At 35.3% G+C, this 72,089-nt stretch overlaps 3 protein-coding genes and 2 long non-coding RNA genes across 6 annotated transcripts; 3 read left to right on the top strand and 2 right to left on the bottom strand.

The window, feature by feature from the left end:
- The first annotated feature begins 24,124 nt into the window (after positions 1–24,124).
- Positions 24,125–32,109, top strand: LOC147479496 (uncharacterized). Of its 2 annotated transcripts, XR_015206703.1 has the most exons (13): positions 24,125–24,460; positions 25,029–25,139; positions 25,482–25,573; positions 26,580–26,649; positions 26,720–26,891; positions 27,428–27,516; positions 28,056–28,186; positions 28,634–28,716; positions 29,414–29,502; positions 30,334–30,373; positions 30,560–30,630; positions 30,896–30,971; positions 31,574–32,109. It is a non-coding gene; the product is annotated as an uncharacterized LOC147479496 (long non-coding RNA). The 2 variants fall into 2 exon arrangements; XR_015206704.1 differs by lacking the exons at positions 29,414–29,502; positions 30,334–30,373.
- Positions 32,110–35,221: 3,112 nt separating this feature from the next.
- On the top strand, positions 35,222–36,049 carry LOC147479495 (protein FAR1-RELATED SEQUENCE 5-like). The gene has a single exon (XM_086578429.1). The coding sequence runs from the start codon at positions 35,222–35,224 to the stop codon at positions 36,047–36,049; it is 828 nt and encodes a 275-aa protein (XP_086434555.1).
- A 1,156-nt stretch (positions 36,050–37,205) lies between these two features.
- Positions 37,206–37,838, top strand: LOC147479494 (protein FAR-RED IMPAIRED RESPONSE 1-like). The gene has a single exon (XM_086578428.1). The coding sequence runs from the start codon at positions 37,206–37,208 to the stop codon at positions 37,836–37,838; it is 633 nt and encodes a 210-aa protein (XP_086434554.1).
- Positions 37,839–48,443: 10,605 nt separating this feature from the next.
- Positions 48,444–49,580, bottom strand: LOC147479493 (uncharacterized). Its single transcript, XR_015205652.1, has 3 exons — positions 49,456–49,580; positions 48,516–48,894; positions 48,444–48,465 (listed from the first exon to the last, which is right to left on the bottom strand). It is a non-coding gene; the product is annotated as an uncharacterized LOC147479493 (long non-coding RNA).
- A 9,776-nt stretch (positions 49,581–59,356) lies between these two features.
- LOC147479492 (F-box protein At3g56470-like) lies at positions 59,357–60,415 on the bottom strand. Its single transcript, XM_086578427.1, has one exon. It carries the CDS (start codon positions 60,413–60,415, stop codon positions 59,357–59,359), a length of 1,059 nt encoding a protein of 352 aa, XP_086434553.1.
- Positions 60,416–72,089: the final 11,674 nt, after the last annotated feature.

The raw sequence follows: 72,089 nt of genomic DNA, 5'->3' as shown, positions 1-72,089 counted from the left end.
TAAAAGACTCAACTTGTTTATACTCGTATCTTTTATTTTCACCTTTGCACTAAGTGTTGTGCACAAAGAGAGTCACGATATGCAACATCGGATGGTCCCTCGTTCGCACGGGCAATGGATTCCAACCAGGCCAACCCCGATCGGTTTTCTATGTGACTAATTTAGGGGCGGTTTGAGGCTATACCATATGTACTAAGGGTAATATTATTATTAGACCATTGCACATTGGTCAGGGATGGTACAGTCCTGAACCCTAGGCCCCCAAAACATAAAGGTCATGCCACGATGCGTTTGGATTGGGTTAAGCCCGAGCCGACATGGTTGGTTGCCTCATATTACGATAATGATTTTCTTCTTGAAATCCGGTGTTGTTAACACATTCATCTCCCCTTGTACATTTGTATATAAAATTTGTAAAAATAAAATTCCTTAAAAAAAAAAAAAAAAAAAGTGGGGGTTTGCGTTATGTTTTTACAAGATTCAAACCCCCCAAATAAAAATAAAAAGGTTTGAATGTGATTTTGTCATATTCTAGTGGATGGCAATTTTAATGCCGATCGTTTTGTCATTCATTCAATTTGGAGTTAAAACGAATCGAAATTCCACGTTTGAAATTTCAAGACATTTCGGGACATAAGGGGAATTTCTGGAAATCAATTGGGCTTGGGCCAAAAATTAGAACCCGACCCAAATCACGAGTCTGGTCACAAACCCAAAGACGAGGCGCCCCCGCGTCAGTCCCTCACTTTTCTCCCGAACCATCCCTTAACTCCACACATCCAATATATAACCTCAGAAATTCATCTCAATCCCTCATGGGCGGAAGGAGAATCACGGTTGAGAGAAATTTTGAAAATCTCTATAATTCTGGGATGTTTCATCCATTTTTCGATGAGGAAATTGCTAGTAGAGAGTGGGAATATCTCTTGCATTGAATTCTAGCTCATTATTCCAAATATTTAGTGTTGAAGTTTTACAACAATGGAGGTTTCCGGGGTGATGAATTTTAGTTTACGGCGGATGGGTTGGAACGTGAACTCACGTTAGAGTTAATATCGAATACAACACAGATTTCGATAAACTCAGATAGTCCGACCTTGTTGTTATCAGAGTATCCGACTATGATGGACTTAATGTTTGACACGCTTCTCGAGGGAGAGTACAATAATGGCTCGAACTGCGTGTACCAAAGACTTACTCGACCGGCGAAACCAACTAGCCGTCACTCAATTGGCAATACGGGCTTTACAATTGGGACTTCAAAGGCGTCGGCGTGAACAAGACATTCTTGCACCTGTTGTGGATCCTCTAGGAAGAAGAATACTTTCTATATGGTCCATTCAGGCCATATTCTTCTACGCTTCGTCAAAGCGAGGTTGACTCCTCTTGTTGTACTTGTTACTCACCTTATGCTTAACTTAGGATTCGGTCTGCTACTCCTTTCATTCCAACAAGGTCTTTCGAGAATTTTGGAATTTTCGAGACTTGTGTTCGGAAACACTTGGGACCCGATAGCTAGAGATGATATTGGCGTGATAACGCGTACCTCCTCCCTCCTCCTTCACCACCTATTTGTTTTAATGAGGATATCATCTTGTTTGAATCGGCCTCCCATGGAAGCTTTAAGACACATGAATACCAACATGCGCAGGATGTTTCTTCATCAGGACGAGATGTTTACATCCCAAAATGACTTCCAGCAAGAAATACGCAATCACCAAGGCCGTTTCCAGAGAATGATGATGGCAAATCAACAGTAATTCCAAGATCAACTGCTCTGATCTTTGGGCCACATTCGGACCGGTCATTTCGGCCGAGAGTTCGTCAGAGCAACGAAGTAGAAACCACGGTTCATCTTACGCTAACCACGAGGATTCGAGAGTTGTTTATTTCCCTTGGCTTAGAAATGACTATGTCATTTATTTCCCTTATACATTGCATTTTTATTTTTCTAGTGATAAAAAATTATATATAGTTTGATTTCTCATAATTTTGTATCTCCAGACGGTTTGAATGAGAAATTATTTATGTTATGTAATTATTGTACTTCTTAATGTATTAGTTTGTTCCTTGATGCATTTGGGCCTCTCAAAGCCCAATGGTCGGAACCAACGGGTGATCCAAGCGGTCGGATGCCCAACAAATCGGAATTCTAATTATAAATACAACTCTCCTTTTCCACTTTCACTCATCCACTTCTCTCACTCTTCACAAATTCTCATTTTCTTGAACATAATGAATCAATCGGCGATGGAAAAAGGAGCAACACGAATGGGCTATCAAAGATTCGTGATAAGCGGTGTTTATCATTGTTCTCAATCACTCATGCATAACATGATCCGTAACATCTAGATCTATGTAACCGACATCTCTCTTTCCGTCACGCCGTTTTGTATATTAGTATGGTGTGTTAAATAATTCTCACACATTTGTACGGGTTACGTATTAAATGGAGAAGTTTCGTATTAAATATTTGTGTATATTAGTTGTCTTTTCCTCTAATATATATATATAATAATAATAATAATAATAATAATTATTATAAAACAAACCATAACAAAGAAAACACTATCCAAAACGCACCAAAATAATTAAATCGATACTCATGGTGTTCAGAGAAGATCGTGCACGCTACAAGGTAGGTGATAAGACCCCAAAACTATAGTTTTAACCCCTTAACCATCATACTTTTAGACCAATTATGTGAGTAATAATTAAGAGTTAATACTGATTCGTGTTTTATGCATTTCAGGGCTTCAAAGTCCATTATGTGCGAAATGTGCCACTTTAGCTGAGATAAAGGAGCAAAGGTCGGTTGCTAAGGAGTTCTGTGATTAAAGGCCAAGATTCAAGAAGACAAAGCCTTTCTAAAGCCCGGTCAAAAGCTGAAAAGTCGACGCGGGTAGAAACAAAGACACAAAGTCGTGAATTTTCGAAGGCCGTATCTTTGGACTCAGAGTTCGGAATTGGGCCTACCTTATGTCAAAACGACCGGCTCGGAAAGAGCTTTCCAATGGTCTAAGCCTTGACCCAATCAGAGGAGCAGAAGTGAACGAAAACTCTATTGAAGCCAACTGTAGTGGAAGAGGCCTTTTTGAACTGAAAGAATTGGGTTTTGGGCCTGATTCTCTGGCCCAAAACATGGCTCCAAGCTCATGCACGATTTTTGGATCTGAAAGTATAAAAACAAGAGCTTGACTCTTTGTTAATGGTAGATAGTTAGACCTAGATTAGTTAGCCTCCATTAATTAGTTTTAGAATTTCAATTAGTTAATTAATTAGTTTTTCATATCTTGTTTTAAATCTAGTTTCATGTTTAATTAATTACTTTAGAACAAAGTATATTATTAATTTAGTATTTGAATCATTGTTTTATTATTCATTAGATTAATAAAATTGTGTTCTTGATAATCTAATTTCATTTTCATTTATTTATTAGCTTAAATCCTTAGATTTACTTAATTGTCATTATTAGTTTAATTCAATTATTGCATGAGTAGTTTTAAATTGAGTTTAAACAAGTAAAGTTTAAATCTTTATATCATGTCTTGTTCGAATTCCATTGGGAATGATAGTGATGATTCTCGGCTAAAACCTCCATTTGAGGGGTTGAAGCCTTGATGAAAGCTTGATTAGATTATCGTAGAAGTCGCCGTAATTTCCTTTCCACTCTAGAAATGATTAGTTCACCATGAGAATGGGGTAATCGCTCACATGCTAGTTATGAATTGGTAGAAATGTCATGTGTAATTAGGGATTAGGAGTAACTGTGATTATTTGCCGGGCGATTCAATTTGGATTACGACGATTCTTTGTTAGTAGGATTAAGTCGAAGTTAAGGTGGAATCAATCCCCTCTAACTCCTTATCATAGAATCGACATTAGCATTCCCATAGTTGTTCAAATAGTCGACTAGTTGCATCTTGTGGGTAGTTGCATCGTAGTCTAGTTATCATTTCGTAAATCTCTCATGGAACTTTAAGAAGATTATTTATACGTAGAAAACACAGCATGCGGAAGGACTAGGAGTGAAACGAATTATCTACTCCACTATATCTCATAGGATTGAGAGTAGAAATCTTTGATAAACCATAGGCACATAATTAAGTTTTAGTTTACTTACGTTTTGAGTTTCATTGTTCATTTCGTAGGTAAACTATCATTTTTACGTTTTATCAGTACGCATAACACTTGTCACACATGCAGCTCGATTATTCTATCCATATGCTATTACTGAGGTCTGATCATCATTTCTGAAATTACGTGTAAGTCTAACTACCCTGTGAAACTTTCCTCTGTATTTTCTAACATTGAAACATCTCATTAATTGTTGTTGGAAATCTGACATGACAAGACTTACTATGGATCCCTATTGTTGCTGTTCATAATCACATGGGTCATTAACTACACTTGGTATCCAGATTGGTACAGACTCATAGATTGGCTATAAATCTCTTCTTTTCAGCCATTCTCATTTCAAACAATTTTCACTATCCTTCCCTCCGTCATAGTACCAAATGGATCAACCAAGAAAAATAATGTCTGAGAAATACTACCTAAAAGTTTTTTAAGATGGCCGGTTTTCTCCTTATTTTGACACCGAAATTGTACGTCGGGGATGGACGCCTCTTTTATATCATTCAACAGCTGGTTATTCCCGAGAATTGGTTTTGATGTTCTACCAATTTATAGGACCTGAGAATGGAAAATTTTACTTCGATGCTTATGGACGACGATTGGAATTGACTAGGGAAATTATCTCCAGACATACTTCGGATCCCAATGAATTCCCGGAGTTCCTTTTTTCGAGTCATCATTTGATTCCGATCAAAACTTTACTAAGAGCTACGATATCTCATGGCGAAGTGGGAAATAGACATCACGTTGTTCTTTAACGCTCTTTGAAACAAAATCAACGAGTTGTGCTCCACTGGTTGGGACACAATGTGATAGGTACATCTCACCAATCAGAAGTCACAAAGTCTCAACTTCACCTCGCTTTGGGTTTTGCGGACTAAAGGGATGATTTTGTCTAATCCAACACCTCTGGAACGTGATCATCAGGAAAACAAGAAAGTCAGCACCTCTACCTCTACCTACTTTAGTCACGCAAATTATGATGTGTTGGGGTTATCCAGTAATTTCTCCAGAAACACCACTTCAAAGAGCACATATTAGTGTACTCCAAACAGACTACTTCATTGGTTTTTGGACTCCTGATACTCTGACAGATGAACAGAACGACCCAAGCTCAAACCCTGACCATTTCTTTGATGAAAATGCCATGATAAACATTTTTAATCCCATGGAAGGCATTCAATTTATTCATCACGGCATGCGGGAACTATACGCTCGTCAGAATATCATCATTACAACTCTTAAGGAATTCCAAGAACGTCAAGCAATGCATGATGTTGAACAGAAGGAAATCTTAAAAAATCATTCTCAGTCCTTGAAAAATCAGGCTCTCCTAATGGAGAATCAAACTACACTCTCTGCCAGCCAAAGGGACATTCAGATGCAACTCAGACAACAAATTGAAGAACTAAACACTGTGGTGCACGATATGCGTCTCCAGTAGCATCATAATAATCCATGATTTTCTTATTGAATAAAAATAGAATAATAATACTAAGTGAATAAATAAATAATCGTATAGATTATTACGTTTTTCGTCGTATTATTAATTTTGTTCTTATCTTTGTGTTGTCTTTTGTAAGAAATGCTTGCTAGAATCATTTACGTTGTGACTAACTAATTTTAACATGTGATTTTCAATGTCATTACAAGAGGATTTATTTTCTTACATACTCATTTATCCATCCAGTTGTCTTTCTCATTGCCCATTTCTTTACTTCATCCACTATGGCATCTTCATCAAACATTGCATCTTCATCAAACATGACACCTCCAAAACTCATTTTTGAGCAATCCTTTCAGTCTATGATGGATTCCAATACTTATGGTCATCTCTTCCATGACTACATCACTAACATTGGGTCGTCTTCCCTAGTTCTTCAACCTGACCAAACTTATTCTCCGAGTTTGGCCGCATACTTTTATGCTAATATAGAGGGCACACCAGCATCCAATCATGCACATGGCTTCTACTTAGACGGGTTCACAATCCTAGTTGGTGACATACATCATATTTTTTCTGAACAACAGCTTTCCCTAACTTTGGATCTTCCATATCACGAATCGGCCGCATCATGGCATTACATCTATCATAATTCTTACCGTTCCTTTCAGTGGCAAGTGTTTCACGAAACTTATAGTGATGGTCTTGAGATTAAACGAGAAGGAGCTGGCCATGTACCATGGCGCGACATCACCATTCCCTTAGCAAGCATGACCATGAACATGGGGACTGCGATGTTGTTTGTACTCGAACATCATGGGAGATTGGCATTTTCTACCGCCAATGAGGCTGCCTGCGTAGTATTGATTCAGCGGCTTAAGGTCATACATTATTTAACATCTTAGGTTGTGTTATCTCCAACCGAAACGAGCTCGCACTTTTACGGATCATTATATTCTTTTACTCAGAATCGCTTGCGAATCATGAAGACACATTTCCCACAATTTGCAGCTACTTTTCATGATCGGGGTCAAGGTAGATTCTATGTGCTTGACAAAGAAAGAATCATTCGATTCATTAAGGTTTAGGCAATGGAAGTGTCCCACTTTCGGTACACGAGGTATGTTCGTTGTTACCCGAAGGATGAAAATATGAAGAAACATTTAAGGAAATCCGGAGACAAAGAATGGGCGAAATTTGGCGGTGATCATATCTTTTAGTAGCGATGCTAAGGAAATGCATTTCCTTATTGAGGGGCGCATGAGACCTACACATCCATTTGGATGGTAAATTTGAGTTTGTCATTGTACATATATCTAGCTAAAAAATTATGTTTAGGTGTGCTATTGTTTTTCATTATTCGTGTGCTATTGAACATTTTATTGTTTCTTTCGAATAATATATTATGTTCTCCAACCTTTGTTTAAACAATCTAGCCCTAATTTTTGCTCACAGTTCTCGGGGTAATTTCTCTCTTTATTTATTGATACTTCGAGGACTAAGCATCATTCGTTTTGGGAGTATTTTTAAACCTATAGCAAAAATTAGGCATATTGTAAACCGCATTACGTTTTTATTTTCTTGTTAATAATTGTACTTTAGTGACAAAGTCTTGTTTCTTTTTCAATGATGAAAATTGTCTAGAAATCTCACATTAGTATCGAATTAGGATTTGTTTTAAGAAACTTAAGATAATATTATGCAATAGTTTATACATCTTTTCATGAACATTCATGCACGAGTATCATTAATTGTCATAGTAGTAAGTTTCTGGAACCAAGTTAGTTACTTAAACTATAAATCCTGTGAGAATCTAACCAAAAGCCTTGACATGAGTGATTTGTGTGTGATGACACAGAGGAGTACTTTTTCCGATTAGAAAATCACGCCAGATATTTACTTACTTGATCACCACCAGAACCCTAGGTGAGAATTTAGGCCTTCTTTGAATCGACATAGCTAAAAATTCTTACATTTACAAATTTTACCGCTTAGTCACTCCAATGAACCTTTCATCAAACCTTTCATTTTCACCTCAAAAAATTCCTTACCCATCTATTAAAACCAAATAAAAGAACCTACCTAAGTGAGGAGTATGAAATAGGATGAAATGTAGAAAAATAAAAAGAAAGACTTTGCCCCAAGTAAAAGTCAGTTACTTGCTTCAGGAAAGAAAAATAGAATCATGTTCTTAAGTAATAAAAAAAATTAAAAAAAAAAAATCAGTATCCAGAGGCTTAAGAACAAGGTTGGAAAACTCAGTTAGAAGAAGAAAAGATAACAAGGAATTCTCTAGTATAAATATCTTAAAGACCTTATTATCTCATACTCGTAAATTTTGATTATCTATTTCCATTTTCTTGTACACTATCACCTAAGCCCCACAATACCTAATAAAAACCTCTAGCTCAATTAGGAGTAGGGTGGTGTGATAATAAGTATTAGACGTGATTGATCGACATCGGCTCCTCTGACTGTCATTGAGATGTGAGAAAATATGTGCCCACCATTAATCGGAGTTAACAAAACCTCGAAAGTGGTAAAAATTTTGAGTGGAATTGTGTTTCGACACATACACCGTGAGAATCTATTTAGGCACTCTCCAAAAAGATCCGAAAACGGCGACCGCTAGTACATTTCAATGCAAAGTTCACTGTATGCATTATCATATGTAGATGTTTTAATTATTGGATGCATATTAACTTGAGTTTCAAAGAAATCAATCCTCGTTCCCTGCTAAGGAGATGTATGGATATCTGAGATTAATTTAGGAAACGAGCTTTTATCACTGAGTCGTTATAGTATAAATGAAGTTTGTGAGTATCTTCTCTAGAAAACTCTCACGAGGCTATAACTCGTCCACTAGGGAATTCCTAGCGGTTTAAGGCCTTGTTGCATATGGTTAATGCAACCGCACTCTGCGAAACGAGAATTAGTTAGGACTACACAATTTTGGCCACTTATCTGTTTTAATGTCTCTTCTTTGCTTGAGGACAAGCAAAGTGCTGTTTGGGGGTAGTGTGATAAGCACCCAAAAGTGTATTATGAAACCCCATTGAGACATATAAATTTGGTTAATTATGTGTTTAATAATCAGGAAATAAATATGTTTTCATACTTTTGCAGGTATTCGCAGTAAACATGGAAATATTGATTAAACCTGCGATAAAGCACGGGGAACGATGTATATATGAATTCTTCCAAATCTGCATAGAAGCATCAAACTTCCGAAGCTCCTACCTCTTGAACCAGGACTCCGAATGCGACAAGTGAGCTACTCAGACAATTAGGGCGATGAACTATACGCATAGGCGGGAAGTTGTAAAATTGCCCAAAGACTGGACCGCCACTGGACTGCACATGGACCCACTATGCGGGCACACAAAATTGGATGAGTCATCAATCATGAAGCATGTCAAGACAAAAATGACAAATTATTGGTGCAAAATTGACACCTTGCATGTAATTAATTAGATTAGGTGTTAATAGTGAAAAAAAAGGCAAGGTGTCACTTTGTTTTAATGTGGTGGATAAAAATGAAGTAAATGTGGTTTGGTGTTTTACGTGGGAGGAAATGAGATTTCTCTCAAATGGAGAATAAAACAAAATAAGTGGGGGACACTCTATTTACTCCCTTGACTTCTTTCTCTTACCTTGTATTATTTTAGTTCCTTAGTCTTAGATTTTTATTTTAGTTTTTATTTTGGTAAGAAAAAGCTTGTAATAGTTTTAATGGAGGAAACTTTGGTTTTCTTCTAGTGGAAAATAAATCAAAAGCAAGTGAGTTTAGATAGTTAGTTTTCTTCTTCTTTCTCTCTCTCTCTTTTTGTTACATTCTACACTTGTAATCCTTTATCCCAAGGATCATGAGCTAACTTCCCTTTTGGGGAGTTAATAAAACTCATGTGAGGGAAAATCTTTGTTGTTTGGTTTGGTAAGTTGTTTAGGAAGAACAACTAGACCTACATCCTATCCCAAAATGATAGTTGGTGTAGTGTCTAGTTAGGGATCAAAGTGATGAACTTAGAGATAAGTCATTGCCTTGGTTCCACATGCTAGCATGTATGAGCTTAGAGATGAATCATACATGTTAGGGATCAAGTTTTCTTTTATTAGGACTTGTCTATGAGTTCTAGAAAGAATAAAATGAACTTATTAAAATCAAACAACAAAAGTTATCTTCACATGAGGAGGATTAACTCTCCACCTTTGCTTTTAGTAAAATTGTATTTTGTATTAGTTGCATGATTTTTGTAACTTAATATTTTTAATTTTTGTGTAGTAAAGAAACCAAGTATTTAGTATTAATATAATCATATTTAAACTTACTCACTAGTTCCCTAAAGAGTAAAACAACAAAGTTGTAGTTTGTCCTAAGATTTAGGTTGGTTCGAATCCTTACTCCAAACTATATAAACATGAAGATCGTGAGTAAGAAAAATCTTTGAATTCGCACTTTCGCATAAGAAGAGATTCAATTCTCTAACGTAAAAACGTTGAACAAGCAAATCTGGTGGTGTTCTCGATGATTGTATTCTTTTTATGCTCTTGGGTTTACTATTTATAGTACTATGCACTGGATACTATTCATCATGTTACTTTTCACAGCACTATTCATTGGTAATGTACATTGGTATTGTTCACCAAGTTACTATTCACTGCAATGTAGTGAAAATATAGTTTGTTCTATTTATTTGGTTTTGTTGGTGAGCTCTCAATCTCTTGGCTGACTTGATCTATTTTTGGTTGAGAGATACAAGTCAAAGTTTTTCCTCCTCTCGACTTATTCAAGTTAGTAAGACTCCCTAATTATTGGTTGGTTGATAAGCTCTTTCATTTGTATGGGTTTGACTCCCTTTTTATGTCACAATGGTGCCGAATTCTATAGCGTTTCACATGTTTTTTTTTTGTTTTAGCCCTCTTATTAAGGAGTTTATCGTATGTTGCTATCATTGATGGTTCATCTTTTTAGGGTTTGATTTCGTTTTTATGCCGCAGTGGTGCCGAGTTCTATAGTGTTTCACCGACTTTTTTGTTTTAGCCCTCTTATTGAGGAACTTATTATATGTTGCTGTTATTGATGGTTCAACTTTTCAGGGTTTGATTCCCTTTTATGCCGCAATGGTGCCGAGGTACTTAGGTGTTTCACAGACTTTTACTATCTCTTGTTAAGGCAATTCGTTATTTGTTATGCTGTCATTATTTATTGTGACAAGATGCTTATATAGAGTTATTTGCGTTATATGTCTTTGGATTTAAGGGGGAGTATTGGAAGTATTTGCTTCTACATTATCTATCAAGTGATGTTGGAAGTTTTGATATAAGGTGTTCATGGATGAGATTGTTATTTTGGCTTTTGGATGAAGTTCTTTCATTTTCATCATCAATGAATAAGACTCGCGACTCACGCGGCTATTTCTCGATGTCGCCAAAATAGATGCCGATTGTTTGTCCGGTGGTCGGACTAGCAAGAATTGGGTACCGCATTAGGTATTCTTTCATTTTCTGAAAAGCCACGTCACACTCATCCGTCCATTTTGGGGATCCTTAATGGCTTGGAAAAGGGTGGAGCCGATCCTGAATATTTTGAGATAAATCTACCCAAAGCCGCTATCCTACCCGTAAGTTCTTTGGATTTGCTTCTTGGTTTTGGCGGTGCATTTCAAGAATAGCACGGATTTGATCGGGTTAGCTTCAATGCCTCGTTTGGTCATAAGATATCCAAGAAATTTTCCCGATGCTAACCCAAATCGCATTTTGATGGATTTAGACGCGCGTCAATATGCATCAGCCGATCAAAATATTTTTGCAAGTGATGAAGGTGTGATGACTCTTCATGCGACTTGATGACCATATCGTCAATATAAGCTTCCATAAACTTGCCTAAGAAGTCTGAAAATGATGTATTAATGAATTTCTGATATGTTGCCGGTGCATTTTTTAGACCGAAAGGCATTACCTTATAGCAAAATAAGCCTTGGTCTGTTATGAAAGTTGTAAGTTCTTGTTCATCTTCACCAAAGCAATTTGATAAAAATCCCATTGAGGCATCCATAAAAGAAATTCTTTTAAACCCTGAAGGGCATCAACCATTTCGTAAATACGAGGCAAGGGATACTTGGTTGAAACGAGGACATTTTTTATTGACATCAAGAAAATCAACACGATTCTAAGTTTCCCATTTTTTCTTAGGGATTTGCTACTACATTTGATATCCATTTCGGATATAGTACAGGCCTAATAAAATTAACACTTAGAAGTTTGTCGATCTCTTCTTTCACTTTGAGCTTTCGATCGGGAGCCATTCGGCGAGGCTTCTGACGCACTGGCTTTTGTGTTTTGTCGATATCCAGCCTGTGACATGCAAGTGAAGGATCAATCCCAGGCATTTGTTCGACCGTCCACGCAAACACTGTGCAATTTTTCTTCAAAAGCTCAATGAGATTATCCTGTTCTTTCTTGGAAATTTCCGCAGAAATAAAAGTGGTTTCTTCTTCTTTGTTGCCGATCTGTACTTCGAGGAGTCTATCGATGGTCGGGGGGCCACCTAAACGCTGCTCCATAGCGTTTACCCGGCCAATGGAATTCTGTAATTGCTACTTTTTCCCATCGACATTTAGGATGGTGTTACCCTTGACTTCCGAATCTTTATAATCTTCGAGTACAGACTCATGGCACTTCAAAGCTGCTATCTGATCACTTCGAACTTTGCATACCCTACCATCACACCAGAACTTGATAGCCTGATGGAAAGTCGAAACGACAGCTCCCATTGAGTGAATCCAATCTCTTCCCAGAATGACATTGTAGGAGGAGTTACAATCCAAGAGAAGAAAATCAATTGTAACTTCCTTGTTCATTAATGTCACCGAAGAGAGCATCTACCAACCGATGTTGCTGTCCCCATCGAAGCCAATGATAGGATTTGGATCGAACTATCATTTTATCGGGGAGGTTGAGTCCTTTGTAACAACGCTTGTAGATCACACTTGCCGAACTACCCAGTATCGATCATGATTTTCGCACACGGTGAATTCCAACAAAAGCTTGTATTACAACGGCATCATAATGAGGATGGTGCACTCCTATCGTGTCATTATCGGTCCAACGAGAGGTCCTTCCTCATAAGTTTCATTACCCATTCCGTGGAGAAAATCATATCCACTATAAACATAGTGGTGGCTGATCGATGATCTTGGAGTGATTGAAATTCTTATACTGGTATTAGACATTGAATCAACTCGGCATGACCGACTTTGATTACATTGTGTGCGGTAACGACTAAAGCTTGTTTCGTTTTACCCAAAGACATAATCTGGAGCATACCTTTCTCGATCAAACCTTGGATTCTACCCCTTAGAGATCGGCATTGTTCGGTTCATGACCAAAATCATCGTGAAATTTGCACCACGGGGATTTGTCACGCGTAGCCTTGGTATCTTCGGAGAGGAAAAGGTGGAGATAAGATATTCTTTCCCTTAATCTTCTCATAGATAATACAGCATTCTTCGTTGAGGCGGTAAGCTTTAACTCGGAAGTTTCTTTTGTTCTTTGCCGCTCCATTGTTGTGGCCTACCATCACTCTTGGACTTTTGATCGGTTGTTTGTTGAAACTTCGATTTTGACTCTGTTCTGCGGCTTGCTTATTCGATCCCTATCTCTGTGAACCCGTGCGATGCATCATCCTCAACTTCGAATAAACCGCTGTTGAGTTCGAGAAAAAGTTCATAACGAGTTGTTGGGGCGTCTTTTACAATAGAGTTGTAAATGCCGTCCCTATCATAATTAATGCCTTCCTTGAAGGCATAAATGACAAGAATATCGGATGCATCCGGGATTTCAACAAACTTTCGAAATCTCGCAACAAACTTCTATCGAACTTTTCTTCTTTTTGTTGTTTAATCTTGAATAGAGAATCAATATGTTTCGTTCTTTCCGGTTGTGACGAAAATGCTCGGCAAACTTGTAAGCCGGTCGAAGAAATTGTGGATGGATCTTTCCGGAAGCATGTTAAACCATCTCATCGACTCAATTCCAATGAGTGTGGGCGGAATAACTTGCAAAGAAGAGCATCATCGTAAGTCCATAAGATCATCTTGTTTCAGAATTAACAAGATGCATCAAAGGATCTCCATCAATCTCATCATACTTTTTCGATTCTGGTCGCTTGAAGTCCTTGTGATGAAACAGTTGTTTGATTCGGAGAGAAGGGAGAATCGATACCACTTTCTATAGCGAGATTTCAATTTTGTTTTCTCGTGACTCCTTATCATTAATGTTTTCAAGATTATCTCATGGAGACGTCGTTCGTAAAATGGAACATTCTCGACGATGGTCCCAACCGAATCGTGGACGTTTTGGCCAAGATTTCTTTGGAGGAGGGGAGTGAGTTCCCCGTCGACCGATCCATGCAAGTGAGGGTGTGACCGAGCCAAGAGTGGAGATCGGTTCCTTCTTCCTATGGTGAACATCGGAGAATAATACGGACGGAGTCTTTGGATTTTGTCGTAACCATTTTCTTGACTGTTGCAAGTGAGTCTCCATCTCCATCGCTACCATTGTCAACATACTTTGGCCGACAATGAGCTCTTGGATTAGGACTACAACTTGAGCGATTAGGTTCGCGAACTAGAACCGCCTCGGTGAATAGTCTTGTTTGTTGAGATCGGGCGATATTGCTATTGCGGCGAGGACTTAGATTAGCTTGCCTACCCTCCTAGAGTTTGGGGTAGGAACTTCATTGGTTTTCGTTGGTTGGGTAGTCTATCTCTTGCCGACCTATATGGATATTTTGCCGATCTCTCTTAGCACGGTTCGACTCGGCAAAACCGGTTTTTGTCATGAGATCTTTTGTGAGTTGGTGATCCCTCCGGGGTGGTCCGTGATCTAGGTCGGCGAGGAGTTTGTGGATTCCCTTACGATTACAATCGGAAAGTGTAGGCTTTCGGCGTTGCACATTTTGTTTTGCGCCGAAGCCTTCGTAGTTTAACTTCGCCGCGGTTTCTCTTGGTGCATGAGTTTGTACTTTCGGAGTCTTTTGTGAGAGATGCTTCAGTGTTCAAACGATCCCAAACACTTTTGTCGTGGAGCACTGAATCATCTTCGAAGCCGACGCGGCTATTTCTTCGATTGTTATTCTTGCTCTCCAATTGTCGAGACGACGGCCTACCCGAGTTGATGGATCTGGGTAATGAATACCCACTCTTCAGCCGCGATGGCGAGGACCATCGGACTTGAAAATGAATTCGCAGCCAGGCGAAGGTGAATGCTTTTGAACTTGTCGCGTAAAAGGGATACTTTCACCGTTGTTTGTTTTTCGGAAGCCATTGACGTAACTTTTGTTTTGTGGTTGAGGGTAGGAGCACCTGACGGCGCCAAATATGTTTCGACAAGATTTGCCAAAACACACCACTTGAGGGTTGTGAGTAATGTTTTGGAGATGGTGAAGGAGATGGTGATTGGGGAAAGATGAGATCGACTTCGGTTTTGAAGTTGCCTACGCATCCAAAGATATTGCTTGGGATCAAGTCTCGATCGCGTAGTTCGGAAAAATGACGAAGGTTGTATTTTATAGGTAGCATTGGTGATAGTTACTTCCTCGTTCTCCAATATTCCAATCGTGGGATGAAGTTGGAGCTCCGGAGAACTGTCCAATCATGGGATGAAGTTGGAGAGCTGGCGACAACCGTCGGCCGTGGGATGAAGTTGAGAACTGGCCGGGACATCTGTCGGATCGTAGAATGAAGTTGAGAACCGGCGGAGAACTGTCGGCTCGTGGGATGAAGTTAGAATCTGGCGACATCTGTCCACCGTAGGATGAAGTTGGATAATCGGCGAGAACCGTCGGTTCGTGGATGAAGTTAGGAACTGGCGGAGAACCGTCATTTCGTGGGATGAAGTTGAGAATCGCGTGAGAAACCGTCGGTTCGTGGATTGAAGTTGGAGAATCGGCGGGAGAACTGCTGTCGATTCGTGGATTAGTTGAGAATCCGGACATCCGTCGCTCGTGGAATGAAGTTGGAGAGAGCTGGCGGGACATCTGTCGGCTTCGTGGGATGAAGTTGGAGAGAACCGGGACATCCAATCACCGTAGGATGAAGTTGAGAATCGCGGAGAAATCGGTTCGTGGATTGAAGTTGGAGAATTAGGGAGGAACCGCCATTTCGTGGAATGTAGGCTTTCAGCATGGGCTTTTTCATAGATGGGCTCTGAGCGTGGGCTTGTTTATAGTTGGGCTCTGAGCGTGGGCTTGTTTATAGTTAAGTTCTGAGCATGGGCTCGGCGTGGAAGCTTGTTTATAGTTGGGCTCGGCGTGGGCTTGTTTATAGTTGGGCTCTGAGCATGGGCTCTGAGCATGGGCTCTGAGCGTGGGCTTGTTTATAGTTGGGCTCTGAGCGTGGGCTTGTATTGAATTGGGCTTATATTGGGCCACATTTGTGGGGGCCGGAACACTTAGTAAGTATATTAGTTCTCATTAGTAGAAGAAATAAAAGTACAAGACAAATCCATCGTCGTAAGGTACACCATTGGAAAAAATTGATATGATTGCATCAAATATGTATTTCCCAAAACATATAAGAGCAAATATCGGTCTGCACATCAGGATTTCAGTCTACACTAGATTTTGGACCCGGGCATACGCCCGGGATCTATTAAATATTTTGTGTGCTGAAAAGGCTTTATAAAATGTCTCACACAAATTTTCGAATCAGAATATATTTTTATTGAAAATAAATCGAAATATGTTAATGAGCAAATGATTATGGTGCATAAGTACTTAGAAATTAAGAGATCAAATTGAGATAGCATCTTCACTTTATGGTTTAGGATATTAATCCATAATTTTCAAATAAAATTATCTTAAACTTCGATCTAGCTTGTATAATAGTGTTTTAGATTTATGGTGATTTAGCAGCAAATTTTCGAATCAAAATATATTTTTATTGAAAATAAACCGAAATATGTTAATGAGCAGCGATTATGGTGCATAAGTACTTGGAAACTAAGGGATCAAATTGAGATAGCCGAGCAGCGATTATGGTGTATAAGTACTTGGAAACTAAGGGATCAAATTGAGATAGCCTCTTCACTTTGTGGTTTAGGATATTAATCCGTAATTTTCAAATAGAATTATCTTAAACTCGATCTAGCTTGTATAATAGTTTTATTAGATTTATGGTTATTTAATAGTAAATCATCACCGCTCAGCTTACGTACTAATGTGTACAAATCACTAAAATAGATTGATTGTTTCCATATCCTCAAAGAATACACCACTCTCACTTGAAAAGATTTATCACATGAACGTGTCCTACGAACGGGTGCCGTTATATTAAATTATTCTAAAAAATATTAGCAACTATGCATAGCTATGAGATATGAAAATTATATTAATTACTCAATTAAATTTCTTGCACCATTCTCTATAAAAAGGAAGCATCAAACTTTGATAAAACTCATCGACTTCTTTTCATTGTTAGTTTTAACAATAGAAGTTTGATTGAAGTTTTTTGAGAATGTCCAATTTGGTGAAGATAATATTTAAGCTACTTGAATAGCAAGGCATTCCCAATCACAATAAAAAGAAGTATGATAAACATTACTTAAAATGCAAAACTATATTTGTCGAGACATTTATTCCCCTACATATAATACAAATATATTTTAGGGTTATTAGTTGAATGCATTTGCATCAAGTTTATGATTTTTCATTAATTATTCTTTGAGGTTAGTTTAATGTAGTGCGCTGCATCCAGTTTCAAATTCTCATTAATTATTCTTTGAGGTTAGTTCAATACAGTTGCATCAAGTTTCTGATTTCCCATCAATTATTATTTAAGGTTAGTTCAAAGTTGCAATTGCATCCATTTTATGATATCAATGCTACTTATTCATTAAGGTTAATTCAAAGACAAATGCATCCAGTTTTTTATGTTTAAGTTAATTAGTATTTGAGATTAGTTTATTGAATTTGCATCCGTGTTCTAATATCTCAAGCAATTACTCTTTGAGGTTAGTTCAATACATCCTGTGATCCAATTTCCTGATTTCCTGTTAATTGTTTTTCTAGGTTAGTTCGATAGTTTACAATTTCTATATAGTTTGCATACATGTAAGAGTTTGTTTTTTAAACTCACTTTCATTTTGGTTTCTAATTACTCGTAATTACTCATATGAAAGACTAAAAAACCGACATTTATGCTTTTAGGTCATCTGATCTTGATTATATCTTCGACTTTTCGATTTTCAAATAACTATTTTTTTGAGGATATTTCAATGCATTTGCATCCAATTTCTGATTTCCCATTAGTTAATATCTTATTTTAGTTTAATGCAATTGCATCTAGTTTTTGGTTTTTTGTTAATTATTCTTTGAGGTTAGTTCAATGCAGTTGCATCCAATTTCCGATTTTATGTTAATTGTTCTTTGAGGTTAGTTCAATACATTTGTATCAAGTTTTCGATTTCCCATTAATTATTTTTTGAGGTTAGTTCAATGCAGTTACATCACATTTATAATTTCCCGATAATTATTCATTTAGGTTAGTTCGGTGTAGTTTCATCCATTTTTCAATGTTTCGTTAATTAGTCTTTGAGATTAGTTCATTGCATTTGGATCTAGTTTTCGATTTCCCGTTAATAACTCTTTAAGGTTAGTTCAATACATATGCATCTAGTCTCTGATTATTTATGCTTTGAAGTTAGTCCGATGCAATTATATCTGGTTTCTGATTTCCCGTTAATTATTTTTTTGATTATTTCAATGCATTTGCATTTAGTTTCCGATTTCCCACCAATTATTCTATGAGGTTAGTTTAATGCAGTTGCATTCGGTTTTTTATTTTATGTTAATTATTTTTTGAGTTTAGTTCAATGTATTTGCATTCAGTTTCCGATTTCTCGGCCTATTAATTATTATCTGAGGTTTGTTTGATGTATTTGCATACCGTTTCCGATTTCCCATTAAATATTTTTCAAGGATTTGTATACAATTTCTAATTTCCCTTTAGTTATTATCTGACGTTAGTTTAATGCAATTGCACCCAGTTTTCAATTTCTAGTTAATTACTTTTTTAGTTTAGTTTATTGCATTTGCATAAAGTTTCCAATTTTCCGTTAATTACTCTTTGAGCTCAGTTATGCATTTGAATCCAATTTCCAATTCCGATTTCCTTTTAATTATCCAATGTGGTGTATAATACCAACTTCTACTGATCCATCTGTAGTGTCCTTGCAAACATGACATAAAAAGTCAATTATGTTTGATTTACTATGTGTGATCATTGAAGATTACCAGTTCCTGATTTCCCATTAATTATTCTTTAAATTATGCATGACTTACTATGTAGAATCTTCAAAGATTATCTACGAACGGGTGTTGTTATATTAATTATTTTGAAAAATATTTGTAAATATACAAAACTTTTATATATTAATATTATATTGATCACTCAACCAAATTTCTTATAACGTGAAAACCTTATTCTCCATTAAAAAAAAATAACTCATGTACCTTTAATAAAATCCTTCAACTTCATTTTGTTGTTTAATAATAGAAGTTTGATTGAAGTTTTGTGAGATTGCCTAATAAGGTGAAGTTCATATATATTGTAGCTACTTGAATAGCAAAGAGTTCCCAATCATAACGGGAAGAGATAAGATAAACATCATTTTAAATGCAAAATTATACTTACGAGACATTCCCACAATATATAACCCAACTATGTTTTGAGGTTAGTTTAATGTATTTGCATCCGGTTTCGATTTTCAGTTATTTATATTTTGAGGTTAGTTCAATACTGATTGCATCCAATTTCCAATTCCGTTATTTATTTTTGAGATCGAGTTCAATGCAGTTGCATCCAGGTTCTGATTTCTTGTTAATTATTCTTTTGATTAGTTCAATACATTTGCATCTAATTTCCAATTCCTGTTAATTATTCTTTGAGGTCGGGCTTAATACATTTGCATCCAGGTTTGATTTCCCATTAATTATTCTGTGAGATTAGTTTAATGCATTTGCATCCAGTTTCGATTTCGTTTATTATTTGATAAAGTTACATTTGCATCTAGTTTCCGATTTCTCATTAATTATTGTTTGAGATTAGTTCAATGAATTTGCATCCAGTTTCCTATTTACCATTAATTATTTCTTGAGGTTAGTTCAATGCATTTGCATCCAGGTTTATTTTTGAGATTAGTTCAAGCGGTTTCCATCCGGTTTCCGATTTCCCATTAATTATTTTTTTAATATTAGTTCCACGCATTTGCATCATGTTTCCAATTAATAATTAATTTTTCTTTGATGTTAATTCAATGCAATTGCATCCAGTTTCTGATTTTCTATTAATTTAATCTTTGAGGGTTAGCTCAATGCATTTGCATCCAGTTTCCGATTTGCCGACAATTATTTTTTTATGTTAGTTTGATGTATTTGCATCCAAGTTTTGATTTTCCGTTAATTATTCTTTGAGGTTAGTTTAATACAGTTGTATCCATATATATTCCAATTTTCTATTAATTACTTTTTAAGATTAGTTTAATGTTTGCATTTGCATCCAGTTTCTGATTTTCCGTTAAATACTATTTGAGGTTAGTTCGATACATTTGCATCCAGTTTTCGGTTCCCCATTAATTGTTTTTTTACGTTAGTTTCATTCAGTATTATATATATTTTAAAATATTTGTCATTTTGTCATTATTTTTTTTTTTTTTTTTTTTTTTTTTTTTTTTTTTTAATTTTCTATTATATATTTTGTGATGTTATTTTTTGTATAATTGTTTTTAACTATGTTTTGAGGCCATGTTAAGGATATATTCGAAATAAGTCGGTGTTTTATCATAGACACTAAAATTGTATGATTTGTAGTAAGGAATTAGTTTATACAAATTACATATTTTTTTAGCAATTTTTTTTATTTGATCAAATATATAAGAATTGGAACACTAAAAGTGTTTGATTCGTAATAGAAAATTACTTTTTACAAATCACCTATTTTTTTAGCAATTTTTAAAAATATTTGTCATTATTGCTTTGCCGTTTTTTTTTTTCATTTTCTATTATATATTTTGTGATGTTATTTTTTTGTATAATTGTTTTTTTAACTATGTTTTGAGGCCGTGTTAAGAATATATTTGAAATAAGTCGGTGTTTTATCATAGACACTAAAATTGTATGATTTGTAATAAGGAATTTTACAAATTACCTATTTTTTTATTTGATCAAATATATAAGAATTGGAACACTAAAAGTGTTTGATTCATAATAGGAAATTACCTTTTACAAATCACCTATTTTTTAGCAATTTTTTTTATTTGATCAAATATGTAAGAATTGGAAATACACTCAAACTCTCCAAATATAATAATTAGAAATACACTCAAACTCTCCTAAGAGGTTCTATGTATGTGAGATTGTAGGCTATTAGAAAAGACTATCTTTCATATTATAGTGCCACATAGGAGAGAAAAAAAACTAACTCTCTCATATTAGAGTGCCACATAGGAAAGAGAAAATCCTCAATTAGAGGTCTCTACTTTAGTATATAGATAGTAGATTAGGATCTTCTAAACAAATATAGATTCCTTCATTTTCTTAATCTCCTAGTCTGAAAAAATCTTTATATATATATAATAGCAGTCCCTTTTCCTGCTCTCTGAGGGTGTCCACGTATGCTAATTTTAAGTACCCTTTTTACTCACGAGAAATCAGGAGAGGAAAAAAAAAAACCCCCGAAAAAAGGAGAGAAAAAAGGAATTATATATGAGTCCCCCACAAATACAATTCTATACCCCACGGTCCCCCCAAAACTTTCTTTCTCCACTTCCCCCAAAACCTTCTTTCTCCACTTCTAAATTCACGTAGAAAAGCAAAACTAAAACTCTAAGACCACATTTGAATCCCTCCTAGAAGCAAAGGAATTTGGATCCGATTGCTTCATATGAATCATACAATCATATTTCACTTACGTTTCGTTTTTTTTTTGCTTCTATCGGATCAAAGTTTCAAATTCAGCACTTATCAATGCCTTTATGAGCCGGAAGGCGATACACCTGTCACCAAAGGTTATTCTTTAATTATTTTGAAACTTCTTACCCCTCGACTCCTTCCGCTTTTTGGTCAATCATTGAACTCTTGAGGTTCTTTTTGCGAGTGTGATTATGATCGCTCACAGCTATCAACCAATCCATTTATGGAGAGGAATGTAGAGTTTTTGATTAAATGCATGGATGATCCGTCAATGGAACAACAAAAGGTTAGTGCTTTCTCTTTCTTTTTTTTTTTTTTTTTTTTTATCTTGGCGTATAGTTTTCCTTATCCGAAAAACCATGGCGAGGAAATGTAATATTCACCTATGCATATAACCATCTCGATGGACCGGAATGGTGTGGCTATGGCATGAGGATAGCAATTAATGCAGAGTAACGTAGTTGCCTACTGATTAACTATGTAGGCCATCATCTCCACTTAATACAGATTAAATAGTCATGGTGGGTGGTGCGGCGTTTAATATATTGAGGGTTTTCTAACATTCAATAATTGGCGTAAGTTGTTTTCAAATAATGACTGGTCACTAGACAACCAGGTCGAGTTTTCCACTTGGAAATATAATACACGTTAGAAACAATGATGAGGCTGAATTTGGGTTTATTGTTGAACCTGAACTTGGACAAGTTGCTAAGATGACATGTGAACCTCGCAAAGAAGTTTACACCTAGATTGACATTTGCTGCAAAAGACTATTTTATTTGTTCTACTTGCATGGAATTTAAGTAGATTAAGTTCCAAGGCGTAAAGCTTCCATGAACAAGTTATTGGTTTGATAGTAATGACCAATCTGTGTTGCTTTAGAACGTTTAGTAACCTAACTTTTCTCGATCATCAATCTTTGCTTATCATGTTGAACAACATAAAGGTAAGGAAGTTTATGCTTGGTACATTAGTTGGTTAATTTATTTAGCAAACATTTAGTTCATCCTACCGTTTTTATGCAGCTTTCATTATTATAGAAATGCTATATTTATAGTGTCACATTAATATATACTTTGGTTGTGCACCTCATTGTTAGTCCACTTCCTATTAATTTTGTGTTTTGCAGGAGTAAATTGTCATCCACTCAAACATTTGTTTTAATCCCTGAGTCAGCGAGCATTACAAAAACAAATTTTAACAATGTATGTTATGGCAATGGAGTGCACTTGCTTGAGGCAAACTTTAGAGTTGATTTTATGACCTTATTGTTAAACCATTTTTCTTCTCTTGCAGAAAACTTAAGATTGAAACAGTAGAAAAGTAAAAAGAACAAGAAGAAGAGATGCTACAAGCATAACAATATTTCCAGTTTCATGGCAAAAGACTTAATATATATGTGAGTCTCTTTGTTCTTTATAATTTTTTTTTTCCGGTTGCAGAATTGTGTAGCAACCAATGCCATTTGTTACTACTATTTTGGATTTCTAAAAGGTAACCCGTAGGTAATGTTAATAATTATAGTGAAGGACACAATAATTCTGGACATTCCAAGCCAATATTTCTTGATAAAGCTTCCTCTAGGTTATTTATATTTGAACTCGAAATTGTATCAATGTTAGACTCTATATTGTAATGCATTTGTCAGACAATTATTATTTTTACAACATGATAGTGATTCAAAGGCCAATTCGTCCATTTTTAATATTCGCTGAGCTTACTTTGTTGATTTAAGATAAGCATTTCAATCCCTACAAGTTGATTTGCTTTCTTTTCTCTTTTAAGCTCGGCATGAATTTCTGTATATGGATTCTATGGTGAAAAGGTAAAGTTTCACGAGATTCATTGTCGGAGTTCCATTGTCCTTTATTAATAGAGTTATGTATTTTGACTGAACTACGTTTTGTGTTCTAGAATTTAAACTCTATTTTGTTACAATTAGACTTAGTTGCATGATTTATGATTGTTAGCAAACCATTGTTTTAATAATAATTAGTAGTCCCCCTCCCCAAAATACACAAAAAAAAAAAACAGTCAACTAAATAGAAAGCTTGATAAAGCTTCCTCTAGGTTATTTATATTTGAACTCGAAATTGTATCAATGTTAGACTCTATATTGTAATGCATTTGTCAGACAATTATTATTTTTACAACATGACATTGATTCAAAGGCCAATTAGGTCCATTTTAATATTCGCAGAGCTTACTTTGTTGATTTAAGATAAGCATTTCAATCCCTACAAGTTGATTTGCTTTCTTTTCTCTTTTAAGCTCGGCATGAATTTCTGTATATGGATTATATGGTAAAAAGGTAAAGTTTCACGAGATTCATCGTCGGAGTTCCATTGTCCTTTATTAATAGAGTTATGTATTTTGACTGGAATTTAAACTCTATTTTGTGTTCTAGAATTTAAACTCTATTTTGTTACAATTAGACTTAGTTGCATGATTTATGATTGTTAGCAAACCATTGTTTTAATAATAATTAGTAGTCCCCCCCCTCCCCCAAAATACACAAAAAAAAAAAAACACAGTTAACTAAATAGAAAGCTAAACCCAAAAAAAACCCAAAACCCAAACCTTTCTTCTTTTCTCTTCCGCCGACCCTAAAACAAAATTCCCAATCCTCAAAAATTAGATCTGTTTTTCGAATAATTAAACTATTTTCAAGATCCGAGTATTAATTATATGTGAGTATTAAAATTGTCTTTACTACCAAACGCAAAGACTGAAGTGAGAAGGAATAGGTATAAAGTAGCATTAGATACATAAGAAGAGAAGATAATATGATTGAGATCAGGAAGAATAAAAGAGAATAAATTTTATAGAAGAAATGAAGGGAAAGCATGACTCCTAATCAGCAATATTAGTCTTCTTTGGGTGGGATTCAAACTTCTGTTGAGAAAAAGGTATAAATTTATTTTTGTTTATACTTTGTCAACTCGAACAACGGTCACACTATACTTAATGCATAGATACTACAGTACACCACCAAGATTTATGTAAGAAAATAGTGCATATCGTCATAAAACAAAAAGAATTTCTAGAAAATTTTGTTAGTCCCAAAATGTCAGTGACTAATGTAGTAAACAATACTACATTTTGGTGATGTCGTTTCGTCTTTTGAGTAGTTGCTTTGTTGTTGCCATTAATGTTGTAGGTAACTCTGGACCAATTTTTTTTAAAACTATGTGAATAGCCTTTGCTTTTATGCAATTGGTTTATATTCTCATTTATTTTTGTTAGCCAACTAAATAACGACCTTTTTATTCGTACATAGTCTTTTTTTTTTGGTGGTCTATATGCATTTGACTGTTGATATTTTAATTAGATTTGACATTCTTAGTGGTATACTAAGATTTTAATTGATGATTACAATTGATGTGAATTGGTTATTAAATGGCTCATAAAACGTTTCTTATATGTCATTGAATTCTCAAAATTGTTGTTAATTGTTTTTGTTGATGGTGGTGATAGGTGTGAGAAGGGATTCATAAATGATTACTTCCAACTTGAGCAGGAAAGCGGTCAAGATTTTGTGATATCATATATCTAAGCCATAATATCCATTCACGTTTAAGCGACAAGGTAATACTAATTGCTTTAACTCTTTAAGTATTTCTGTGAATAGCATTACATATTTTAAGAACTTCAAACTATGTATGTGATGCACATTTGACTATTGTAGTTGAGATTGCGGAGTTGTTATCGAATAATCTCACTTTAAGTGCACCTACATTGGCAATTCTATTGATTCATTAATTGGTAATTTTGATTACAAAAACAACATGTTGTTCTTTGTAGTCTTGAAAATTGTTTATAATGTCATCTATAATATATACGTTCCATACCCTTCTAAACATTTCAAGCATACAATGTTTAAATATGCCATTTATGTCGAATTATGGTGGTGGTGGTTTTAATTTTTAGGTAAGATGGTGATAAATAGACGAGCAGATTTGGAAGCAAATGAGCAAATGGTCGAGGGTGGAGAGTCTACTGCAAGGTCGATCTAGGAACATGTACGTTTATACTTTTTTATTGACAATATTGAAAGTTGGGTTCAAAGTAGTACTAAGTAGCAGACACTGAAGTGCAGCCCACATTCTTTCCCGTAAATTATTCATGTTACTGTATATTTGTGTGTTTTTATCTATGGGCAGCAAAGGAATACAATACTCTATTTTATTTATTTTTATTTTTTCTCAAGTTCCTATGTCGACAATATATGGTACATGAAATTTAAAACAGAGATTAAAAGAAGTTAGATGTGAGTTCCTTATTGACTTATTTGAGAGTGTTAGCTTTTCTAATTCACTTTGTTGTCTTATCATAAAAATACCTTGGAGACATACTCCCAGTTTTGGTCTTGAGTCTGTAAAAAGAGAAAGGGCAATGATCTGTTTACCCATTGTGATTCCTTAATTTTTAAGGTATTTTTAATTGACTGCTACAAATACAATATTTAAATGGTCAAGTTTTGTTGCCATTGGTGTCTTTCCTATTATTGTTATGTAGCTGACCTATATAAGAATAGCTCGCTTAGATATATAATCTAAGCCATACTAAGGTGTAAACCTATCAGATTTAGGGTTGATATTAAATTTTTGGGAGACGATGAATTTGATCTGTTTTGCTTAATTAATCAAATAGTTTACCACTGTGGTGCCTTAGTTTGATTAAAGACAATTGATATTAAATTTTTGTTAGCATATATTGTCACTGTGTCAATGAGAACATGTAAGAGTGTCTGTACCTTTCTTGGAAGATACATTCTGTGATCATGCGTTATCAAAAAAATTAGTGATTGTTCAATATTTTTTCCTTGCAATCTACTAAGATACACGGTGATCTGACAAACTCATGGAAGCAATTAATTGAATATGTACATGTTGATTATTTGAAGAGATTTCGTTTCGTTGATTTGTTATTTTTGCAACTCATTAGTTCGTGTTGGTAATTATTTATTCAAGTCATCATGCATCTCATTATTGCCTTTTAATATCATTTTTTGTGTCGATTTTGTAGGTTATGACAATAAATTGGTGAATGTTTCGTGAATACAATGCATTTTAACCCTTCGGATTGTGAGCCACAGGTAATTTGACTCCCAATCATACAAATAATGGATCTAGATGATATAAATTACTGAATAAATGATTTTCCAGGATCTTTTGTTTAGGTGAGTAATGGAGCAAGGTCAGACATGCACGAAACCATAAAGAAGAAATGAAAATAGGAGGATATATCCGAGTCATTTACGGCAAGCAACGCATGTACCTTAATCAAGCCTCAACCACAAACCCATTTCAGGAACCATGATTCAAATCACCATCCAAGGTTAGCTATCTACTTCTTTGGGACATTTATATGGTGATTGAAGTGTCAATGATGTAAGTGGGTTAGTTATTGTGACACACTTGGTGATGTGTCCAAAGTTCTATAAAATTGTTAAGAAATGGGTTCCATTTTAGATGGTAAACTGTTAGTTCTTGGAAAAAGATGACTAATATAACTTTATTATAGGCATTCATAGTCCATTTTTTTGCTCTAATCTACATAACAATGCTAAAGTCTCATATACCAATTTCAACTCTTAGTGAAGTTTAAGCGCGTTGCTTCAAGATACATGAATATTTCGAGGATGATTGATAGTTGTTTTACCATTTAAATTTTTCAGGAATTATTGCCATGAAATACATTCTTCCTTTTTCCCCTTGCTTTCCTTTTCTAATTGTATATGAGTTTGCCATCTCTGCCTTGCCGAGCCGGCCTACAATTCCTTTTTGGTTTTTCAGGTCATTCTTCACATTTTCTAATGTATGTCATATTATGCTCTATTATTTTTCTCTAATTAATCAAAATTGATGTCACAGATTTCAAGGTACATGCTTATTTACCCAGATTAATACACGTCAGATTTCAATCCCGCTCATTGCTTTTGAAGAGAATAACATTAATGGAGGCACTTTTACAATTTCTTCGTGTTGATACAAAAGACAAGTAGCTTTGTGCTTTTTCCTTTTTAAATCATCAGTTAACAATATTATGTACCTGTCACTAATAGAGTTGACATTTTCGATGGATTTTAAAGCATTTTATATGGGTTCAAGGCATTTCTCCTCCCATTGTAATGCTCGCTTTTGTTGGGGCGAGGACTTTGAATCCTATCATCCAATATTATTAGTTCAACAGGCAGGTGTAGTTGAGTAGTTTTCTTCCTTTTTGGAACCCAGCTGTGAAAAAAAGGCCATATGGTAGGCTCGGTGAAATACATGAAAGCTATCCAATAAGACATTCAACCATTTTTATTATTTTCCTTTTGGCCTTTTCCTTTAACTTCGACTTATTGTTTAGATTGAAGTTCATCTCGGAGTTGCTAATTTAGTGTTCTGACTTTATTGTAATTTAATTCCACTTTGGTTTTGAGTTGCTTGGGATATTGTAGGAGGTCTGGATTAATGAAGTGTTTGCATATGTTTTGGTTTCTACCCTATTTTGCAGATAGGAATACTTTGTGTGCCACCTTTATCGATCATTCCACTTCACAATCATCCAGGAATTATATTGAGCAAACTCCTCTATGGTTCATTACATGTAAAATCATACGACTGTCATGATTTGTTTGGGCCCAGGTACTAATTTATACATTAATGTGCTTCAATTTTTCTTACTATTAGTAGTACATATTACTAAAATTTGTAAATAGACTCCGCTCGAGTATAATTCTATTAAAAATTGTTACGTTCCCTTTCATTAGCCAAGCACAGCTTGATGAAAGTTCCCCATTCCCCTCCAAGCCCAACCATTACATACTCTTTCAGGTTAAGCAATGCACCCTATAAGAGTCGATCTTGCGGTACAATACATACAAACATTTTATCAAGGCGGACACCTTAAACATAGTTTACACGCCATGATATGAAGTGGACCTAGACCCAATCCTCAAGGCTACTCAGTATGTATGTGATTCAAGATTGTATGAAAATGGTGGCTACTGAGTGGTTAATGTGTTGGGAATCATTTATATGGTTTTAAGACTTATTGCATCATATTTTAATATATAGTCAATGTTGTTGCAGCTCAAGTCAATGAGGTGATTATTACCTGTGAAGTTATGCTGATTCCTCAAGGTGGTTTCATGTTTGCCCTGTCTATTTTTTAGGTAACCTATCATTTGAGTTTTCTTTGATATCTTTCAGGCTAAAAAATTCCTTACGATAAGTGAATTTTGTTTTAAGGTTTTTTCTAATGAATTTTCTTTGTTAGTTTTACTTCTATTGGTCTTCTTCACTTTTGATTCATCCACCTGTTTTAAACAGTTATTGTGGATTCTTTCCATGGGTGTGGATGTGACTAGCTGGAATATGCCTTCTACTTTATCTTATTGCTATTGATACAATAAAACAAAAGCTAACCACTTACTAGATTATGATGCTTCATTTGTATGCCTTTTAACAATTGAAGTACTAAACATGTAAATCACGGTCATATTAATTTTCTATATTTATCTATATTTTTCAGTTATTTGTCTCTTATGATATCAATGAAAATAAGTGTAGAAGTTGTCTTCATGCATTATTTTCTTCAATAATAGAATTCACTACAAAAGCTAATGGATGGGGATGTTATTTCAAAAACTCAAATATTAGTTTCTATTGTTGATCGCTTAAACTATGTGCATAGTAATGTGTGCTTTGTTCAGGGTTGTTGTTCTTATGGAGAAACTAACTATTAACCAACTACCTGATGAACCTTTTAACCAACCAATGTTGGAGGCGCTCATGAGTAAAATAATAGGAAATAAACTTAAACTTTTAGCAGTTCTTCTCAGTATTTCATATCTTTTTTTTCACATTCAGGGTTTGAACACTCTACTTTGTATATGAATGTTCAACTATAGAAGAAGAAAGTTGTTGTCATGCATCTCTTGAGCACCAAAGAATAAAAGGTATGTTTATTCTTAAAAAAAATTGGTCTTTCTGGAGAAAAAGATATACTTTACATATTGGACATTTAAATTGTTGTTATATAGATAGATGAAAGAATTTGATTAACCTAGCTTAGATTTCTGTAGTTCTAATATCATGATCCACTTCCTATGTAGATTCTCCCTAGATCTGGAAACCCATGGTACACCTTCTTCTCTATATGACAAGAAAACACCGCCCAGTTATTAATGAGCATAGGATAATGGCGGGATTAAGGACGACAATCTAGCTATGTACATGTTGGATTGAGCTTTTACAGGGATTTTGATGACCAAACTAACATATTAGCATGAGCTGCATAGAGGAGAATGAAAGAAAGATGTAATGCGATCCTCTTAGAGAGAGTACTTTTATCACACTCTTTGTATACATTTTTTTTAAGTAATAGAAGGGTTAAGAAAGAAACAACCGTGATTTACATGTTTGGTACTTCAAGTATTTTTAATATGACCGTGATTTACATGTTTGGTACTTCAAGTGTTTTTAATTAGGATTAAGTACCTCTTAGACATTGTCTCAACCATAGAACATTTGCATCTCTAATCATTTTCCACCCTTGACTTTCCTTACTTAAGTCACTCTCCTTATGAATCACTTCTTTTCTGTAGACACAGTGTTTGTGTAATGATGGTTCATTAACTAGATGTATTTGCATATGTGATGGTGAGTGCTTTAATTAATCAAAGTGTGTTAACGGGCGTACACGTTCAAATAATTGTTTGCATTATTGATTAACTTTTGAGGTATAACTTTTGACATTCAAAGCTAATATCTGCTTCCTCATTCTGCAGCTTCCATATGTAAAATGTTGTTAGTTCAAGCTACACAATGGTACCAAAAATGAAGTTATTAATATTTGAACTTGCTATTATATCAATTTAGACTCTACATTGTAATGCATATTTGAAGGCAATTTCTTTTTTACAGCATGACAATGATGCCAATGCTAATTGATCTATTGGTTATATTCACAAAGCCTCCTTTGTTTATTTAAAATGAGCATTTCAATCCCTTTAGGTTGATGTGATTGCTTTTCGCTCGGAAGGAAGGTCGGCAAAAGTGTAAATACAAATAAATAAATAGAAAAGGTAAAATTTCACGTGATTCATCGATTTCGTATTCTTAGTTCCATAATCATATCTATTATTATTAGTTTAATGTATTCTAAACAAATTGGGGGTATAATCATGATTAATTAGTTATTTATGAATGATTCATCTACTTTTTGTTTTCTAGCATTCAAATTCTCTTTTGTTACAGTTAGGCATAGTTGCACGATTTACAATTATTAACAAATATTGATTTTATAATTCTTAGTATTCTTATACTTTATTTATTTTTGTGGTTTCATAGTTGCTATGAAGAAAAGTGAAAGGTGGATTTTGTACGGTGAGCAAAGGACTGTGCAACTTTTATATTCCCTTAAAAGGTAAGCACCAATTATGGCCTGACTAGCTTAAGGCAGTCACAAGTTTCATACAAGCTGGGCCTGAAGCATAATGTTTGTTGCATGAAGTCAATTGAACGTATTAAAACAATCACAAAGTTATTCATTAGTAGTCTACACATATTCCACTGTAGCTCTAACCCAATTGTCGGACAGCTCATGGAAGGGCTAACTGTTAGCCTAACCTAAAAAGGAGAAGGATAAGAATATTAGAAAGGGTAACAAGTATATATACTTCTGCCCCAATTTTTAAAAGCATTAATACAACAACTATACAAATTAAGAAAATCTCTGATGCACTGAAATAGGGCTCTCCCACCTGTACAGCCAACTGGCCTGCTTAAAAAATCTGATCAAAAGGGGGTTAGTACCGACACGTTAGCTATTAAGGAACAAATTGTCTCAAATGCTACTGGTGAGTGGTGAGAACAAGAATAATTTGAGTGCGACGCCAGACAATACAAGAAGGAAGAATTTCCTGTTAAGTTTCAATTATGAAAAAGAATAGGCCAAGTAGAGTAAGAGAAATTCTTATTATGGCAAAAAAATGAATCCTTACAGTGTTGACATTTGGTTTGCTGCAGTGGGTTCAAGTTGATTTAAAGCATGCAAACAAGAAGAAAGCCGCATGCCATATATGATGGACAAGGTGGAAATGAAGATTGGACCAGGTCACTATGAACCTTCAGGTGTGGGGCAAAATTGAACTCTAGCCATCGAGAGAAGAAACTACAAGGTCTAGGACAATTGTAGGAGCCTTCGCAAAAACATTGACATTATCAATTGCTAAGTATCGTAGTTCCAAACTCTGTTAAATGTGCATTGCCAACAGAGATTTCAATTAATAAAAATAAAGGCTTTTGTGAAACCCTTTTGCAAGGGATTGATTGATGAGTGATTTATATGAATGCATATCAACCAAGTGGTTTCTTTTTGTACTATATACTTTCAAAATGTATTAGTAATGTTTGTGGAAAAATTATTAGGGGAGGGTAAGAACTAAAGACAGGAACTTATTGATATACTGTGTGCAATGCAGCGGTGAGATTTGGAAAATCTCGGAAATGTTTACGTTACATGTAAGAAAAGAATCTTATGTATATTATATTTATTTGTTGATTTTTAATTGTTTCAGTGTTATTGTGTTTGTTTTTTCCATTGATTTCCAGTGTGATAAACGAGTTTCTTTCCGGCATCATTATTTTTTTTTTCAACTTTTTAGTGCAGTTTGTACAAAAAAATCTCTCAATTATTAAAAAGGCTAGGGTTTGCTCCTCTTTTCTCTTTTCCTTTATTTCTCCCACAGAAATTAAAAGTAAGAAAAAAAGGGTAGTCACAAACAAATGATACCACAGACTTTATCTACAAATGACAACTTGCGTAATTAAGTCATTTGTTGATGTATATTCTTTTACAACAAATTTCAAATAACGGTACCCGTTTGTAGAACGGGTTCCAAAACTAGTTTATATTTATAGTTCCATCTACAGACCAAAACTCCAATCTATCAAGATCTGAATCATTGGTGTGCACTAATCCTGATTCAAAACAGGAAGTTCAAAATATAAGGGATTCAACAAGTAAAAAGTGGCCTTACAAATTTTAGATAGTAAAAGAGGATATGCAAATAAAGAAACGAAGGTTCACTAGGGATTACTCTGTGCAACGTACATGGCACACGGAACTGAATAACCACTTTGAAAAATAAAGAATATTTTTGTGTATGTTCTTCTTTAAAATTATTCAGATGATGGTCAATCTTGTAACTGTGTGATATAGAGTAAGGGGTCACAAAGCAGTTTTTCATATTAGACGCAAGCCATTATAAACTTTCTCAGGGAAAACAATCGAGGGCCTTCTATTGACTATGTCAAGTGTGCGTGAGTCAGTTTATTGTCTTTAGACAATTTCTTAAGACTCTGGTGGACATGACTTAAAGTGGGTGTTTGCATGTTTATTAGTGAGATAAAAGAAAATATTATTGGAGAATAAGAAGAAGAAAAAAACCCGCTGTCTTTTTCTTCTACAAGACAAGTGAATCACGTAGAATAATATGTATGATATAGTATGGGTTCCAGGAGTTATATTGAATAATAAATATCTTGGTACGCCTAATAAAAAGAATGGTAATTTAAAAAGCTTATTGTGTCTAAAATCATTTTATTTATTTATTTTAAAGTTGGGGTATGGGAGTGTTTTTATGGGTGTGTCCAAGATCACCCTAAATCTATAGTCATCTTTTCATTTTGGTTTCTTTTTATAGAGAAGAAGTGAAGAACAAAATAGACTCGTGTATATCTCGTTCTCCTAAAAGAGAAAAAATTTGCTCCCAGGCGCTTAGGAACGAAAAGTCTCCTAAGCACTTATCCACCATGCATCTCTTTTAACTAGTGATTAACTCCAGTTAATTAAAATCTAAACAAATATTTATTTTATTCTCTCTCTAAATCACTCTATTTTTTTTTTTCCACAAATCTTTCATTTATTTGTGTTTCCATAAAAAAAATTATTAACTAAAATTAAAATTTACAAATTTACAAAAAAAAATTAATTTTGCGTTGCAAATCTTTCAAGGGGTTATCTCCTTCATTCAATTACAGCGCTAATTTCTCAATTTTATTTTGTATTAGCTATTATCGTCAATATTTTGGGTTGTAATAAAGTAGCAATTTGTACATTTACCTTTTTTTAAGAATTATTATAAAATTTAAGACTTTTTTCATAAATGTTAGTGTTGTTTTCAATTTATTATATATGGTTTATTATTATTATTATCCTTAATGGGGAGGGATAGAGCCACATTCTAACCACATTGTAAACGAATCTAAGCAAAATTGTTGACTTAAAAGTTGAATGAAGTGCTGAAATTTTGTAGATAGGATCTCCCCACTGCACCATGGAGAACATGCTCACAAAAATTTAGCTCATTCAAAGAAGTCTAACCTTAGCACATGCTCACAAAAGTTTTGGAGCGTTAGATGAAAAGTTCAAAAATGAACACTAATTTCTACATGGTTAGACATAACCAAATATTATAATTTTTTGTGAGCCACAAAAAATTAGGTCTTAATGGCATTTGTATGTCGAAAATGTGGCTATAATGTGCACATAAGAATGTGGCTCTATCCCTCCCCTATATATATATATATATATATATATATATATATATATATATATATATATATAGGGGATAGAGCCACATTCTTATCATTCAAAGAAGTCTAATCTTAGCACATGCTCACAAAAGTTTTGGAGCGTTAGATGAAAAGTTCAAAAATGAACACTAATTTCTACATGGTTAGACATAACCAAATATTATAATTTTTGTGAGTCCACAAAAAATTAGGTCTTAATGGCATTTGTATGTCGAAAATGTGGCTATAATGTGCACATAAGAATGTGGCTCTATCCCTCCAATATATATATATATATATATATATATATATATATATATATATATATATATATATATATATATATATATAGTCCTGCTCTCAAACGGATGTACGAGTATACGGACTTAATAAAAAAAAAAGGGATATCACGTGAGAAAGGTAAAAAAAAAAAAAAAAAACCACTCACAGCCGCACTACAACTTAAAACCCCATAAATAAAAAGAGAAAAAAAATAGAGGAAATAACCAATATCCTATATTTCCTCAACTCCTTCGTGACTCTCTTTCCCACTCTTTTCTCTCCCTCCAATATTCTCTCTTTTCCCTCATGTCCTCTCATGGTTCTCTCACGTCCATTTTTTTTTCCTACAATTCACAGCCTTAAAAAAAAAAAAAAAAAAAAAAAAAATTACTTGCCGAGTTGCCAAATAACTTGAAGTTGACGAATAACTTGGCGTGTTACTACCGCTTTTCAGCCTTTACTAAATCAGTTTTAAGGACTTATTTCAATTGTAAGTATCTATAAACTTTCTAGTTATTTTCTTTTGTGTTCTCTTTAAACGTAATATTTGGCGCTACATTGTGCCAAGTTCAAATAACATAATCATGAACTGTTAATTTTCTTTTGACCCGTGAACACCGTGACATACAACTGATTTCACAAAACAAATATCACGGTCATATCATATTCAATAATTTGAATAGAGGATGGTCATATCATATTCCGCTATATAAATTTCACGTAAAAACGGACTATGTGCAGTTCTATTTTGTGCTTTAATTGTTTGTATAAGTTTTTGATGTTGATGTTGGTAGAATTTTGTCAGACGATATTGAAATGGAGAATGAAGATTTTGATATGGAGACTATTAGTGCGTCTGTGGAATGTGATGAGATTTACTGTCCTGAAGTCCAACATGATCTCAAGCCTAAAAAGGGTCAAGAGTTTGAATCACTTGATGCTGTTAAGAATTTTTATAATGCATATGCAAAAGTAGCTGGGTTTAGTATTCGAAGTTGGTCTCAGAGAAAAATGGATGATGAAATCGTAAGGAAGGAGTACGGCTATTTTAAAGAAGGAAAAAGTACAGTGATAGCAGACATTGCGGCAAAAAGGCGTCGGGGCATTATAAAAGAAGACTGTAAAGCAAGAATTGCAGTGGTGAAGTTAAATTCTGGTCTATTTGCAGTTAGTGTATTCTTTGATGGGCATACTCATTCGTTGTCAACCCCTAGTAGAGTACAATTTCTAAGATCTCATCGTGGGGTTTCTGATGCCCAAAAGTGCTTAACACAACAGTTTGACATGGTAAATATACCGCAGTATCAACAATTTAGCCTTCTTGGAGTGCAATCTGGAGGGATAGAACATATCGGTTTCATGCAAAAAGATTTAAACAATAAGAAAAGGGATAGGCGCAAGAAGAAGAAGGGCCATGATGGAGATATGTTTCATGAGTATATGAAATTGGAGCATGGAAAAAATCCTTCTTTCACTTATAAAATTGAGGCAGATGATGAACAGAGAATTACTCGTTGTTTTTGGGCAGATGCGACCTCTAGACGAGCATACCAGTTTTATGGTGATGTTGTCATCTTTGATACTACGTACAATCGATATGGGTTGATACTTGCACCATTATTTGGGGTTAATAATCACGGTTAAATGACTGTTCTTTTTTCTTGCTCTTTTCTCTGCGATGAGACTCCAAAATCTTTTGTTTGGTTATTCAACAAATTTTTAGAAGCTATGCCCGGTGAGGCCCCGAAGATGATTATAACATATCAAGATCCAGCAATGACAAAAGCAATTTCTCAGATGCTTCAAACTACTTTTCACAGGTATTATAAAACTATGCCTTTAGCAAGTTTAAATTGGTATTTGAATTAGAAAAATAATAGCTTTGGTAATGCAATGCAACTTAAATTAGACTTTTATTAGAAGTAAAATAAAGTATATAGGAATTACCAAATTAGTGATATTGTGAAGATATATAGGTGAAGTAGTACGTAATATTAGTTACCAAAAAAAAGTAGTACGTAATATTAAGGTAAGAGAACTTTATGAAGATGGTGGTCTGGTGAGGCATCTAAGTATAAATAAGACTCATTTAAGCAAAGTAATTGCTTCTCTGTTTCTTGTCTTTATTGGTTTTGATGATATTGTATATATAGATTATGCATGCATTTTGTTTAAATATCTTAATGCCTTCGAAATGTGCATATTAAAGCCTTTGTATATTCTATCACAGGTATTGTAGTTGGCACATACTAATGAAATTTTCAGAGAAATTAGATACAGCTAAATACAGTGAGTACTATGGGGAGCTCTCAAACTGCATATGGGGATCCGAGACGAAGGAAGTGTTTGATTTGAAGTGGATAGATCTGGTTAAGAGGAGTGGCTTACATGAAAATAAGTGGCTAGTTTCAAATTTCAATGTATGATATCTGATCCAAATGGGTGCCTGCATATGTGAATCATATTTTTCTCTTTGGCATGTCCAAGAGCTAACGAAAGCGAAAGTGCCCATTCATTCTTCAAAAGGTATGTTTCAAAAGAAAATTCATTGGTAGATTTTATGGTTTAGTTTGGTAGGGGACTTGTGCGGCAACGCCACGAAGAGCTAATGGCCGATAATAAAGATATGGTTGAAAAACCAAAAATGAAAATGCTCCATAGTTTTTTGGTACACATGGTTGAAGTTTATACACATAAGATATTTTTTAAATTTCAAGACGAGTTGTGGGAGAGTTTGAGTTATAGATTTGAGCTTCTTAGTGAGAATGAAAGCTGTCGAGTTTATAAAGTTCAAAGAAAAATGGCAGAAAAGTCTAGAGTGCAGGAAATTATATATAAAAAGGATTTGGATTTTGCTTCATGTACTTGCAAAAAATTTGAGAGCTCAGGGATCCCTTGTAGGCACATTTTGTCATATTTGAACAGGAGGCATGATTTTGATAAGTTGCCGGACCAATACATTTTAACGCATTGGTGTAAAACAGCAAAGACAGGGATAGTCATTGATGATGGTGGAACTGAGATAACAGATGATAAATCGTATCTTATGAAGCAGAGTGAATTAATTCACATGTCTACACTTGTAGTTGATAAAGCCCTTAGAAGTAAGGAAGCAACTAAAGTATTTACTGATGCTTTAAGTAGTGCACTTAAAAATATTAACAGCTTGGTTAGTTGTGGTACAAGTGTAACAGCATCGCTGGATAAAGGTAGTCAAATTTTTGGTTGTGGTACATGTTTAGGATTACCTGAAAAAAATAATTACTGTGAACCAAGTCAAGCGAGGGCAAAAGGGTGTGGAAAAAGGCTTAAGAGGGGAAAAGAGAAGGCACTCAGGAAGGGGAAACAAAATAAGGCAAGACGATGCAATGGTTGTAACCAGGTTGGAGTGAGTCACGATAAAAGAAATTGTCCAGAGCTCATAAATCGGTAAATTTGTTTTTTTTTTAGTAAAGCAACCAAATACTTATAATTATAGTGGTAATTGACTTGCATAGCAATGCACAATCTCCCTTATGCGACGAAGATGCAAGGAATTGTCCAGAGCTCATAAATCAGTAAGAAATTAAATTTGCATTATTTGCTGGTTGTTGTTGTTGTTGTTTTGTAAAGCTACCACATACTTATTACAGTACTGTGTAGTCACTTTTGGTTTTGGCACCAAAGAACTTGTAGTAGGGTTTTGGCACCGAAGAACTTGTAGTCACTTTTTTTTCATCTAATAGTGACTCATAAGATCTTAATCAGGTTCAAGAGAGGTTTGAAGTGGATATCAAAGAGATTCCTAAAGATGTCGATTCCTCTCTATATATGTCCGCGTGATGTCTCTACTGTATCATCTGGGAAGGTGGCAGCGCGTCAATTCCTAATAGTTCTTTTTTTTTTGGGGAAGATTACTCCTAAATTCCTAATCATGTAAGGGTGTACCACCTTCAGCTTCTGGAGTAAAACTTTACACTTGTTTCAAGAAATAACATTGAAACTTTTGATTAATGGATTGGGATTCATCATATTTTGTGCTAATTGTTTGTTTATAAAAAAGTGCAAGTGCTGCTTTACTTTTGGTGGTTAACTTTGGTCAATCAGTTGTTAAATAGATTGTAATATAATTGGATTGGGCATGGCTTGGCTTGGCTACAAAGACATGTACAGAGAAATAAAATTCAGTTATACAGAGACGTGTACTTGGCAGTTATTAAGAACGTCCTAAACTCTATCCTTTGAAGCAACACATCTCTTCAGAAGGTTTGCCAAAGGGTGTCTTGTCTTTTTGGAAAGGTGTATGTAACTGTTGGCATCTCCCTTGAACAAACATTGTGTTGTTTCAGAAAGCCATGAAGAGACACCTATGTATAATGATATGATTCACGTCTGTAAGAGATGTTGATTTCGTCTCACGATCATATTTTTCCATTAGAGTGTTCGTAGGGAATTGTCGGTTTCACTAACCACCAATTTCAGGCTTTGTTGTATCTTGGAGGTAATTTGCCGAGAGGCAAATAACACCTTAAGGAAAGCGTATACGACGACGTGCCTCAAAGTCATTCTACTATTCTGATTATTCTGATTATTCACTAACATCAGTTTTGACTAACTAGGGAATTGAGAACTCGATCTGGTGATAAGTTGAATTGGTTTAGAGCTTTGAGAAAGGATGTCTGGTTGCACATCTTGTGTGTGTGTGCAAGTTCAGGCAAACCAAAACCAACAAAACATGACAAATTGAATTTATCTGCTAAATCATGAGCTACAAATTTCCAAAAAAAAAAGAGTTCAGGCAAACCAAAGCCAACAAAACATGACAAATTGTATTCATCACTATCATGAGCCAATTGAATTAGCTCAAAACACTCGATGACAAATTTGTGAACTAGCTCAAAACACTCGATGTACTTGAGCCAATTGAATTTTCTTTGCACTAACTGATGCCCAAAAGGCCTCCACCAGACCACCACCATCTATAAATCCCCAAAACACATTTTCACCATCACATCAGCATCAACCACCATTTTTTCATATTCCATGTCAATCCCGATCTTGTGCTGGAAAAAAAAAAATAAATGGTGAAATTGTTCACTTTTTTTTAAACTAAAGAGAGAGTCGAGAGAGAAAACAGTGTGGAAGAAAAAAGAATGGAAGAGAGAGAGTGGGAGAGAGAGTCTCGAAGGAGAGAGAATATTAATTGGGTTATTTCCTTTTTTTTTCTCTTTTTATTTTTGGGGTTTTAAGTTGTAGTGCGGCTGCGAGTGGGTTTTTTTTTTTTTCTCACGTGATATCCCTTTTTTTTTTTTATTAATTCCATATACGTACATCCGTTTGAGAATACGGGCCGGCTACCTAGACATACTATTCTAACATACCATCTTGACATACTTAGTCAACCGTCAAATCTTACACAATCTAACATCCAGATATGCATATAAGACTTAACATGGGGGCTCTCACTTATAGCGCATCGCTTCCCAAATATATGAAGCAATTACTCCATTATCAATCACATATTTCCCTGCAAAGCCAAATTATAACAAAAAAAAATGCAACAAATACAAAAAAATTGACATATATTTAACAACAAAAGAATAAATTAAATTATAAAAGAAGCTCCTGTTTTGAGAAGGGGTCTATATACCATTCGCTGGTTACTCCAGTGGTTGAACTTTGTATGAGAAGCAACATACTCTCCTAACTCCAAGTCACTACCTAGTACCTAAGTCATTACATTATCCCTGAGTTTTGAAGGCGACCAAATTCTTTTAGCTATCGTAGAGTTTTGAGGCCATGCCACTATTTTTAACAGTGTGTACGTTTTTAAGATTCTTAGCTATGCTTTTTAGTGGGAGAAGAGACACAACTATTGGAAGAAAATGGATGAATAGAACTCAAGATCCACTCCATTGAATGAGGATTGATTTCAGGAAAAAAAATATATTGACTGCTTTTGATGAATGAATGAAGAGTTCGTGGAGGCATAATTTTTTGCAAGATATGATAGATACACAAAGTGATAAGAAAACCTTACGGGTAATCCTTTATTTTCTTAATTGTTAATCTCACTTCACCGTTTGATTGTACCAAAAGTGTTTTCTCCTTGCCCTTGCCCTTGCCTTTGCCCGTCTAATATAACTTCAAAAAATCAAGCTATTTTACTTAAAAAGAACCAAAGAACACTGGTTATTATAATATTTTAACTAAAAATATAAGATGTTACCTAATTATCTCGAGGTGTTACAATGCTACACATGACACCTTAGTGGCGTATGGGATGTGGTTCTCTTCAACTTTTTGACACTTAAAAAAATAAAGAAAGGAAAATCTTAAGGAGATCAGAAAAAATAATTTGTTAAAAAAGAGAGAGAATAATCAATGAAGCATGTACATGTATTGCATGCATATAGCTAGCTTGCAATGATCCTAATTTGTAAATAAATAAATACTGGTCCTAATAGGCTAATAGCACCAATTCCATCGAAGTTTGGGATTCTAAGCATGGTACCCAAAAAATAAAAAGATTATTATTTATTTTATTTTTTTGCAAAAATACAAGCGGAATTAATACTGTCTATAGTGCTTTCTGGCTACGGTACACTCTTCCAAAACTCATACAACTAACACAGTTCAAAAACTTATCAAAAGAAAGAGAATGACAATTATAGAGAAATTTCTACACTGGGGGAACTCTGTTATACTGAGAATATTACGAAACACACTCCACTTTTTTAAGAACAACACCGTCTATATATTATTTTATGGAGATGAACTAAATAATAGACCATTGCTGCTTTGGAAGAAAGAACTTTTTGCTTTATAGAGAAAGGGAGAGAAGACGAAGAAGCCACGAAGAGATTAACAAAAGTCAATCTCCTTTTAACTATTTTTTCGAGTGATTAGTAATAGTTTAAGAAAATTAAAACTCCTAAAACATAAATTGACTTTAATACCCATAATTACGATTAGATTATCTCACCGTTAGATTTCCCAAAACTACTTTTTCTTGGACCGTTTGATATAAATGCATAAAAAACCAAGCTGCTTTATTATATAATCTAGAATTACCCGTGGTGAAGCCACTCAATTGTTATTATGGGTGAATTTATTAAATTAAATGTATGTTTAAACACACCATGCATTTTACACCAATTTGGCAGGGTTTCCACTATTTTTTGACATCTAAAATGAACATGTATGTGTCATATTGATATTATACATGATATAGCATACAACAACTTAAACAATGTCTAAGAAGACAATCAATAGAACTGAGCAATACTATGAAGTATGTATATTGAATAACTAACCACGATCTTTTAATCAATATTTATACACATGTTAAATTTAAAAAAAAAATTTATTTGTATATATAATCCCTATTACATCAAACTAAAATCCAACTTCCAGTTTGGTTCATAATATAAGTACAATATACTAAAGAGCATAGCGCAAGAAAGAGAACCTAATAAAGAAATTAGAGATGGAACACTTTCCATTAACAAAAACATCATAATTAGCTAGTACTTCCATAACCCACTTATTATCTGCTTTTGAAAATGAAGTGTTCTAAGTTCATCTAGTACGTTCGTCATGCAGAGCCAAAAAACTCGTATAAGCTGCTCCAAGTACACGTTCTCATATTGGCCTTCCTCATAGTTCTACCATTCGTTGGTCTACGAATGTGTTAGTACTTTTCCTTTCAAACCACATCCATACAAAACACAAAAAAATAATAATAATAAATATTATCATTCTTTTGAAACATCCACAAAAAATTGTTACCATCGACTAACAAAAGAATTTGTCACGCTATGCATGATAGATTCCCATGTGTAAGTGAAAAAGCATAATCCACATATTAACACCTTATAAACAACGTGTACGAAAAATAGCATCTATTGAATTTACTTGAAAGAGCAACAGTCCTCCCACATTTTATTTACATGTGAGAATTTTCTATTGCATTAAAAATATGCATATATCTGTATATCTAATTGAGATGTACAACGCCTAATACTATATAAGGATTTAGGAGCTTTGAGACGTGTGGCACATCATATCTATCAGGCAGGCAAAACAACTTCTAAGTATATTATATGGACTTATTTAGTATACCCCGCATCCTAAGCACCACCAATTTTCAAGTAAATATGAATTAAGCAGCGCACATTAATCACAAATATTCGTTGTGTATGATAGAGCTCAATAAAAAAAGAGGATAGAGCTCAACAAAAGCCCCTCAAACCATATTATCTACATTGAGAACCATTGTTTCGAGAGTCTAAATACCAAGTATATCAAAATTATTCTCAAATGATCATAAGCCCATATTAGTTATAAACATTTTCTATCTTTTAATACAAAATAATCAAACCCATGTATGTTCAACAACCTTTATAAGTCCATACCTAAAGAACTTACATGTCTCATACCTAAAGACTACTGAGTTTGTTATAATGAAATTTTACTCCCACTTCCTAAATTTACTCCCATCCATCACATGAATCCATTAAGGAATAGATAAAAAATGTACCTATTCCCGAACCCATAAAATGCTTTACATGCATTTTGTCCCAATAGCTCAGTTCTTAGCCATTTAAATACTATGTCTAATACTTTTAGAAAAATTTAGAACGTATTGGAAACAAATAGAGCTTAATTCCAATTTTTTGTTTAAATTTTTCCAAAAATTTCACCTCCTTCAATCGTGTTCTATAAACTTTTAAGTGTTATATACAAATTAATGCAAATGTGGCCAATTCCCAAACAATCTCTTGTAGTATTTATCGTTAATCATCCAATGTAGAGCTCCATTAAATATTACAGGAGCTCTATTAAGAAGTGGATGATGAGTGTGACGACCCCCCGGGAATCAGTCTTAGTACGAAGGATTTGAAGAATCCACTTTCTTTATATATAAAAATAATTATATACTGCATAGAGTTTGGGTGGAAGAAAAACCCATATGCATAACAGTGTATATTACATACACTTGCAAACTATGTAATATACAAATTAATCTGAAAAATCACTATGTAAAATCAATACAAATTAATCTTGCCTGTTGATGGTGGAGAGAACCTATAGATTGGTGGGCGAAAAAGAAACACCTTTGAGGTGTTTTTTTTTTTTTTTTTTTGGGTTGAAAATCGTGAACTTTATGGTGAGAGAGTTTACAGTGGGTGTAGAGTTTTAGAGTTTTTGATACTGGAAAATCTTATTTAGTTTGATTTTTACTGATATTTTATTTTTCAGGGGTTTCTATTTCAATATTGAAAACCCTTGATATACAACCGTTTTCTCCTGGACCGCTTGGCATGTTTTTTTTAGAGTAAGTAGGACTCTTTAGTTTAGAGTAAATAGGACTCTTAAAAGAAATTGATTTCGGGTGGTGATTTTGTTTTTTGTTTAGAGTAAGAAGGACTCTTAAAAGAAATTGATTTCGGGTGGTGATTTTATTGACAAGTTTTTTTAGAGTAAGTAGGACTCTTAAAAAGAAATTGGACTCTTAAAAAGAAATTGATTTATCACCGTAGGATCATCCCAAAACTGTTTTCTCCACAGCCGCTCGATATAACACCATAAAAAACCAAACTGCTTTATTATATAGAGCTCAATAAAAAAAAGAGGATATAGCTCAACAAAAGCCCCTCAAACCATATTATCTACATTGAGAACCATTGTTTCGAGAGTCTAAATACCAAGTATATCAAAATTATTCTCAAATGATCATAAGCCCATATTAGTTATAAACATTTTCCATCTTTAATACAAAATAATCAAACCCATGTATGTTCAACAACCTCTATAAGTCCATACCTAAAGAACTTAATTACATGTCTCATACCTAAAGACTACTAAGTTTGTTATAATGAAATTTTACTCCCACTTCCTAAATTTACTCCCATCCATCACATGAATCCACTAAGGAATAGATAAGAAATGTACATATTCCCGAACCCATAAAATGCTTTACATGCATTTTGTCCCAAGAGCTCCGTTCTTAGCCATTTAAATACTATGTCTAATACTTTTAGAAAAATTTAGAACGTATTGGAAACAAATAGAGCTTAATTCCAATTTTTTGTTTAAATTTTTCCAAAAATTTCACCTCCTTCAATCGTGTTCTATAAACTTTTAAGTGTTATATACAAATTAATGCAAATGCGGCCAATTCCCAAACAATCTCTTGTAGTATTTATCGTTAATCATCCAATGTAGAGCTCCATTAAATATTACAGGAGCTCTATTAAGAAGTGGATGATGAGTGTGACGACCTCGGGAATCAGTCTTAGTAAGGAGGATTTGAAGAATCCACTTTCTTTATATATAAAAATAATTCTATACTGCATAGAGTTTGGGTGAAAGAAAAACCCATATGCATAACAGTGTGATACTGGAAGAAAAATTCACATGTAAATTCTTGTCAAGTAACGGGATTCCAAATGCATACACTTGCAAACTATGTAATATACAAATTAATCTGAAAAATCACTGTGTAAAATCAATACAAATTAATCTTGCCTGTTGATGGTGGAGAGAACTTGGAAAGGTGGAGAGAACTGATAGATTGGTGGGCGAAAAAGAAGAATCCCTTGAGGGGTTTTTTTTTTTTTTTGAAAATCGTGAACTTTATGGTGAGAGAGTTTACGGTGGGTGTACAGTTTCAGAGTTTTTGATATTGGAAAATCTTATTTAGTTTGATTTTTACTGATATTTTATTTTTCAGGGGTTTCTATTTCAATATTGAAAACCCTTGATATACAACCATTTTCTCTTGGACCGCTTGGCATGTTTTTTTGGAGTAAGTAGGACTCTTAAAAGAAATTGATTTCGGGTGGTGATTTTGTTTTTAGTTTAGAGTAAGTAGGACTCTTAAAAAAAATTGATTTCGGGTGGTGATTTTATTGACAAGTTTTTTTAGAGTAAGTAGGACTCTTTAGTTTAGAGTAAGTAGGACTCTGGAAATTGATTTATCATTGTAGGATCATCCCAAAACTGTTTAGTTTAGTTTAAAGAAATTGGAAGAAATTGATTTATCATTGTAAGATCATCCCAAAACTGTTTTCTCCACAACCGCTCGATATAACAGTATAAAAAACCAAGCTGCTTTATTATATACTAGGGTATGCCCGTGCCTACGGCCCGCGAGACCTCGACGCGCCTGCAATATTATCCCGACAACTCATCGCTTCTTCATCGCAAGGCGTACACGCATCTTAGGCGTAAAATATTTGGCACAAGACCAGCGAAACAACTCAATTTATAAATACAGCCGCAAGACCATCCCAATTACCCATTATCTATAAGCCCAAATCAATTGGAGGCGCTAACAATTTATGGGCTAGCCCAACAATTTATAAGTCCAGCTGCAATTGTTGACTTTTGGTTGATTTTTGGATAGATTCTATAGTATTAATTACACTTAACAAAATTACACAAACTCTCCAAACATTTGGATCTGCCATGTCACAACTTATAAAAAACAATGGCAACCATTGGATGGAGTCTATGTGGGCTCCACACCATTGCTTTTTATTAGATAGATATATATACGGCCACCTAGGTAGACAGCCAAAAAGAAAACAGCCATTTTACATTTTACAGGCTTTTTTGCGCCGTTGGATCACGTTTTCAGATCTCAGATCTAAACACCAAAATAATATCGAAATAGAAACTTACGAAGGGTTTCCTTGCTCATTCTCTCTCCTATTCCTCTCTCCAGCACCGAAATCATTCCAGCAAATTAAACCCATTTCAGCTCCAAAATCAAATTCTCCAAATTCAACCATTTCAACCTCCAAAATCAATCCATTTTAGCTCCAAATTTGCTTTACGATTCCAGCGATTCTACAAGCAACCGATCTCCCTGCTCCAATCAACCATTTCAGCTCCAATCATCTCTTGCTAGCAACCCATTTAAACCCCCAAAATCAACCCATCTCCCAGCTCCAATCTCTACAGGTTTCCAGCGATTTTTCACTCATTGGTTGTTACAAATAAAGTGTATTACCTTCTGAGCAAGAGCGCAAGACTTGGATTTTGGTAAGTGTTAAATTCCATTTTGTTTAAGACAATATTTTTGCCGTGAATCTGGATTATAAAGGTAATTGACAGTTTGTTAACGATTCTGTGGGGTCCTGCTATCGATTGGCCTTGTTCTTAAGGTGTTATGATATGGAATTTATAGTTTTCTTTTTCCACATTTGTTTGTATAAACATTATACACTATACGGCTATACCCTGTGTATTGTTATACAATGGGATTTTTGCTTGGGCAGTTCAATGCAATATTATATCTTGATCTTTATTACTGTGAAGCACTGCATCCTTTTTCTTTGAGGGGTATTAGATGAATGTTTTCCTCTTTGTTGTTAGATAATGAGTGAAGGCATGTTTGATGAGATCACTTTGTCGTTGTGTTTGATGAACCCCAAGTTTCTGTTTTTCTATTTCTTGTATGGCAGGATTAGTAGCTTCTACTTAAACTACGTAAAACTATGAATTTGTAGTTTGGGAATTTTCAAAGTTTGTAGTTTGGGAATTTTAAAGAATTTCCCATGAGCCACCCTTCTGACGGTAGGTCTTAGTGTTATATATTGTTCTGCGGATTTAGGTGTTCTATACTGATTAGTGACATATATTGTTGTTTCTCTAAGTTTTCTTTCTTATTTATGGATACAAAGTTCTGTGCTGTTTTGAATCTAGACAAGTATGTATATATGGTACCCCTCTACTCCTGCATCAAATTCAAGTTGTTGCAACTTGATCTACAAGGAGAAAACTCAGTGAATTGCATTTAAAAACTCTAGAAAACATAGTGACAGTACTTATCAAATATCTGGTACAAGTATTCTAATACGGTCGCAGAGATAAAGGGTTGTATGCTCTAACAAACCCCTGCTGCAAGAACATGTAAACTACCTTTTAGATATAGCTGAAAATCCGAAAGGCATGTAATATATCCATAAGTTCTTGAACTTGTATGACAAAGTTCTACGTCTAAATATACTTGTGCCACGGGTTATCCCATGCAAATTTCTGCAAGAGAATTAGCCAACTAGTTGAAGTTCTCCTTAGCATACAAGCTTTTGTTAGAGGAGCTGAGCTCCTTTTATATTTGTTAGTACGACTATACAAAATGAAAGTCAACAATGTGTTTGAACCACTGAATTTGAGCATTTAATATTTAGGGAGAATTTCATTATATACTAACTTGTTTCTTGTCTAGAATATCTTACAGAATATTTAACAGGACATTGTGAGGCTTGTTGGATACGCTTGTTGACGAAAACATGGTGCATCATTGATGACATAGAGTGACTGAAACCTTCTAGAAACGATGTAATCACCAGGGAATAGAGATTGAGATTGCTGTCTGGTCTGATTTCCCTGGGAGCATGTTCGATTGGCTTCACGCAGGGGAGATAAAGAAAATAAAGAATTTCCCTTGTAATACTTAGATTTCCCATTAATAAGAACGATAACTCAACAAAGAAATTCTGGTATATTGCTTGCTCAGTTTTCCTATTGGAATTGTTAGTACTTGTGTACTATTTATGCTCCAAACTGTTGTCCAAGTTTCAAACAACCGAGCTCCAAAATCTGATATGTATCCAAGTAACAACGTGTGCATTAGCATTCAGAGGAATAAAGTAATCAGATTGATGTATTAAAATGCTCGAAATTGTGGTCCAATTTATCATTAATCAGGCTGCAACTTAACGATAATTCATTTGCCTACATTACCATCCTGCACAATTCGTATTGCACAATCTCAATCAACCAGGTTTTTTTTATTATTATAATAAGAACGTGATTTACGCACAGAGAAAAGTTGGAGAACATGGAACCAACCACAACTACAAATACTACAAGTAGATAAATACTACAAGCGAGACAATTTCATTAGTACTATCCACGAAAGTTGTTTCTGCTCTTTCACCAATTTTTCTGTTAGAGATAAAGTCTATAGCATTTGAAGTTTTGTAGAGTACAATGAATTGAATTTGAAAACACAATGAACTCTGCAATTATTGTTATAGCTTCAAATACGTGTTGGTTACAGTTAACTCAAACAACCAAAGTTTAAGCCATTCGGTACACTTCTGCTCAAGTTAACTCAAACAGCCAAAGTCTCCAGCATTTACCACAACCAATATTTGAAGTGCTCTGGCAATAGTAAAAAAGTCATTTGGTACACTTCAATTTCCAAAACATAGATTGTGCACAAGTACAATAATCCGCACTATCTGCTATTAGTTAAAATAGCTAGCACAACTAATGAAATGAATCATGTTCAAAAGGAACTACAAAGATGAACCTAAACCAGAGAAAACTTCAAACAAGCCATTCTTATTCTTCCTCTTCCCCCTCATTCTCAGCAATGTTGAAGTACCGCAGCTCATAAACATTCTATTCTTTGTTGGAAGCAATCACACTGAAGCCAGTCTCTTATATCGTGTTTCTTCAAATACTTCTTTGTTAGGTACTTCAGATACCTGAACAACAAAAGAGATAGTAATTAGTACCCAGTTTCCAATGACATTGTATACATAGAAGATGATTCAACAACACTTGAAGGCTAGACAGAATGGAAAGTAGTATAGACGAACACTCTCAAAAGTCAACAGACGATTTGAAAACTTTGCAACCGAACCATGTCAAATACATTGCTATACCATATAGAAATATAACCATGCACCATGGACCAAAATATCGCCGATATATCCGATATATATATTGGTATTTTGGTACACCGACATCGATATTTCCGACATATATCCACCGAATATAGAACCCTTTTTTTCCCGATATATATCGGAATTTCCGATATAAAACTTTATATCGCCGATATAATCGATATATCCGATATTTACAATATATATCGGTTGATTTTTGACCATTTTTTAATATAAATCCGATATTTCTGATATTTCCTATATTTTAAATAGTTTGGGCTGGTCACCAAAAAAATAGATATATCCGATATATATCGGTTTTTGGGTACACCGATATATTCATCAATATCGATATTTTGGGCCTTGCCGTGCACCCCTTACCTCTAAATGATTTCTCAATTCTCCTCTGTTCCAATGATGCAAATACGCCAGTTTTCCCTTAAATAAATTTCTCCAGATTGTGTCACTTAGTCCCTATCAATTATTTGACCAACTTGATAGCTCTGCATCACAGCAACGAGTTCGTCATGCTACTTCTAAGCAAACCAGTAACCTCCAATAAGATGAGATTCAAAAACAACACACTGTCTACAATAAACAGTAATATGACTCGGCATGAACAAAAAGCAGAATGCGTGATAGAATAATAAACAAGTCCTTGGGTCATCAACCAAGAGCAAGGAATTAATCACAAAATTTTACACTCGTTTTCAACACAGTAATAGATAATCTTATTATATATAGCCAATCGAAAGTTACACAGATTGAAAGGTTGCTATTTCAGACAATGAGGATATATGAGATTGGCATTGGTCATCCTGAGGCCCCTGAGCTGTTATGGCCGTTGTGACTTTTTGACTAAATAAAATTTACACCTTATCCAAACACAAAAAAGTATGTTTTGAGATGAAAACAATACAAGAGAACAAAAAAAAAGATCATCATGCGATAATTAAACAATCAGGACTTTTCTCATCTCATGAACGACAAATAAAGTGCTCAAAACGAATTATCCTGCGTCTTCACTTGAATTTTGACCCAAAAAAATAGTACGCCCTTCAACTACATTATTACCTACTCCAAACCCCACATCACCCCAAATCATCTCAAGTACCATAAAACTAGTAACTATTTCACTGACTATGGCCTATGGGCAAACCTTAAACCAATCATAATCATAAAAAAGCAGCATCTAATAACTAGCATTTCAACAAACAATGAGAGATTGTACTCAACCAACAAAACAAACCTAAGAAGGTAATACAAGTTATTTGACATGGAATTTAACACTTACCAAAATGGAATTAACATTTACCAAAATCCAAGTCTTGCACTCCCGCCCTGAAGGTAATACACTTTATTCGTAACAACCAATGAATGAAGAATTGTTGGAAACCTGTAGAGATTGGAGCTGGGAGATGGGTTGATTTTGGAGGTTTAAATGGGTTGTTGGCAAGAGATGATTGGAGCAGGGAGATTGGTTGCTTGCAGAATCGCTGGAACCTTAAAGCAAATTTGGAGCTGAAATGGGTTGATTTTGGAGGTTGAAATGGGTTGAATTTGGAGAATTTGAATTGATTTTGGAGAATTCTATTTTGGAGCTGAAATGGGTTGAATTTGCTAGAATGATTCTAGTGGAGAGAGGAATAGGAGAGAGAATGAGTGAGGAGACCCTTCGTAAGTTTCTATTTCGATATTTTGGTGTTTAGATCTGGGATCTGAAAACGTGATCCAACTGCGCAAAAAAGCCTGTAGGAGGGCTGTTTTCTTTTTGGCTCTCTACTATATATATAGGGGTAGGTTATGTTTACAACACTTTTTATACAACGTTTTATACAATATTTCTTGAAAATATAAATTAAGCCTTGATTCTTTGTAGATATGATCTTCACACCATGGAGATCATCTCCACAAAAATTCAGCTAATTTGAAAACTCCTAACCATGAAAAAAATTGTTCTCAACCTTTGAATTTTTATCAACGGTCTAAAAATATCAATTTTGTAACCATTTTTTAGCAAACTTAAAAATGTTCAAAGGACCCAATTTTTTATGGAGGTCATATCCATGGTGAGAACATCTTATCAACAAAAAATTAGCCCTTAAAACATCTTGAAGGGTCCGGTGGGGGTATTATATAAAACATTGTATAAAAAGTGTTATAAACGGAACCTGTCCCATATATATATATATGCAGAAATGCTCTTATGCGGACTTTCCATAGAAAATAAAATTCGGACCTCACAAATTCACGTGACCTACTCTCTCTCTATTCTCTCTCTCTCCACTTTTTACTTCTACTTTTCTCACGCTCTCTCTCCATTCTAACACATGCATTCTCTCTCATATCACTTTCTCGGTACACTTGCTTTTGTATGCTAAATAAATTATTCCAATCAATTGAAACATGGAAGTGAGGTATCAATTTCTGACATCACAAATTGGTGTGACAAAAAGTTCTGCACCACAAGTACAGTTGTCCAATACTATATATTCTAAGCAACAGAAGAAATCTTCCACACTACTTAAGGACTATTTATTGTATTATTTTTCTTAGAAATAGTATAGACTACCCATCTTTGACCAAAACATCACCGACCCAATGAAAGAACATGTATATTTGCAAGTCAAGGAGGCAAAAGTTTACGCGCATTCTTTAATATAATCTTGTATCATTAGTAATGAACTTCAACTTTTTAGTGAAAGATGATGATCTTCAACATTGTAGTGTAAGAAAGCCTCTCAGAAAAAATATTAAAGCCGGTTAAAGATCAACATTAAGACCGGCTTCCGCGAACAATGACAACAACCTTCCTAAAGATGGCTGGGTAGAAGTACAGGTCCCTTATTCGGTGTTAATAGAATCTAAAACTTGTTCTCCGCATAACAAGGTCAAAGGAAATGTTGAAAGAAGAATATTGGATTGTTATGAGGCTACACAAGAGGTTGCTGATTTAAATCCCTGCATCTCCCTTACCATCCGTTTGCTATCACTTCAAACTGAGAGTTGCCTCCACTTGGAGGAGATTCACGTAATTGGCAAGACCACAACAAAATGGGAAATCATTTGTTGTGTCGATAAGTGGCAGACCGATAAATTTTCACAGTTCTTTTTCTTAACTAAATCTTATTATCAGATTCTTCATTCTTCCTTGTCAATGATGGTGGAGTCTCATTACTTTCTTATTGGAAAAGCTTATAGGTTTCAAGAAAGAGATCAGAAAGGAGAGAGAGTTGTGAAAAATAGTAGTAAAAAGTGGAGAGAGAGTGTGGGGTCGGATGGGAGATAAAAGTGGAGAGAGAGAGAGAGAATAGAGTAGGTCAGGTGAATTTGTGAGGTCCGGATTTTATTTTCTACGGGAAGTCCGCATAAGAGCATTTCTATATATATATATATATATATATATATATATATATATATATATATATATATATATATATATATATATATATATATATATATATATATATATATATATATATATTGCAAGCATATTTTAAATGAGATTAGTAACTCTTTGATGTTGACGGAGTTCGAGTCCTGGACCTATGGTATCATCACCCAAAGGTTTTACCGACTTTGCTAGTTAGCACCTGCAAACCTAAAACATATTACATATGTCAACTATTGGATTGGTTATAAGTGTACAGTTGGATTGATTACAAATGTAGTAACTGTTGGGGATTACACCAATATCAATCGGTTCCCCCACTACACAGATAACTTGTATGAACACACTTCAACTCCAGATAAATCTCAAATATCACAAACTACCTATACTAACATGCCCAACTCGCTAAACAACTATTAACAAATGATAATAATGTAAAGCAAAAAGCAAAAGCAAAACCACAACACAAAGATTTACCGTGGTTCGCCAATGATGCCTACTTCCACAAGAGCGGTCTTAATAAAGTGGGAAGGAAGATTACAATCTCTCATTTTCAGTCTCTCACCTTACTAAATCACTCTTATCTCTTTTTCACGGGGTTGTATCTCCTCAGAAAGGTTCTCTCTCTTTGTTTTAGTCTGGATTCCAATCCTTCTGACTTGTTTTGGTTCTGTCTAGTTAGGTTTTCCAAAACCTTGATTTTGGTTTTATCTCCAAAAACCAAATTCGCGGGTACCTTGAAAGCAAAGCCCACGAAAAATAGACTGGCGCTGGCGCTCCACTCGAAATGCCGAGTCGCTACCAAGACCTGAAGCCGATAACTTCACTTTGAGCTGGTAAAGCCTGGTATGTTACTATTAGAACTCGAGCCGAACACAGCTTGGCTGGCGCCGCCTCGACTTCATGTCGAAGTTTGCCCGTTTCACATCCGGCTCCAGTTTCTCTCCTCATGTGAGGGATAACTCCAACAGTAACTTGGTTTGTTGTGCTGATTTCCTTAGCTGTCAAACTTGTGTAAGGTTGTTCTTACTGTAGCTTTGGCAGGATGCTTTCAGTGGCTTTATAATTCTCACATATAAAAAGTTCATACTTGACAAAACTCACAAAAGTTCTGCTTAAAATTTAAATCAATGTCGAAAGCTAAACCGTTACCACCATGCTGATCTTCCTACTTGAACAAAAGTTCTGCTTAAAATTTAAATCAATGTCGAAAGCTAAACCGTTACCACCACGAGTAAAGCAATAGATTAGTAGATCATCACATAACCAGATGTTCCTTATACAGTTCACAGGCTCCTGATCATACTCTTTCCAAATGGTAGCTCCTCTTTCCCAAAGAAATATTGCTCCATAAAAAGCATTATTTGTGAAAATAACCACAAAATGGGGACACTTCAAACGCGTTGCGAAAGTCCCTTCAGGCAAAATAGTCCCCGGATTATACTTCAGCCTTGGCAGATCAATTTTCTCCACAGTAAACAAATTGAACAAACACAAGTGACGGGTGTCAGGAAGCTCGGGTACATTAACTTTGTACGTTTTGTTAGTCAATGGTTGACAGTTTAAGCACTGAATTAGAATGTCTTTTTTTCACCAGTAGCCATGGGACCCGTTCGTTTGGTGTTGGAAAACTACGATTTGTGCATTGATTCTTGCAAACTGACCTCCAGTTTCAACAAACTGCATGCTGATACACAATGGCATTCGATGAAATCAAGACGCTCTATGATCAATGTAGAGAAAAAGGGCGTTTTTTCTGCTTTTCACGGTCGATTGGCCAGCTCAGCGACTTCGGGTTGGTCCAGTGAATTAATTAGCGACCACTTCGAAAGAAGCGCGCCAGCCCCAGCCAAAGGGAGCCCAGCGTGTCTTTTGTTTGCGGGCCTCGCTACAGTAACCGCGATTTTTTGTTTTTTAGTATAAAAACAAAATCAGTTTTTTGTAAAACCTAACTTAACCAAAAAGAGAGAAAGAGAGAGATTGTAAGAGAGAAATTCTTAGTGAGTTGAGTGTTCATTCTTTGTGAGTGAATTGAGAGCTCTTGTAATCTGTTACTCTGGACATCTAGTAAAGCTTGGATCTCGCCAGTGTGGAAGTAGGCAAATTGCCGAACCACGATATATCCTTGTCTTGTGGTTGGTTCTCTTTTGCATTATTATCTTTACTTTATATGCTTGTTAAATTGTAAGATTAATGAGAAGCGTTGGGATAGTATTTGGAGGGTGTTGAAGTCTTGTCTAGTGTGAAGGATCAATCTTTGTGTAGGATTGATTCGCTTGTCGCGGTAACGTTGTTTCCGCAGATTAATTATTTACAACAATTGGTATCGAGGCCGAAATGGTATATCACTAGGATTTTGAGTTTTGGTAAAGAACCATAGTCTTTCGAAATTTATGTAGACAAGGTGTTCGATAAAATTCCCCGAGTGAGATAATTTTTGGGTTATTGTGTGTGACTTGAAAAATGGGCTCCCAAGATGTCAAATGCTAGATTTAAAGTAGAAGTTTGATAAAGAAGCAAAAAGAAAAGATGGCGAGGGTGATGTCGATGAGATGACTTCCTGAAGCAAGTGGAAGGGTAGTTCGAAGAAGCCTTTAAAACATGTACGATGCTACAATTGCAAAGAAAAGGGGCATTATCTATGTGATTGCTCTAGCCCGAAAAAGAGTAACAAGATGAGTGGTAAGTTTGAGAATGAGGATGTTAGTGAAGCAAGTCTTGCTTCCGGCCCCGATAAGGGATGATGTAAGTCTTTTGGTGTCTACACAAGACGACCACATGACCGATACGTGGATTCTTGATTCCGGGTGTTCCTACCACATGTGTCCAAATAGGAAGTGGTTTGCTACCTATGAGAACTTGAGTGGAGGTTCCGTTTTGATGGGCAATGACGTTGCTTGTAAGACGGTTGGGATTGGAACTATACGGGTCAAGATGCATGATGGTGTAGTGAGGACTTTAACCGATGTGAGGCACGCCCTCGAAGTTAAAGAAGAACCTTATTTCTCTTGGTACCTTGGATTCCAAAGGCCACAATTTTGTGGGAAATGGTGGAGTCCTAAAGATCCTTAGTGGCTCTTTAGTCATTATGAAGGGTCAAAGACATGGAAACTTGTATACTTTGTTGGGTAGTACGGCTGATGTAGCGGTGAGTACATGTAGTGATGATTCAAAGTGCACAAAATTGTGGCATATCGCTTTCATATGAGCATTGTCCGAAAAGCTTTATATGGAATTCTAAAGTATTGTGGTCTATGGCAAGCGTCTGCAGAGTCAAGTTCGGTACAAGCAAGCAAAGACGAGAGGCATCCCGGATTATGTGCATACGGATGTTTGGGGACCTTCTAGAGTGGCTTCTAAGGTAACCGGTATTATGTCTCTTTCATTGATGATTATACAATATATCTTGAAGTCCAAGGATGAAGTTTTCGAGACATTTAAGAATGGAAAGGCTTTGAGAATCGCGCACGATAGGAAGGTGAAGACTCTACGGTTAAACAATGGTAATCGAGTATACCTATAGGCCTTTCCAAGTTTTGTGCGAAATTGCCGTTAAATGAGGGGGCACGCCACAAAGAATGGGTTAGCAGAGAATGAATCGCGACGCTGCTTGAGAAAGCTAGGTGTTTGCTTTCCAATGCCAATCTTGGCAAAGAGTTCGGGCGGATCACAAAAATGGCGTGTTACTTGTATAATAGATCACCGGTTCCGGCGATAGGATCGCAAAACACCTTATGAGGTGTGGACGGAAACCACGAGTTATGGTACTTTGCGAAGTGTTTGGATCTAGTGCTTACTACCACATGAATGATAGTAAACTTGATTCTAAAGCTAAGAAAGCAATATTCTTGGGCTATGCAAAGGGAGGAAAGGGATACGGTTGTGGTGTCTACCACAAGTTCACAGTCGCTCCTGATCACTTCGGTGCTATTTTTAGCTCTGATTCTATAAATCTCAAGTGATTGAGATAGAAGCGTCCTGCTTCCCAAAGAACTATTCAACAAGAAGAAAGTTACAACAACTCGACAAACTTTGGCTAGATCAAAGCCAAAAGAGAAGCATGAAACAAGTTATGAAGTTGATAAGCCCGAAGCATTATGGTCAACCGGACTCGGTTATCTCTGCACCGAATATTGAAGATGATGAGCGGATAGCTTCAAAAGCCGTTAGAAATGCTCATTAAGATTGGTCGGTGGATATCGCGAGAAAATGGTGGAGGCTCGTGACAAGTTTTGTACTTGGGAATTTGTTTCATTACTTTAAGGGCAAAATTTTGGGTTGTAGGTTCCCCGGAGTTGAGTTTCAACATTGGTTGGGGGTACTCCACATATGGTGGAGGCCATGCATTGTTGATTGATGCCTTTCAGTAGGCATGGCCCTTTTGTGGTTTTGCTCTTTGTGAGCATGACTGCAGTGAAGATAGCTCTTTGTGAGCAAGACACTCTTTTGTGGGTGGCTCTTTGTGAGCATGACACTCTTTGTGGGTGGCTCTTTGTGAGCAAGACACTCTTTTGTGGGTGGCTCTTGGTGAGCATGACACTCTTTGTGGGTGGCTCTTTGTGAGCATGACACTCTTTGTGGGGTGGCTCTTTGTGAGCAAGACACTTCTTTGTGGGTGGCTCTTGGTGAGCATGACACTCTTTGTGGGTGGCTCTTTGTGAGCATGACACTTTTGTGGGTGGCTTTTGGTGAGCATGACACTCTTTGTGGGTGGCTCTTTGTGAGCATGACACTGAATTAACTAGAAGTTACGGATGGATGTGCTCTTCTTTGGATGTTTCGCCCGGTTTTATGTGTTAAAACCTCAGGTGGAGAATGTAGAGAAAAAGGGCGTTTTTACGCTTTTCCGGGTCGACCCGTGGTCCAGATGAATTGGCGTTTTCTTTTGTTTGCGGGCCTCGCTTACAAGAATCGATTTTTTGTTTTTAGTATAAAACAAAATCGCTTTTTGTAAAACCTAACTTAACCAAAAAGAGAGAAAGAGAGATTGTAAGAGAGAAATTTTCTTAGTGAGTTGAGTGTTCATTCTTTGTGAGTGAATTGAGTGAGCTCTTGTAATGCACTCCGGACATCTAGTAAAGCTTGGATCTCCCAATAGTGGAAGGAGGCAAATTGCAAATATATCCTTGTCTTGTGGTTGGTTCTCTTTTTGCATTATTATCTTTACTTTATATGCTTGTTAAATTGTAAGATTAATGATTAGGGATAGTATTTGGAGGGTGTTGAAGTCTTGTCTAGTGTGAAGGATCAATCTTTGTGTAGGATTGATTCGTTTGTTGTGGGTAACGTTGTTTCCGCAGTTAATTATTTACAACAATCAACCATAAAACGTCCACTTGAAGTAGAGACCATAGAGAGCAACCCTCTTCTTCCGCACGATGGTTCAGTGTGTTGACCATCCTTCCATGTTCTTTTAAGCAGCGACAAACGAAATAAGAGACCGTGTGGAGCGGTTCAAGTACAAAGCCTTAAGGGCTCTTCCAATATAAGAGGTGAATTCACTATACAATCGGCGTACTTGGAAATTATCAAAGACAGATAACTCAACCAAAGACCCACCAATTGTTGGAAGAACTTACGGGAGATCAATGTTCCATCAATCTTAAAATTCTTTGCTTAGCTAGTGTCCTAAGGAATTCGCACATAAATACATGGGGGTAAACAAATTTTTGCAGATGAAAATTTAGAAATTTTGCTTACAGATGACGGTTGTTGTGCAGTTTCTGATGATGGTATGTCGGTATGTACTTCAGAGACAGCTTAAAACTAATGAATCGCCTAGATAAATAATGGAATGGTTTAATTTTTCGTTTTGTATTTTGATTCAGTTTCTTTCTACAAGATTGAGTAGTTGTCAAGTATAAATGAAGTCCAACTTCCATAAACATTGTAAATTTTCGGCCTGATATAAGTTCGAATCCAAACCCAGGCCCGACTAAACGGGGCCCAAAATCAAAACTATAAACTAACTTTTTTTCTTTTTTTGTTTTCTTCGATAATCCAACTATAGGCTAACGAAGATTGAACCTGAAGTCCTGAACCAATTTCATGGGATATGTTTGCCTTTATGCCATTGCACCATTGTGCATCAAAATCTTCCCAGGCTACTTATGCCTTGAAGGCAAAGCTACCATTGAGGACCAGCTGGGCCGGTTCTACCCTATAGCAGAATATGCAGTTGGTTAGGGCCCAGCAGTTCAAAGAGCCCCAAATTCAGCCCACTGATAATTTATTTGGATTTTTAATATTTTTTTAATTATTTTATAATAATTAAGTATTTATAATAACATTTGAAAAAACATTAATGCATTTAACACAAGAAAGTACAATTACATTTTCAATAAATAAATCTCTCGACTCGTTCTCCTCACTTCTCCAACAAAAAACTTTTAATTTTTCCTAAGTAATAAAAGTATTTAAGTAATAAATAGTTCTTCACCAATGAACTGAAAAACGAAACAATTTCTTTATTTATTGTGGCACTATTTGTAGCAATTATGTACTCGGCATTAGGACGTCCACACAATAGATGTATAAAATAAATATTAGAGGTATAAACAAGATAAAAGTGAGTGAAATCATTGGTAGAAAGCCACTTTACGAACTTTGCTTAGGCCCCCAAATGGCTTGAGCCGCCCCTGAGGACCAGTATCACATTTGATTAGCAAATTTTGTATATAACAGATGCAACACACAAAGTTGCATTATTTGGTCTTTAGATTGCTTGTCTTCAACCGTCAATCATCTACTACGTGATAAAAATGTGTAAAAGAGATTTGTAAATGGAAGATAGAAGCAATTACACTACATAGTGTTTCAACAATTATTTTTCCCCACAAAACCAACCAACATGAATTTAAAAACAATGAAATGACAAGTTCATATTCAGATTTAAACAACACTTACCCAATTAGTTGAGTCGTCCCAATTTTGTCCTATGGCAGACACAATGACTGATCCTCTCTTCATTTTGATTTTGCGGGCAAGATTTTTCATGGAGTCTGTAAGTAACAACCCCTTCGTCCAGTTATCCCTTACCATAAATCCAATGTTATCCTCGCACAAATTATCGAAGCAAACCCAGTTCTTGGCAGCAAACGTGACCCACTCCATTGTAGAAGGATCAAATCTATAAACACTAAACTCATCTGGACTCCTCAGTGAGACAGCAAAAAGTTCATTCCGATATACTGTCATGCGATAAGATAAATGGATCTTCTTTTTAGGCACATTGCCTCGCCAAGTGCGGAGACCAATGCCCAAAGCAGCAATTGCACCATTTTCCTTGAAATAGTATAACTGGTCCTCACATAGCCATACATTGAAATCACATGTTAAACGATGATAAGGAGGAGTATACTCGACCCAAACTTTACTCCCTCTCTTCCAAACATAAATAGCTAAAACCAGATTGTCTATATCTTGGTTAGGAATCACAACTACAACACAACTGGGCTTTCCATGATTGATGGAGAATGTTGCTTTGTGGACGATATTCTCGGAAGTGCTCACCTTTGGAAGTTGAAAACTTTTCATAGACACGAGATTGAAAAGTAGTAACTTGTAGCTGCGATACTTTTGTAGTAACAACCAACCATCTTTGGAGGAGAGGCAAACTGAATTATAGAACTCACGTCGCTTAATCTTAACAGTAGTGTTAGCAATAGGTCGATAGAATTCACGGATAGAGCTACTCATTTTCTTTGTTATCATAAGCCATGGGACACGGTCCTTAAGCATTGTGAGTCTTGTAGAGGTGTCATACCCCTTGGTAGCTAATCTCCAAAATCTACAGACTGCGGATACACTGTACGTATCTATGAAGTCAATGCGGTCTATAATGAACCATAGAATCTCATCCGGAAGTTGAGACCAAGGACCGTAGTGCCTCCCCTCCACAGTGTAATTTTCAACACCATAACTTACGTTTGTCTTTAAAACTTTAGCCATCAAATAAAACTTGCCTAAAATACATAAATCTTTGATAAGTAAATTTGCTAATTACAAAGAAGAAGAAATTATAAACCAAAGAGGTATAAGGCACTATTAAAAAAAAGACCTCACGTTGAGGACTTGAGGTTGCACTTTTAACCCTTAAGATTAGATTTAAATTTGAGATACATACCAGACGTGTATTTCAGTGCAAAACGACCGGACAATGGAACACCACACAAAGTTTTGCGTGGTATCCTCTCTTAAAAGTTATTATTATTATTATTATATATATCTATATCTTAATATTAAAGCTTCCATAAGAGGTATTTTTGGAGCTCTATTAAAATTCCACATCATCAATTTAATAGTTAGTTTAAAATGGTAACTCTTTCCTTTTAGAATCCAACTTCAAACGGGAATTTTCTTTCCTTTTAAAACCAAAACTCAAATAATAACATAAAAACTCTTTGTTTTTAAGATTTGATTAAATCAATTTGTTAGGAAATTAAAATAGGTTAGCGACGAAAACAGGAATCACGATTTGTTTATATATATATATATATATAAATATATATATATTTTTCTTTCGATAATCAAATCATTATTGTTTTTTGCTAATAGGGGAATTGAAATAGGAAATAACAAAAAATGAAACTAAACCCAACTTTTCAACATGATCAGTTTAGCAAGTAAAAAGAACGACGGTAAGCAAGAATTATGAAAAAGACGGCTTTTTTAATGATAATTTTGGACCAACACAATAAAATTGAGAACTAATATTTTTAATGTTTTCTAAAACATTTGTTTTGTTTCCTTCTACAATTCTACTAATCCCTGTATATATTAATTAGATGAACGACAAAAAGTTGGGCGCGAGGCAAAAAATAGGCAAGTTGTAATATAAATCAATATTAGATATCAGGATGATCTATCACTGCTTTCTAGACATTTAATTTTGGGTATCAATATCAATTTATTGATGTACAATTCGAGCTAGCTAAGTCTTACGAGCTACTCCAATCCCCTAAAAGTTCACTCCCAATACCGATTGCCTAATGTACGTACGGTTGATGTGCATTGAATCCACCGTGGTCCATTAGGAAGTCTGTTTTAGGGAGTCAACATATAAATATTGATGTTGAAAGTTTGACAAAGTAAATTAGGAAAATCTACAAAACATCGAACAATTATATTCTTATACGTAACAATATAATTAAAAAAAAACAACTATATTTTTATAGGCCTATTATTGATTTTTGGATTTGCAGCCAATTAATATATAGTTTTTTTTTTTTTTAAATGAAAAGAAATTTTTTTACCACATAATATCTATATATAGATAGAAAGAGAGAGAGACATCCTTTTACCACATGAATAAAACATATGATCAAAGAAACAAAGAAGGTCTAATTAACCAACAATTAACATTTCAAGATTGGACAAGATATGGAAGTTGTGAGTCATGCATGCAAAGATATGTTCAAGCCACACAGATTCTAAGTATCATAGTACAAAATACAATCAGAAGAACGCTACAAGTGACAAAAGGAGAAGCGAGCAACAATATAATTACCTTGGGCACGACAGTGGAGTAGCAATCACATGGACAATGGTTGGAGAAAACATGAAGAGTGAGTGGTTCTTCCAAGTTTTAAAGCTTGAGACATGCGTGAAAAAAGAAAGAAAATAAATGTTAATTCTTGGGCCACAGCCTGTTCGGCCCAACATAAAGTAGACAAGTAGGTGTATGCTAACTCAAACTTCTGGTGGGAGTGAACTTTTCAAATTGCCACAAAAGCATCCAACTAAAGCTTACTATATCATACAAACAACATGAACTAAAGAAATTTTTGCACTACACCATTTTATTTTATTTTTTGTAGTCAAGTTTCTTTTCTTTTTGTTGTGTTTTTTTTTTTTTTTTTTTTTTTTGCTACACTAATTTTACCGATTTGAAACCGAACTTGAGGTGTTCTTGTTCATACTAAAATGAGAGCATAATTTCTACAACCATGGTCTCATTTTAGGAACACATTCTTTCCAAATTCCTTTTTTTGGTTAAATTAGCTTTATTGAGGAATACATTCTTTCCAAATTCGCAAAAAAAAGTGCAGTGTTGGCAAGAATGATACCATATTTTTCTTAATAATTAGTTGTTTTTTATTTATGACATATCTAGTTTAGGGGTCGAAAATTCTGATACAGGTTTCTTTGTCAGTCAGCTGGCCTGCTTAGGGATTGGATGTCGAAAAACATACTCAAAATACTATTTCCAACTGTACGAAATCCAAACCGGTCGACTATTACTCCAACCTTATATGTACAAAATTGTGATATTTGTGTTTAATGAATCTGTGATTTGAATTTATTTTGCTTCCTAAGTAGAAACAAATATGATGTTAGACAAGAATCTTCATTTTAATGTTTTTCTATCAAAGTGGATTCCCTTGATTACCAAAAGAGATGGGGAACAATTCATATAAGATTCAACTATTTTCCAAAAAAACACCACTAAGTTAAGAATTTTGATTGCGATGATATTTAGTTTATTAGTTTACTGAAATGTGTATAACCAAATAAAGGACAGACTGATCTCCCGACAATAGAAATTTTCCTCACTTACTTTGCACATTTCCAACCTTGATTTATTTCTTACATACCTTTAGACATTAGAAGTTATTTTAGAAGGAAGATTTTCAAAGATGGAGCCAACAAGCGGTCGAAGTAAACAGCGATTCCCATACTTCCATGTGTTGGGTCCATGGAATCAACACCAAAAGGTTATTACCAAAGCTCCGTGGTCCTGTATTAAGAGTTCTCTGTACAGCATTTTTTACGTGGTTGGAAATATTCACTCATTTGAATGTTTTTGAAGATGATCTTTAAACCATAATTTAGCTCTTTAAAATAAACTTATAGGTGCACATCTTTGTTTAATTGGAGTTCAGAAGATAGTAATAATAACAAGAATAATAAATACTTTACACATTTGGAGGAAAGTTCCATGAACAGTTGCTCAATAATAATCCAAAGATGCATGGTTATTGTTCAAACTTCAATCAACTTAAGTGACACCACAAAAATCTCTGTTCTTTAGCCGGCCGGTCTAATTAACAGAAATATCCAGAGTTTCAATAATAAAATCCAAAAATATTTCAAAAGAGAAATAAATCAACATTAAAATCTCTGAGTTGAAAATTTGTCTCAAAAAAATTTATTACATCCATGGTCTCATTAACAAATAATGAAATCTATTAAGTCTTGAATAACACTGGACACCAAAATAAATCTTTCAAACTAAACTAAAGAACTCGAGACCAGATCTTGCCAAAACTCTAAGAACGCGCTCCATGGGCTAAACCTTGCTCACCTGTAAAATTGGTAAATAGGGGCGTAAATCAACGTGCCCAGCAAGTAATCTCTAATAAGAACTATCATCCAAATCTAGTCAAAGAATACTACGACACTTACATATGTGTCTGAAGTACACACAAAATACAATCTAATATATTTACTACGATTTAATTGTAAGCTCACAATATTAACGTGTTACTTCATTGGTATGTGATTAAAGCTTATTCATGTCGTCTTATTAATTAATTGTAAGCTCACAATATATATATATATATATATATATATATATATAGGGCATAAAATATATATATAGTTGCATAAAATGGCAATTAAGGAGAAGTCCGTCGTATTACTTAATTGACCATGGGAATATGGTTTGGAATTGATGAAATGACCACAATTACCATACCATATGTATAGTCAGGGGCGTAGATGTTATTTTCCTACAAAGTATAATTAATAAGACGACATGAATAAGCTTTAATCACATACCAATGAAGTAACACGTTAATATTGTGAGCTTACAATTAAATCGTAGTAAATATATTAGATTGTATTTTGTGTGTACTTCAGACACATATGTAAGTGTCGTAGTATTCTTTGACTAGATTTGGATGATAGTTCTTATTAGAGATTACTTGCATATATATATATATATATATACTTACGCATAAAGTTATGACGTCACGCACACCTTGTGTCAATATTCGTTCAAATCTTATGACGATTAAAAAAAAAGAATTCAATTTATACAAACATGCTCTCTGACATCTTAAATATCTTACACAGAGCAATACTCAAGCATGATATAAGGCAAATATTTAATAAAGAATGATAATTTCCTATGCAAACAAGGCATTTAGTAACATTAGATCATTCAATTAATGGCATATGAATACCAGCAACTTCCATACTCACGACAACAATTTCGACTTAACGCATTGGTCACTATGAATTAATAATCACAAAAATACCAAAGTAAGCATAATAAATTAGCAATCAAGCACATGATATTCATTATGATATCTAATAGCATTCTAGGACTAAAGAAAGAGATAGATGCAAGCTAGAGAAACTTGCCTGGTCGTCTACGGTCGGAAACTCGTCAGACAACTACAAGCAAAAGAAATATGTATTATATATCTCTCTGCCCACTCAAAGCTAAAGCTTGCGTCTCCTACTCTTGAGCAACCTCCTGTTCTTTCCTTTATTGTTTTGTTTTATCTCTACTCTAAACTCTAAGATTAACATTATCTTATCTCTTGAAGAGTTCTACAAGGATGACTGCGGGATTTTCTCACCTACGTTTTTTCATTTTTTTTCGTTTCTTAGACATACTCATAGCTTCACACCTTGAGGATGCATTTCTTGAACGTGTTGCATACCATGTATAGCAGTGACCTCAGAAGATGTCAACTGACTTGACCTCTACAAAACCGTACGAAATGTCACATACTTTTGACGTATAAAGCTTTCTGCTCATGCCTACGCTATGTCAAATACTCAAATGAGGTATGAAAAGTTCTCCTTCAACTAATATGGCATCTCAACTGAACAAGTGAGGTATGAATATCTTGATCCGACCGAGTGGCACTGTTTTTCGAGTGTAATTCATCAATTTAGAGGTGGAGAAGAAGATCAGAACTCAAGTTGATTGGTTCGTGCTCGGGATAGCCGGCTTGAGAGGTGAAAAAGGAATGAGCTTTGGGAAGAAGACAACTGAGCTTGATCTTATTGGAGGCAACTAAATTGGTTAGTGTGTTTCTTCTCATCAAGTTATCTTTAGAGTTGAATTTGGTCAGTTTTTTGCTCCTAGTTTGATGGCGGTGCCTGCCAAAGGTGATAGTTTATCCCAATGTTACGGCATCCCAGAGTGATTCCGGTGAGATCCAGGTCAACTCTGACCATCTTCAGGCCAATTCCTAGTTGTATAAGATGATGATTTCAGTTCCCAGTAGCAAATTTATTTCAATCACTTTCCTGCACCTTCTCCAGAATTGTTTTTTCTACTGTTTTTCAAGTTTCTGGTCCGGTTTCTTTTGAATAAAGTTTGTAGTGGAGGTGCATCTGTTGTTGTGCATTTGTATCAGTGGTCAATTGGGTTAAAAGTGACGATAATTCCGATGACATATTGCTTTGTTGAAAGGAAACTAGGTCTTGATCCACTTATTTCCTGTTTGTTAGTTAGGGATGAATTGCTGGAGAGAGGATTTTTCCATTGATAGATGGGTTTTTCTTGTGGTGGAGTGTATGTCATTTTACAGATCTTTCAAAGCTAGTGGAATATCATTTTATGGATGCTTTTGTTGAGTTTCTATTCAGAGACAGTGGTCCAGATTCTATATTTTTCTTCAGTTTTGATGAGCCTTTTGGATGGTTGCTAGAAAGTGATTGAATGTTTTTCTCTTCTGGGTTTGCGAAACAGGTTAACAGCTACGTTTTGATTTGATTCCATCTGATTTATTCTTTGTTCGATTAGTTTAGTCTCTGTTTCTTTCTTCAAGGACTGGAGTTGGATTGTGTGAGTAATTGCTTGAAAAACTGGTGAGTTAGTTGGGTTTTGGAAGCATCCTAGAGGATACCGGCCACCACGTATAGAATGTTGATGTGGAATTGTCGGGGTATGGGAACCTCCATGGTAGCTCAGACTCTAAAGGAAATGATTCGGAGACACAACCCGGATGTTATATTTCTAGTAGAAACTAAAGCTAGCAGTATTAAAATAAAGAGTTTACAAAAATCCTTGAGGTATCTGAATGCTTTTGTGGTAGATGCTGAAGGTCAGAGTGCGGTTTGGCTTTGCTATACAAAGGACAAGATTGATCTGGAAATCATTGGAGCTGGGAAACATGCTATCACAGGTAAATTTTCAAACTATCTTGCGGAAGGTGACTGGTTTATTACTTTAGTATATGGTCATCCCATTTCTTGCAAACGCAGTTTAGTCTGGGATCATTTACGTACTATTCCTACTAGTTGTGTGGGTCCTTGGCTGTTATGGGGTGATTTTAATGCTATTCTCAGCATGGATGAGAAACTGGGTGGTAGTAAAGTGAACCTAAAAGCCGTACAAGAGTTTCAAGACTTGACTTCTTATTTGAACCTTGTTGATCTTAGTTTCTCTGGTCCTAAATATACCTGGTGTAATAATAGAAAAGGTATAGCTAATATTAAGGAGAGACTTGACAGAGGCTTAGCTAATACTGATTGGTTTAACCTCTTCCCACAAGCTAAAATCCATCATCTACCTAATGCTGCATCTGATCATCTCATTTTACTTCTCAACTTCTTTCTCAAGCAAAAAAATCAAGAAAAAACCTTTCAGGTTCCAAGAGATGTTGGTTAGAGAACCGTCTTGTGCTCAAGTTATTAAGGAAGCCTGTAATCTCTTTGTTTCTGGCTCTCCCTCTTTCATTCTTCACTCTAAGATTTCTAATCTACAAAAAGCTCTTTCTCACTGGAATAAGGAAATTTTTGGTAATGGTTTTCATCAGATAAGGGTATGTGAAAATAAACTAGCTTCTCTCAATGATTTTAATCCTTCTGATGCTATTCATCTGTCTACCATTAGCATTAGGGCAACCTTGGAAGAACTTTTGCTCCGAGAAAAGCATTATTGGAGACAGAATTCTAGGACTACCAGTATTAAGTGTGGGGATAAAAACACAAGGTTCTTTCATACCTATGCTTCATATAGGAGGAGTAAGAATTCTTTAGATAGGCTTCTTCTGGATAATGGAACTTCGTGTAGTGATCTTAATATCATTGAGAAGTCTGTTAATGAGTATTATATTGAGATGTTTACTTCTTCTGAGCCTTCTCCTAACCAAAACATTATCTCTCTTTTTAATCCATGCATTTCTGAGTCACAAAATGATAATCTTATCTCCAATATTCCCTCTCCTACCAAGATTTTTAAAGTCCTAAAAAAAATGAGTAATCTGAAGGCCCCAGGACCTGATGGCTTTCAGCCTATTTTCTATAAGAAATTTTTGAATGTGGTCAAAACAAATATTATAGAGGTGGTTCAAACTTTTTTTAGGACAGAGCAGTTTGGAACTATTCTCAATAAGACTTTCATTTCTCTAATCCCCAAAATCTCAAATCGAACCAAGATCCAACACTTCAGACCCATAAGTCTTTGCAATATTATATATAAGATTCTCTCTAAGATATTAGCAAATAGACTAAAACCTCTCCTGTCACTGATCATTTCCCCTCACCAAGGAGCCTTTGCACCTAAAAGAGATATTGGAGACAATGTTGGGGTTGTTCATGAGGTCCTTTATAAGATCAAGTCTATGAGAAAACAAAAAAAAAAAGACTGGTGTGCCATCAAACTAGATATGGCCAAGGCCTATGACAGGGTTGAGTGGACTTTTATTGCCCAAATCTGTCACAGCCTAGGTTTCTCTACCAAATGGATAAAACTCATTAACTTTTGCCTCTCCACTATCCAATATAACATTATTGTTAATGGGATTCCTTTAAAGACCATTTTTCCCTCTCGTGATATCAGACAAGGGGATCCCCTGTCACCCTACCTCTTCATTTTGGTATCGGAATCATTGTCAAGACTTTTCTTTAAAGTTGAACAAACTGACCTCATGACAAGTTTGAAAGTCTCTAGAGAGGCTCCTGGTATTACACATATGGCCTATGCGGATGATTTGATAGTCTTTTGTCAGACTTCTATTAAAGATGTTGAGGCTGTGAGTGATATTATAGATGAGTACTATGAAGCATCTGGGCAACTAGTGCATTATGACAAGCCAAGTGTTTCTTTTAGCCCAAATACTCATGTTCACCAACAAAAAATCATTAAATCCATGCTCTGTATTAACTCTGTTGGTTTGAAGGATTTATATTTGGGTTCTCCATTATCTTTCTCAAAATCCAAAGTTCAAGATTTCTCTTTCCTAGCAGACAAAGTTTCTAAAGCTATAGATGGTTCGTTGGCAAACTAGCCTCTTTCCCAAGTTGGCAGAACAACCTTGATCAAATCTGTTGCCCAAGCTATTCCCATTTATACCATGTCCACCTTTGCTATTCCCATTACAGTTTCTGAGAGATTGGATAAGATTTGCAGAGATTTCTGGTGGAAGGGCTCCCCAAACTCCAAGGTCATTCACACTTGTAAATGGGATAAGATTTGTCAAAGGAAAGAAGAGGGAGGGCTAGGGTTGAGATTTTTCAAGGAAGTCAATTTAGCACTTTTGGCTAAGTTGTATTGGAAGGTTCTAACAGGAGAGGATTGTTTGTGGACAAAACTGATGCGAGCCAAATATGGCAAATTTATTAAGCCCATGTCAGATGATACTTCTAGACCTTCTAATTCTTCTTTCATGTTCAGTAGCATCTCTAAGGCTAAGAAAATAGTGGCCACAAGTATGGCATGGCAAGTTGGCAATGGAAGCGCTATAAGTTTTTGGAATGATCCATGGTTGCTCTTCTTGGGAGAGTATAAGCCTCTAAAGCATTAGGTAGAGAGCATTAATTATTCAATTGTGACTGTTCGGGATGCCATTCTTCCTGATGGAGATTGGAATATAGCTCTTCTCGAAAGTCTGCCTCCACCTATAAAGAGTGGCATCATATCCATTAAAGCAAGACCAAGTCTCCCCGATAACCTTATATGGCAATTCACTAAAAAGGGCAATTTTACAGTGAAGTCAGCCTATCAGACCGCCATCACCATTAGGAATAAGGCATCAAACGCCTCTTCCAGTGGTTTCAATCCCAAGATATATACTCAGATTTGAAAGCTCAAAGTCCTTTTGAGAGTTCAGAATTTTATATGGAAGGTTTCTCATAACATCTTTCCTACGGGTGAAGTCCTTGTGGCTCACCACTTAAATATTTACCCCATGTGTTGTTTTTGTAATAATACTTCAGAGGATCTATACCACCGTTTCTTCTGTGTTCATGGTCTAAAGGAATATGGTTTTTATCTAGCTTTGGTCTTAGAACTAAAGTAGAAGATTTTGATGAGATAAACTAGTTATCCTTTTGCATGAATTTAAAGAAACCCACTGATATAGGTTTCTTTAATCCTTCTATGCTTTTCTGTGCCATCTTGGATGCTATATGGCAAGCTAGAAACAAGAAGAGATTTCAAGGAGTTATGCCTAGTCTACAGTCAATTTTGCATCAAGCTTATTCTACTTATCAGGATTGGAATCGAGCTTTCTCTGAAGAAGATGATATACCATATATCATGGAAGATGATACTAATCCTACTACTTCTGATTTGAGTTGGATAAAGCCACCCCCTAGATGGGTGAAACTAAACTTTGATGCTAGCTTTAATAGAGAGTTTTCATGCCTGTTTAGCTGTGGTTGGCAGGAATAGTGAAGGTTTTTTTTTTGGGAGGAATGGTCAGCAAAATCAAAGCCATTTCTCTTGGTGAAGCAGAAGTTCTTGCAGCAGAGTTAGCAGTAAAGTTTGCAATGCAGAAGCAATGGAAGGAAGCCATTTTGGAAGGTGATGCCAAAACTGTAATCCAAGCTTGTGGAGACATAGCGGAAGTATCCTCCTGGACCTAGAACCAAGCTCTGCTATCTTTTTCTTCTGTTTCAAGTAGTTTCAATTCTCTTTTGTTTAGATTTATTCCCATAACTTGTAATGTTTATGCTCATAAACTTGCAAAATGGGCATGGCATAGGGAGTTTCCTACTGAACTAGAAGTCTGTAATAGCTTTTTAGACCAATTTCTAAATAATGAATGAATTATGGAGCCCGTGAATTCCTCATGGGTCTTCACCATAAAAAAAAAAAAAAATGGAGACTAGCAGTTCTGTGCTATTTCCTTGTGGCTCTAAACTATCACTTAGGTTTGGGCCTTAAAAGAATACTAAAGACATACAATAAGCCCAAAGCATTATATTATTACACAAAAGAAAACATGTTGTTACAACTAATCTATATATTCGAAGTTTTGTTGATTTGTAAAGGTGATACACAGAGGGGCTACTAATGCCATTAGCCCAATGGTGAGGGAGTTAGTCACCCTGTCACACAATGGTATAGAACACATCTAACAAGAGAAAACACTACATAGCTAGCAGAAAAGTACATGCATGTCAGTCAACCATAGAAGTTTCACATAGGCACATAGCAACAGTTACAATGCATCCACATTAAGCTCTGAAGGTTGCGGGCCTTGAGAGACAATGAGACATCCCAGCAACTGTGTTGCACACAATTAGAACCTGAATAGAGAACGACATCTCATCCTGAAATCTGTACCCCCTGTTGAAAAAATCATTCCATAAGATGGCTTTAGCGTCAGCTGCTGCTCTATTTCCATTGACATGTTTGGCATTAAATATCACACTATCAACTCTATACGAACTAGATCAAGGCACGAGGAAGGATGCTCCACAATTTCTTACGCAAGCTGCCACAACATGCTTTAGCCTAATTGCCAAGAAGCTGGTCAATGGAGTTTATGTTTTGGGGCATTTGTGATGCATTCAAGATGTTGCCAAGAAGGTCGGACCAGATTTATCTAGTAATAAAGCAGTGTTGAACAAATGAACGACAGTTTCAGTAGTATCATTGCAGATTGCACACTATTATCAGTTAGGATATCCATCCCCTCCAATAAGTGGGTCGAAATTTGAATCTCACCATGAAGCAAACACCAGAAAAAGAACTTAACCTTGGAGGGTATAGGAAGTAACCAAATGAGCTCGTCTTCATATGGATTGAGCACCACTAGATTTTCAGCCCTGTCTATATCCTCAAGGACATTGCATGCCACATTGCACACTTTGAGTAAGCAAAAGCTGAGAAAATCATTCAAGGTATCACAAGTCAACATTTCTACGAACCCTTCAAAGAATCAAAGGTGTAAATTGGTCTTGCAATAATACGATTCCAACAATTGTTGATGCCTTCGAGTTTGTGGTCTGGGATGCATGTTGTTGTTCATCTAAACTTATCAAGTACATGCAAACTTGTACAATGAGACTTTCATGTCGTTCCGCTCCCGTGTCTTATCAGTAGATTTCAACTATAAAGTGGAAGATAATTAAGTGTTACTACTTAAGATATATAGACACTTAAGATTCTGTTTATTAATGGAGCAACATTGCACCTTGTAACTATGAACCATAATTATATTATAGGCTGTAACCGTTTGATATACAGAATTATAGACCTCAATCAATACTCCCATTTGTGCACCTAGTGATCAATCCAAGAAACAGGCACCTTCTCCCAACCAATGCATGGGTACAAGCGATATGATGACATGTTTTCCCCTTTGGCCCTTGCATGCTTGCTCAGGTGATTGATAGTAGTCAACCTCTATAGAGGGCCTAACGTTCA

The sequence above is a fragment of the Coptis chinensis genome, chromosome 8, assembly GCF_015680905.1.
Source record: "Coptis chinensis isolate HL-2020 chromosome 8, ASM1568090v1, whole genome shotgun sequence".
NCBI lineage: Eukaryota > Viridiplantae > Streptophyta > Magnoliopsida > Ranunculales > Ranunculaceae > Coptis > Coptis chinensis.
This window is presented reverse-complemented; position numbering and strand designations above follow the sequence as displayed.

Coding starts and splice junctions, on each gene's coding strand:
- LOC147479494 (XM_086578428.1), top strand. CDS start 37,206: ATGGCAGAAAAGTCTAGAGTGCAGGAAATTATATATAAAAAGGATTTG.
- LOC147479492 (XM_086578427.1), bottom strand. CDS start 60,415: ATGGCTAAAGTTTTAAAGACAAACGTAAGTTATGGTGTTGAAAATTAC.
- LOC147479495 (XM_086578429.1), top strand. CDS start 35,222: ATGGAGAATGAAGATTTTGATATGGAGACTATTAGTGCGTCTGTGGAA.